The 72,089-nt window shown below is 44.0% G+C and overlaps 1 protein-coding gene across 1 annotated transcript; it reads left to right on the forward strand.

Annotated features, from left to right (window-relative positions):
- The first annotated feature begins 11,251 nt into the window (after nucleotides 1–11,251).
- On the forward strand, nucleotides 11,252–56,622 carry LOC140065730 (nicotinamide N-methyltransferase-like). Its single transcript, XM_072113303.1, has 3 exons — nucleotides 11,252–11,417; nucleotides 43,500–43,707; nucleotides 55,735–56,622. The coding sequence occupies exons 1-3, from the start codon at nucleotides 11,267–11,269 to the stop codon at nucleotides 56,150–56,152; spliced, it is 777 nt and encodes a 258-aa protein (XP_071969404.1). The 5' UTR covers nucleotides 11,252–11,266; the 3' UTR covers nucleotides 56,153–56,622.
- Nucleotides 56,623–72,089: the final 15,467 nt, after the last annotated feature.

A 72,089-nucleotide genomic window follows, 5' to 3' on the forward strand; every position in this document is an offset into this window, starting at 1 on the left:
CTTTCTTGAAATCTAGAATTAAGTAGATTAATATATGAGAATTCAAAAATACGTTCCCATTGTTCGTCCGTTATATCAATTTGGAGTTCTTGCTCCCACCTTGAGGTAAAGGATGGCAATTCATAGTTATTGCATTTTAGGAGCATAGCATAGATCCTAGAGAGGGGATGTCGCACTCGATCAGTCCCCAAACATAATTTTTCGAATTCGGTGGGACTACATTCGTACTCCTCTGGTCTTTGTATTGAGTCTAAGAATGTACGAAGGAAAAGTTCTCTCCATGGAGATAGTGCTGTCACCCCCCCTTTTTCAGCTATTTCTGAGGGTTGGGACCATCTTGACCCCATCTTGAAATGGGCGACTCTATTTATCCCTACCCTATTCCATTCCTTAAATACTGGGTCTTCCGTCCCCTGCGCAAATCTTGGGTTTCCCAATATGGGGTACATTGAGGACAGTGTAGGGATAAGTTTACCTTTAATCTCAGGGGAATGGCATATTCGAAGTGTTGCACCAATGGTTGGATGTGTGAGTAATTGTTTCGTATGTTCACGCTCCAACCATGGGATGTTAGAGAGGGGGGCCTGACTAGCCTCCTGTTCAACTGAGATCCATTTTTTATTCTTATAATTTTTGCACCAGTCTATAATCCTAACCATATGTATGGCTTTATGGTACAATTTAAGGTCGGGTACTGCCAACCCTCCTCTGTTTCTCGATTTCTGTAGTATTTCTAGCTTTATACGCGGTTTTTTGCCTCCCCATATAAATTTTTGTTGTATCGAGATCATTAACTTAAAGAATTTCCCCGGCAAAAAGATAGGGAGTGCTTGGTATAAATATAGGATCCTTGGTAGTACATTCATTTTAAAGATCGCAATACGCCCCATCCATGTGAACCTTCCCTTGGTCCACTTCTCGCAGTCTGTTTTAATCGAGTTTGCGAGTGTGATGTAATTTGCTCTATACATAGTATTTAAGTCTCGCGTCAGTTTTACTCCCAGGTATGTCATTCCCTCTTTAGGCCACCTAAAGGGGAAAGTATCCTCCAGAAATGTAATTTCTTCCAAAGACATAGAGACTGCCGTAGCTTCAGACTTGGAATAGTTAATTTTAAAGTTTGACAAGGAATAATGTTCCTTAAATTGTCTCAAAAGGTTAGGGATAGACACCCTAGGCTTAGAGACAAAGAACAGTAAGTCGTCTGCAAATGCGGCTACTTTCACTTCCTCATTCTGGATCGATATTCCTGAGATATTCTCGTCTTGCCTAATATGTCTTAGGAAAGGTTCTAAGACTAGTACGAAAATTAAGGGTGAAAGTGGGCAACCCTATCTTACCCCGTTGTTTATGGGCAAGTCTTTGGAGAGAATTCCGTTTACTCTAACTTTTGCCGTAGGTTGAGTGTATAGGGCCAAAATCCTCTGCATCATGTTATGTTTTAAGCCAATTCCACGCAGTGTCTCAGCCATATAGGTCCAATTCACCCTGTCGAAAGCTTTCTCTGCATCGGTTGAAAGCAGAGCAACTGCCTTTTTTTGTATTCGGGCTATATGCATCAAGTTAACTGCTTTTGTGGTGTTATCTCTGGCTTCCCGGCCAGGTATAAAGCCTGTTTGGTCTAGATGTATAAGTTTGCTTACTATTGGGGTCAGCCTGTCTGCCAGTAACTTGGCTAATGTTTTTGAATCTACATTGAGCAGGGAGATTGGTCTATAACTGAGACACTGCGTGGGGTCCTTGCCTGCCTTTGGTAGAACTGTTATGTATGCCCTAAGGGAATCGGGTGGAGGGGCTCCATTCTCCGTCAGAGAGTTAAAAGCCTCCACCAGATGGGGGGTCAGTTCCCCATGTAGCAATTTGTAATACTTTGTAGAGAACCCATCCGGGCCTGGTGCCTTGCCTGAGCTTAAATTCTTAATTGCCTCCTTTACTTCTTCTTCCGAGAAGGGTCTTTCTAGATCTTCTAGTTCAGGTTCTGATAACTTCGCCAACCCTGAGTCTCTTATATATTTTTGGATCCGTGATCTAAAATCTGGGTTAGTGGTGTTATGATTCGTTCTATCCACTGAATATAAGGATGCATAATATTCTCTAAAGGTCTCAGCCACTTCGTCTGGCGTATTCACCTTGTTTCCATGTGCATTTATAACTGTGGGTACATATGTAGACACCCGTTGATCCCGTAGCGCTCTAGCTAGACCCCGGCTACATTTATTGCCATGTTCATAATAAAATCGTCGGCATTTTAATAGGTTATTTTTTGCTTTATACATCAGTAGGGAACGTAGTTCTTCTCTCGCTTGGCTCAATTGAACTTTAAGGTCATTATCTAGATTCCTTTTGTGTTGTGTTTCTAGTTTTTTTATTTGATCCAGGAGACTATTCAGGCACCTATCCCTTTCCCTCTTCCTTCTTGCCCCATGTTTTATTAAAATTCCCCTGATAACTATTTTATGGGCTTCCCATCTCATGCATGGGTTAGGGATATTTTCTCGATTCATTGAGAAATGTTCTGATAAGGCTTCTTTTATCTCCGCTACAATTTGTACATCCTCCAGGAGTGACTCATTGAGTCTCCATTGCCATTGTTTACTTTTGGGGATACCAAGGGACAGGGTCATGTCTATTAATGCATGGTCCGAGAAAGATATATTATCAATGGTTGCCTGTTGAAGTAAAGCCAAATCCTGGTGTTTTAAGAAAAACATATCTAGTCTTGAATATGTATTATGTGGAATTGAGTAGAAAGTATAGTCTTTCTCGTTTGGATGCAATAGACGCCAAGAGTCAATATACCTGTGGCTATGCAGGGTACGCCTTATCTGTCTCAGGGCCACTCCAGAATGTTGTGATACCCCTGATGAGATATCCAAACTTGGGTCGAGTGCGACATTAAAATCCCCTCCCAGGACCACAATTCCCTCTTCAAAGTCAGCCAGACGGTCCAAAAAATTAGATAAATTTCTGGCCTGCCCACTGTTTGGAAGGTACACTGAGGCGAAGGTGTATATCTGGGAGGCAATACGTCCTTTTACAAATATCATGCGACCCTCTTCATCCGTGCACATATCCATAAAAACCCAAGGGATAGCATTAGATATTAGTATACTAGTCCCTTTGGCTTTCGGATCGTTAGTATAACTGTGGTATGCATACGGATATGAGGGCCCTGATAGGCGATATGGCTTTCGAAGACACAGGTGGGTTTCTTGTAGGAAAACCACCTGTAACTTTTTCCTTCTTAGCAAATTCCACAGGATTGATCTTTTACCTGTGCTGTGTAGGCTTTTCACATTCAATGATCCCATCAACATGGTTGCGTACGGGTCTAAGGCGGCCATTTCAGTGTTATATTTCTATTTAGTCGGTATTGCCCCCTGTAGTGGTGTAGACGGGGAGAAAAGGAGGAAAAGGGGGAGGGAAGAAGAGATAATCCTTCAATCCTTTGGACTCTGCGTCTGCCAGTGCTGCTTCTTTCTTTGTCGTTTTATAGATGTCATCCACGCCCACCTCTTCCTCTCTCCGTTCCTGCTGATGTCCCTGCCATTGAAGAATTGGTACGAGACCTCAAATCCATCTGGGAGCAGACTCATCAGTCTCTACTTTAGGTATCTGCCCACATCAAAACCCAGGCCGAAAAAAAACGCAGGCCTCCCCAGTCTTCTATGCGGGTGATAAAGTGTTGCTGTCCTCCAGATATGCCCAGCTAAAGATAACTAGCTATAAACTCGGTCCTTGGTTTCTGGGTCCATTCGAGCTGCTGAAGCGCATCAATCCCGTAGCTTGCAAGCTTCACCTTCCTCCCACAATGTGCATTCCGACCTCCTTCCTCGTCTCTCTTCTAAAACCCGTAATCTTGAATTGCTTCTCCAGACAAGTAGTTCCACCTTCTCCTGAAGCTGATTTCACCAATATCTTCGACTGGAAGGGGTTTGGGACAACAACCTGGACCACAGTGTTCTTCGAAGGTTCCTTCAGGCCAAGAAGAGGGGGGCAAGAGATATTTTGCTATATTATTCTTTTCAGTTAATCTTTTAAGTCAATTCCTCAATTACTCAGTTTATTCATTAAACCTACTCTCCTCAAAAGATGAATTGCACGTTGGGGCACCAGTGGAAAACAATCCTATTTTAAGTAATCTTATTCATCTAGATTTGGGTGTGACCAGGATTTAACCATCCACTGTACGTTAGCTAGGGACACCAACACTTGTATGGCCCTATGTACAGGGGATGTAATATGTTTATAGGGTATATAGATATACCATATATAGTCGAGTATATGCCGACCCGAATATAAGCCAAGGCCCCTAATTTTACCCCCAAAAAACTGGTAGTGCCCCTAGTATATAGCTAGTCAGCACCTTGCCCCAGTATATGGCTAGCCAGCCCCTGCCTCCCTGTATATAGCCAACCAGCACCCTGCCCCCAGTATATATAGCCCCAACCCCAGTATATAGCCTGCCAGCCCCCGTTATATAGCCAGCCCCCAGTATACAGCCAGCCCCCAGTATGCAGCCTGCCAGCCCTAGTATACTGCCAGCCAGCCCATACGGTATTATATATTCAGCCAGGCACCAGTATATAGCAAGCCACTCCCTAGTATACAACTGGCAAGAATCATGAGGTCCTCTCTGCAGGGGGCTTCGGAAAGGTAAGTACAGAGTTTATTTTTTATATACCCCAGTATAAGCCAAGCTGTATTTTTTTCAGCACAAAAATTGTGCCAAAAAGTTCAGCTTCTACTTGAGTATATACAGTGTGATCTCCAACTGTGCAATGTAAGTATAGGGTGTATTTCACCCATATTGTCAGTACAGTTTTTGTCTGGAATGCTTTGGGAACTCTATCAAAATTGTGTATATTGTATATGACTTTTTAAGAAAGTATTAATAAAGGTATGTGGTTGTGGACCAGAAACAAGAAGAGGACCTCAGGAGGCGTTTTACAATGACACTTTCAGGACAGCTGGGTTCATAAGCATGGTTACATACAGATGGCCTCCTGCACAGATCATATGGGCTCAGATTTCTGGAATGTCAGGATGCACTAAATACCTTCATTTCTTGAGATTCCTGAACATTCAAATGTCGGATGGGGTTAAACACTTCTTGCTCTATGTTGATGTGTTGTTACAGCTACGATATTATGTGGCAGAGATGTTGGTGACACAAAGGATACCGCTGAGTGTAATAGGCTAGGATTTTATCATTTATTCTATGGCTAAACAAGCTCTGTAATAGAAAGACTGGGCCACGTTTATTAAACCATTTGAACCAGTTTTTTGTCTGACTTTGCACTGAAAAAAAAGAGCAAACTGTCTGCACATGTATTTATAAAGTATTAATAAAGAACCCGTACCAGTATTCAATAATCTGGTGCACCCTAAATATTAGTGAGGCAGATTGCACTACTTTTGATAAATGTGTGCCACTGTTCTCTGCTGTCTATAAATATATCATTCAGTATAGAATCAGTAACCATATAAATGTAAGGCCTGCAAACAGAACATATCATGTATGAGTGTGTATCATTTCAATAGTACAACAAACTAAACCTACATAAATGGAACAAACAGTAGAATAAAATACATATTCACAGTATTGAATATTCCACAAATGTGCCCCTATACAAAAATAAAAATGGCCTAAGCCAAAAAATTCTCAAAAAGGTGCTGGGGTGGTAGCCTTGGCCCAAGCATTCTAGGGACCCATGGCCACCCAAACCACACACCAATTTTAAACTGAAAAGGACTTTCAACTATGAAATCCTTCTACATCTGTTTCTGTTTCTGCACTCAAAACACATAGGGACAGATTTACTTACCCGGTCCATTCGCGATCCAGCGGTGCGTTCTCTGCGCTGGATTCAGGTCCGGCCGGGATTTAATAAGGTAGTTCCTCCGCCGTCCACCAGGTGGCGCTGCTGCGCTGAAAAGCATCTGAACGCACCGGAATTCACCAAGGCCGGCTGAGTGAAGGTAAGCGCTTCCCGAGCGACACATTTTCCGCTTTTGAATGCGGCGGTTTTTCCGAAGACGTCGGGTTTTCGCTCAGCCACGTCTCCCGATTTCCATTGCGCGCATGCCGGCGCCGATGCCCCACAATCCGATCACGTGCGCCAAAATCCCGGGACAATACAGGGGAAATCGGCGCAAATTGGAAATATTCGGGTAACACGTCGGGAAAACGCGAATCGGGCCCTGAGTAAATGACCCCCATTAAGGTCCTCCAAAGGTCCTAAAACTGCAGAATGAAAGCATAAAGAAAGGAAGCATTGTTCATTCTCCAAGTAGCTTAATTGTAATACCATATGTAGTAGGGGAACCTGGACTTGTAGGGGCTATAATATGCTTACAGCCCAGGGACTATGACAGTCTTAAGCCACCGCTGCCTGGCGGTGAACTTCCGTTCAAATTTTGTCCCACAAATGGTATCACTGTAAACGTTATCATGTCCTGCATAAAATGACACTTAGCAATAAGCGTCAGAATATGACATAATGGAGAAATGCAATAACACCTGAATCTTCCTGAAATAGAAACATTTACATTGTGATTTATTGAAGGCTTCTTACATAGAATTCATTATTTACAAGTTTATTCTTCACTAATAATAATGCTCACCATCCAGGTTGTAGTACAGGTGGTCCCCTACTTAAGGACACCCGACTTACAGACAACCCATAGTTACAGACAGACCCCTCTGACCTCTGGTGAAGCTTTCTGAATGCTTCACTATAGTCCCAGATTGTAATGATCAGCTGTAAGGTGTCTGTACTGAAGCTTTACTGATTATCCTTGGTCCCATTACAGCAAAAAATGTTTAAACTCCTATTATCACTGGGGCCCAATTTTTTTTTGTCTGGATTTACAATGATAAAATATACAGTTTCGACTTACATACAAATTCAACTTAAGTACAAACCTCCGGACCCTATCTTGTACGTAACCCGGGGACTGCCTGTAGTAATAATAATAATACTAACATTATTATATTTTATTGTGCCCATTGGGTGAGCACGGTGGCGCAGTGGTTAGCACTACAACCTTGCAGCGTTGGGTCCTGGGTTCCAGTCCCATTCAGGTCCACATTTACAAACAGTGTGCATGTTCTCTTCATATTTGTGTGGGTTTCCCCCCACACTCCAAAATATACTGGTAGGTTGATTAGATGGTGAGCCCCATTGGGAACAGGGACTGATTCGGCAAGCGCTGCAGAATCTGTGTGCACTATATTAATAAAGCAAGTATTATTAATGTGTCACATCCAATAAAAAACTAAATATGTAACAACATATATCATACTTGGATATATGTATCCACCAATGGATGGCGGCCCTCTATTTGACTAAAGTTAGTTATTCACCAAGTGAATAGTGCTCAGCACAAATTATTTTCTATACCAGTCAGTTCAACATTTAATTTCAATAAATCTGTCACTAAAACTACTTCTCAGAGACTGTAGTTGGTAATGTAGTGGATGGGAGGAGTAAGTAAACATGCTCCCACTCCGAGCCAATTATATTTCCGACTTCTTCATTATTTTCCTACACTTACTTGATACATAATAAAATAGGATGCCATGGGTCGTTTGGGTCTTAATGGCCATAATGACCTCAGTGTATTTTATACCTTGGTTTCATACCCTCCATTTTTGATAGGCCCCCCTTACTTAGTTGCATTCCCCTCATATCATCCTGGTTCCCCCTTTTCAGATTTGCATGTACACTAAATCATCCCATTTTCCACTTTTCGGATCTGCGTATACTTTAGAATTGAGATTTCATACAGATAGGCTAATTGGGTTTTGTTGTTTCCGCATATGCATATCCATATAGGGGTTATTAGGTAGTGCCTGCAAAAATAACTGGGTCTTAACATCGGCATGTCTGGTTGATTTATGTTCTAACTGGTGTCATATTTGTTTTTAATTGTTTTGTCTCAAATATACAGGGTTGCGTTTGCATGAAGTTGTTTTCTGCAGGGGGACGCCGGCAATATGTACACAAATTGCCACGGTGGGGTATTTCTACCTCATTGCCGCAAGGAGATGATGTCAGTGGTTTGAGAAAGCGATCCATACCGTAACCTAGCCATGCCTGGCGTCCTCCCACACCCTTTGCTGTCATGAAATAAAGATACAAATTTTACAGGTGAGTGACGCTACTTTTTCTCTATAACATATATTGCTCTATTACTCTATGCTGAGCACCATCGGACCTGTTCATCCATTGCTGCTGCACAAACAGCGTATATAACCTTCTCACATTGGGCATATTGTGTAATGGGGGTTAGGGGCGGTTGAGAAATGTGTATGGGGGTGGGGGAGAAATGTGTATGGGGGGTGGAGGGGGATGTGTATTTTTTTTAGATTCACATGAGTTTTGGATCTTATTAGAAACACAAATAATTGTAATAAAATTATATCTAAAATATATAAGTATATAAGAAATAGTTTTTCAGCACATATGAAACACAAATCACGAAATAGAAAAAGTTATAGGGATCTTTAATGAGAATGAGTGGAGTGAGATTCACAGGAACACGAAGAAATGATCTATTAATTGGAACCATAGGTTGATTCAGTTTTTTTTTTACATCAAGTATATTATACACTGTTGGATTTATATAGAATGGGGATTAGGGAGAATTCTAATTGTTGGAAATGTCTAGTCTTTAGTCATAGGTGACTATGACTAAAGACCAAAAAAATCTGCCATTTTACTGCACTTTTGTAACTGCTGTTATACCATATATACAAAATAAGGATGTGGACGTTTATTTGACTGAGTCCATATATCAATTCTATTCACAAAAAAGGCCAAAAACTCATTTTTCATTAAAACTTCACTTTTATTGACACTTCTAAAACCAATAACAAAATATAATTTCCAAAACAAATTTTTGGGTTGGACAATTTCTGTATTCAATTAAAATTGGCCAGGCCATCGTGGAAACTTTATTGTGTGGTTCATATTGTAATGACGACAAATAGATTTGAGGTGTCCTAGGATCTTAGTGTGCAATCCTTATTTCCTTACAGTAGGTGTCAGTATTATACTGCTAGTTTGGCAGTAAGTCTTATCCTGCCAATTCTGAAGCTACGAAATTGCAACACTGTTGTGATTGTTTTGTAAATAAACGTAGTGTCAATTCATTTGGTATATGCGCCGTCTCGTACACCCCAATATACTTTGGTATCTCTTATGAGAGCACTGTTGGCAGTTATGGTCACTGTCAACAGGCTCAGTACTCTGTATATACACTAAAGATCCTGCAGGTTCTAGGGCCTCTGTTGAATTTTCAATCCATTACTATTGTGCCGATCATTCTATACTGATCTCTCCCTCGCCGTCATTCACTCATTTGATTCCACACACACATTTTGCCTGCTATCTAAAAGCTTGTTCCACACTACCGCCCCCGGTAGAAATTATATTTTGTTATTGGTTTTAGAAGTGTCAATAAAAGTGAAGTTTTTATGACAAATGAGTTTCAGTGAGGCTTTTTGGCCTTTTTTGTGAATAGTGCTGTTATAAGAAACCACATCTATTCAAGAAACAGTGAGTACGGACCTCATCCATTTATAGATGAGCAGGAAATTATTATTAATCAAGCCTCCTGTGCTCCAGCATCTCCTCTCTGACAATGGAGAAGATTTTAATGGTCAGATACCAGGGCTGATATCTTGGAAACCATGGGGATTTGAAAGAAAATGCAAAGTGTCCCTTAATCCGAGTATCAGAACCTACAGAATTGCATGTTCATCACCTCTTGTGTGAGGTGAGGAAAAGTCCTCTCTAAGCAGGACTGGATCGTTGAATGGAGCAGTGCTAAACATGTTCTATGGCTGCTCCATTTAGATTTTCAATCAGTGTTAGTGACACTTAATACTACTGTAAATGTGACCAATGGTAAGGTCCAATATTTCAAACACTTATCAGCAAATTGTTTTTATGTGGAAAATAAAATTAAAAATTTGCATTTAAACTTTTTAAATCTACCGTATATTCCGGCGTATAAGACGACCTGGTGTATAAGACGACCCCCCTACTTTCCTGTTTAAAATATAGAGTTTAAGATATATTCGGCGTATAAGACTACCCCTTTTCCAACGCATACAGTAGTATACAGCACAGCCCCCAGTAGTATACAGCACAGCCCCCAGTAGTATACAGCACAGCCCCCAGTAGTATACAGCACAGCCCCCAGTAGTATACAGCACAGCCCCCAGTAGTATACCGCACTGCCCCAGTAGTATACAGCACAGCCCCCAGTAGTATACAGCACAGCCCCCAGTAGTATACAGCACAGCCCCCAGTAGTATACAGCACTGCCCCCAGTAGTATACAGCACTGCCCCCAGTAGTATACAGCCCAGCCCAGCCCAGCATTAAAAAAAAAAAAATAAACTTATATACTCACCCCGATGCTCCCCCGATGTCCGCGCCGTCTTCTTTCTTCTGCCGGGCGCCGCCATTGATCTTCCCCGGCAGGCGCCTAGTATGACGCGCCGCTACTGACGTCATACTAGGCGCCGACCCGGGGAAAGACATGGCGGCGCCCAGCAGAAGAAAGAAGACGGCGCGGAAGACTGAAGACAGCACAGCGCGGACATCGGGGCCAACGGAGGGTGAGTATTTTCCCCCCGATGCCTTTTTGAGGCTGCCGGCAGCTTTTTGAGGCTGCCGACAGCCATCTCTGTGCAAACACCCGCGATCGGTGCTAGCACCGATCGCGGGTGTTACCGGTAAGCCTTTGCTGCAATATGCAGCAAAGACTTACCGGCTACGGAGAGGGCTCAGCCCGTGAGCCCTCTCCATGCACCGGTACCTGCCGTATAAGACGATTACCGGCGTATAAGACGACCCCAGAGAAGACAGAAGATTTTTCTGTCTTCAAAAGTCGTCTTATACGCCGGTATATACGGTAGTTTGAAGGGGCAACCTAATATTTTTAGGTATAGAGTACCATAGAATCTAGGGACAGCACTGTCTAAGTGTATTTAGTATCCTTTAGTCAATTTCTCAGTCTGTATTGCATCTTAGTCATGTGTTTTCAGATGCCAGTAAAACATGTTCCTGTGAATCTTTTTTTTTCATGGTTCTGTTTCTGTGTTTAAAGATTTAATCCCATGACAATTTCTGTTCCCATGACTGGTTTGTGAATCTCACAACTTGTGATATGATCATGTGTAGCTATATAAACACCTTAAACACTATACTATAACACTATAGAGGGAGCAAACATCTAAAGATTTGACGATGGATTGTAGTACCTATAAGCGCTATCGTGTACATGGTTTTGATTCTAGACAAATTCTGGATAATTACTTTTCAGACAAACCTGATATGGTCTTTGCTGATGATTCTTTGAAATTCCCTATGGAAAATCTTGCGAAAACATTCAAAATAGGTATGTACCTTGCTTCCATGATTTCAATAAATTGAAAACAACTGACTACAGGTTGGGTAAAATATAATTTAATGTGTAACATTCTCTTTTGGGAAAATATGGTTTTGTGATATAGTATCAAGTGATCATTGAAACCTTTCAAGGCTTTTGTTAGCATAATTTTCTATTCAATTAGTCTCATGGGAAATCTCCCTTTCCATGTGAGAATATAAACAAAGACAATAAATTATAATATATTATATAAAGAATATTATAGGCAGAAAATAATGTGCACTGTTCACATATAACCACCTGCACCTCCATAATAAAAGATCAATGCATATAAAATGTACAATGCATTGATCAAAATATTCTATTGTGCTCAAGAAAATGAGTTCACTACAGAGTATGGTAGACAATTCTTTATAGTGGTGGTGGAGTTAAATGATAACTATATTTCTATTACGTTCTCAGAGAGGGGTAGTTTCCAAAATGCTAAAAATGGTAGTCGTGGTGGACTCCACTTTTCTCATATTATTTCAAATACCTCATCTTTCAAGAAAACTTTTTCTTCAAAATCTGACCCCCCCAAAACAATTGGCACTCTAACATTATGGTATGACTATGTAACAAGGGCTACTACAGAAATGAATAATTGGAAAAAGTAACATTTTTAAAATTTCACCTCAATTTGTTTTAATTCCAGAGATAATGTAAATTGTTAATAAACTAAAACCTAAATGCAGTTATTCATTGCTTGGGTTGCAGCTTTGAAATGTTTATGGGAAGGTCTTAGATAAAGACTTTAACCCCTTGAAGGGAACCTGTAATCATGATGATCATTTTTATATGATGACAGATTCCAATAGATTTGGGCAATTTCATTTTTAAAAATGTCTTTGTTGTGCATCTAAATAATTTCACTGTTTTTTATTCATTTATTTAACATTAGCTGCCTCAATGCCTGCAGAATGGGGAGAGTCCCCGGGTGGGGGGATTTCAGACAAGAATTGCAGAGGAGAGGGGGAGGGTAATGAGTAAGGAGGGGGCAATGAGGATAAGATGACTCATGCCTCCCTCAGCACTCCCCACATGGTGAGGGACCAGATAATGCTAAAGAAACAATTAAAAATCAATGTAATTATTAAGATGGGTGACAAAGGCATTTAAGCCCGAACCTATTGGTATGTGTCATCATGTAAAAATGACTTTCCTTAGGATCCAGTGCTTAGCTAAAGGCTCATCTCCATTTTTTGTAATCTGACATGTGTTTCTTTGTGTGGTTATAACTTTTGAACACTTTAATTTACCAAACGGATTTTGAGATTCTTTTTATCACATGTTGTACATTATATTGTTGATAAATTTTGGTTGAAATGTTTTGTGTTTATTTATTAAAAAAAAGAAAAATAGGGTGAAATTTTTAAAAAGTTTGTCATTTTCCAAATTCTAAATTATCTCCTTTTCAGGCAGTTTTACAAATTAGTTGCTAACATTGCCCATATGTCTATTTTATATATTCATCATTTGTAAAATGTCTAATTACAACGTTACATGGCTTACAAATTGACAAACCTTAGGAAATTGAGCACACAACAGGGATGCAAAGAAGTCCTACAATTTAATCTCACAAACAACATTAGCAAGGTGTAATGAACCTGTCCAGCAACAGCACAACCACAACCAGACTTGGTGCTAGCTGTCAGACTGGGTAAGTGGTGGTGAACCCACCCTGCAGGCTATGGCCCCACCTTCAGCAGATAAGACTGTCTGACAAGTGTGAACCCGCTATCAGGAACCTAACTAACGGTCCCTGATTGAAACTACATGGTGACAGGGAAGATTTGATCCGTTTGGCAGCTGCTGGTGGTGGCGCGGACAGGTAACAAGATTACTGAGATAAATCAGAGTTCACACTAGTCTACAAAAAAGTGTCAAGCCACAACCAAACAAACCTGGGACAGTGGAAGTGGGGTAACACTGGGAGATACACGACACTGAAAGACAAAAAAACAAGATGGTGGCAAAGGTACTGAATCGTGTAGCAATAGAATGGCTGGTAGGCAAAGGAGAAGTCAAATACACAGGATGACAAACAACAAGATAGCAGAAGTACTAGATAGCGCAGATCAGACTAAATAACCACAACCCGCTGAAGGAACTGGACAGAATATGAAGGGAGCAATGGACACTGTCTCCAGTACTGATTGGTTCAGTCGTCCATCTCTCAAAGCACAGCGGCAGACAAAACAAGCTCAAACAAACACCCAGCTTTCCTAAGGAAAGATCAGAAAGGGAGCTGTCAATCACAGGCAGTTCTGGGTCAAAGCACAAAAGCTTGAAACCTGATCTCATTCAGAACAATTTGCGAGTTCTGACACAAGGACTCAATAGCACTCTGCACACCTAATGAACTTAAAGAGTAACTGTAAAGTTGCTAACAAAAATGGTTTTCGCACAGCTGGAGAAAGGCTTTGATAACAAATCCAATGATATATGTATCATGCTGCTGGCTTCTTCCTGGCCTGAGATATATCTGGTATATTAAACATTAGATTCAGATTCAGCTACCCTGTTTCCCCGAAAATAAGACACTGGGGGTCATTTATTAAGGGCCCGATTCGCGTTTTCCCGACGTGTTACCCGAATATTTCCGTTTTGCGCCGCTTGTACTTAAATTGCCCCGGGATTTTGGCGCACGCGATCGGATTGTGGCGCATCGGCGCTGGCATGCGCGCGACGGAAATCGGGGGGCGTGGCCGAACGAAAACCCGACGTATTCGGAAAAACCGCCGCATTTAAAAACCGAAAATGTGTCGCATAAGGACCGCTTACCTTCACCTGGTCCAGCTCGGTGCATTCCGGCGCGATGAGTTTACTTTCAGCGCAGCAGCGCCACCTGGTGGACGGCGGAAGAACTACCTTATTAAATCCCGGCCGGACCCGAATCCAGAGCGGAGAAGCCGCCGCTGGAACGCGAATGGACCGGGTAAGTAAATTTGCCCCACTGTCTTATATTAATTTTTGCTCCCAAAGAGTCTCTAGGTCTTATTTTCAGGGGATTCTTATTTTTCCATTAACAAGAATTTACATTTAACGTTGAACAAAAAAAACTACTTCTCTAACATACTTATGACTCTCCAAACTTTGAATTTCATGCTGTATTTCTTCTCCATTTCTATTAGAATCATTGGCCCCAGTCTCTCATGTTTTTAAAAGTACTTTTCATAAATGACCCTTCTTATCCTGGTAGCTGCTGGTATCACATTTGCAGCACAGCAGCCAGTGATGTAATTCTATGAATTCTTTCCCATGTCACAACCTTCTGCAGCATCCAAAATATCTACTAATACTCATGTATCGCGTGCGGGGGACCTGCTGCAATAACTGCCGCTAGGTCTTATTTTCAGGGGAGGCCTTATTTTAGGGGAAACAGGGTATTCCTGATGTGGGTGGGCACTTCCAGGTTGTGACATCAGCTGGGGGCAATGAAGCCAGACCAGGACAGCCAGTTTGTAATTGGCTGATCTGAAGCATGTAATGAGTTACATGCTCGTGACATCACTAAAGGGCTCTTGCCAGAAAACTTAGTACTTTCAAATGATTACAGGACAGCATGTGTGTAATTGGAAGATCGGATGACTACATAAACAATTGTACCAATAAACAAGGTCCAAGAGATGAGGGGAGACCCCACAAACAACACCCTACCTCATGCGTATGGCCGGTGGGTCCTACGGCTTACAAATTGAACAAGGTTTTCCATATTTCCAAGGAGATTTCAGAATCAACTTATTTGAGGATCATTTTTATTTTTAATTAGCTTTAAAATATGTTATATTACAAACTCCCAATGATGCACCCCTTGGGTGCATCAACTTTTGATATTTTGTAGGGCATGCAATTTTAAGCCCTTTTGCAATTGGATTAGTTACCAGAATCTTGCTCCTTTCTCTTCTATTTTACAGACTTCCCCTTGTTATCAGTGACTACTCCGATTGCTAGGCACTTCCTGTCCACACTGAGCTGAATACAGAGTGAGAATGTATATGTGAGACATCCCCCCCCCCTTTCCCTGCACTCAGCTGATTCTCCTCATGGCTGCCATGTGCTGCCAGGAGCTCTGACTAATGTAGTAACATCTAACTTATGTAGTAACATGTAGGAAATGCAGCAACTAATGTAAACTAATACCATGTGCTGCCAGGAGCTCTGACCAATGTAGTAACATCTAACTAATGTAGTAAATGTAGCAACTAATGTAAACTAATTCCATGAGCTGCCAGGAGCTCTGACTAATGTAGTAACATCTAACTAATGTAGTAACATCTAACTAATGTAGTAACATGTATTAAATGTAGCAACTAATGTAAACTAATACCATGTGCTGCCAGGAGCTCTGACTAATGTAGTAACATCTAACTAATGTAGTAACATGTATTAAATGTAGCAACTAATGTAAACTAATACCATGTGCTGCCAGGAGCTCTGACCAATGTAGTAACATCTAACTAATGTAGTAAATGTAGCAACTAATGTAAACTAATACCATGTGCTGCCAGGAGCTCTGACTAATGTAGTAACATCTAACTAATGTAGTAACATGTATTAAATGTAGCAATTAATGTAAACTAATTCCATGTGCTGCCAGGAGCTCTGACCAATGTAGTAACATCTAACTAATGTAGTAAATGTAGCAACTAATGTAAACTAATTCCATGTGCTGCCAGGAGCTCTGACTAATGTAGTAACATCTAACTAATGTAGTAACATGTAGTAAATGTAGCAACTAATGTAAACTAATGCCATGTGCTGCCAGGAGCTCTGACTAATGTAGTAACATCTAACTAATGTAGTAACATGTATTAAATGTAGCAACTAATGTAAACTAATTCCATGAGCTGCCAGGAGCTCTGACTAATGTAGTGACATCTAACTAATGTAGTAACATGTATTAAATGTAGCAACTAATATAAACTAATGCCATGTGCTGCCAGGAGCTCTGACTAATGTAGTAACATCTAACTAATGTACTAACATGTAGTAAATGTAGCAACTAATGTAAACAACAACACTCTTATCTGTCCCTACACATCCTCAGCTTTCCCTACACCTGTATATAAACAAATAATGCACACAGACAGAAATTTCAGCTCTTGAACACAGTCCCCCCCCCCCTTTCACCTCTTGCTAGCAGCATGAAATGGCAGGCACAGGGCCAATTCTAGCCTTTCTGCTGCCTGAGGCGAAAATGGAAATGGCGCCCCCCTCCCATGCAACGGACCCCTGATCCCTGCTACATTCCGGTCACCATAGATAGTATATACAGGCAGGCGCCCCTCATAGATAGTATATACAAACAAGACCCCCATAGATAGTACATACAGGCAGGCGCCCCTCATACATAGTATATACAGGCAGGCACCCCTCATAGATAGTATACATAGGCAGGATGCCCACCATAGACAGTAAATACAGGTAAGTTCCCCAAAGATAGTTTTCACATGCAAGACCACTCCCCAATTATAGTATATACAGGCAAGAACCCCATAGATAGTATATACAGGCAGGCTCCCCTCATAGATAGTATAAACAGGCAGGATCTGCACCATAGACAGTAAATACAGGTAAGATCCCCATAGATAGTATTTACATGCAGGACACACCCTATATACAAACATACATTATATACACACATTTTATATAGTACATGTACATTATAAACACATATACATAGAAATACAGTATATACACACACTATATACAAACATACATACAGTATAAACATTACAATATAAACACTGCATATACATAAAAGTAGAATATACACACATAAGTACAGTATATAGAGATCATACATACATTATATACATGCACATACAGAACATACTCACATATATACAGTATATAGACATCATACACAAATATATATAGTATACACATATAGCATATATAAAGCATACACACACATATATACAGTATATATACTTACTAGACTTGTAGTCTTCGTCTGCACCATGCTCCACTTGTAGATGTTGGCCGGCGGGTCAGGTCATGTGACCAGATGGCGAGCAAACGAGGTGGGCAGAGGTCCGGGAGGGAACGAATGAGGGGGAACATCACTGGAGGCCTGGCGGGGACAGACTATGCTCCCTCCTCCTCTGTGAAAGGGGGGGAGGGGTTGTGGGAGTGCCCGGGTGCCCAGGCAGCCTAAGAGGAATAAACCTCCTCCTCTCTGACAGCGGATGCCGGGGGTGGGACCGGAGGCATGGGCAGTGGTCGTGGAGGGGTTTGATGCTCGGCCGGGCCGGGCAGGAACGTGACGATGGATGGGCCTTGTGGGTGGAGACTCCTCTTCTCTAGTGTCAGCTTGCCGCGGCCGCCGGCGACGCTGTTTGGGACCGAGCGGCTATGGTGTTCATGACCATTAGGTGAGCGGCGATTGGTCTACGTGCCACTTCTTAAAGGGCTCAGCAATCTGCCGCCTGAGGCGGGATTTTCATCCCGGCCCATGGCGGATGCGGCCCTGGGCAGGCGGGAGAGGAGAGAGACTCTCCAAGTCTTCAATCTGTCCCATGTGCTGCAGTTTTAGATAGATAGATAGATAAGAGATACATACATAGATATGGGATAAATACATAAATAGATGGTTATGAGGCAGATAGAGAGATAGGATACAGCAAGAAAGTCCAAGCAGCACGCTAAATTCTAGAGATGGTGGGTGCATGCTACCCAGGACCCGGCCTCAAGTCCTCTGTAGATAATAATAGACGAAAAGAACAGCACCCCAGACAAAAAGTAGTGTTCCATGACAGATAATAGCAACGTTTTGGCTCTATCTGACCTTTTCTCAAGCCAAATAACATGTGAACTTTTTATACATGACCTCATAGATCAGTCCCATTACATTTACATATTTGTTACATCACCAAAAGTGCATATATTGATAGAGTAAAAAAAAAATCATAAATATGAACTGCAAATGCTAGTGTTATTCATATATATATATTATATATATATATATATATATATATATATATATATATATTAGTATACATTCCCAATGTTATATTATACATTCACGATTGGTCTGTTATATAACCAATATGTGCAAAATCTAAAGTGTTATACTATTAAAAACAACCTTTGAGGGTGGTTGGACGTACCCCTGTGTGCTTCCAATCATCCTATCCAATATCCGAGTTGCCACAAGTTCTAATTCCAAACAGGTTTGACACGCATATTTGGAACACAAGCGGAGCTGAACATACTGGGGCTTATTTACTAAGGGAGGAAGATGGTGAACTCCTGCGGACCTGATCGGGGAAGCAACACATTTAGCACAATCTTCTTGAATCGTGGCACAGTGCATTGTCGATGGATCTCCTCCGGACCAGGTAAGTAAATGTGCCCCACTGAATCACGATAGTAACTCGTCTGCACTCAAATTCATAACACCCATTGCAAAATCCTATTATTGGCAAGTATACAAGTTATCTGATATACATAACTCCCATATATATAATATATTTGTCCAAATAGCTAACATACGGCCATAATATGAGTTTGGTGCCACCTTTCTGTAAAGGGAATAAACGGCACCCTGTATATAGATCACAATAAACCTCATAAGTGAGGAGAATGTGTTCATAAAGTGTTCATAAACTGAGTAATGAAGCCCAGGGACATCCTGTATTAACAGAAGTCCCAAATTCATTGCTTCCATTAAATTGCAGATACTGTACATCCCTGACATATTCTATACACCTCTGGGTAATCAAAATCCAATAGATTTTCATAGGACATTTATTTTGGAGTGTACATAATCATTATAGATACATAAAAAGCAAAAACACATCAATATACAACATTTTTGTCATGGGCGCTCCCGCAACCCATGTCTCAGGTCGGTGCGGCCTCAGAAGATTTAAAGGGCACAACACTGATTGGTGCTGGCCCTTTTCAGGAAATGGATGAAATGGGTGTCTCCCAGCATTCCCTGCTGGATCTTCATGCTCTATGCTGTCGAGAATGCTATGTCTTGTGCCTTGTGTCTGTAATTGGATTCCCTGTTTTGACCCTGGACCTGTTCCCTTTTACACTCCTCCACTGCTTGCCTTGACCGTCTCCTCTGCCTCTGACCTTGAACCTTGTTCCCGACTACAAACCTGCCTACCGACTCTGTACCTCATGCCATCTCAATTTGTCACTGAACGGACTAAGATGGCATTCATCATCAGCCTCCTCTCCAAGAAGGCCCTGGCCTGGGCTACTCCCCTCTGGAACAGAGACTATCTGGTTACGGCACCCTCACAGGTTTCCTCGTGGAATACCGGTCCGTTTTTGAGGAACCTGCACAAGCCTCTTCAGCTGAGACTGCAATGCTAAACCTTCGTCAAGGGGACTCATCCGTTGGTGACTATGCAGTCCAGTTCTGTATCCTGGCCTCCGAACTCTCCAGGAAAGATGCAGCCCTGACTGCAACCTTTAAAAAGGGACTGTCTGGTCAAGTTAAAGATGCACTAGCAGCATTAGACCTGCCGTCTCCTCTGAGTAAACTAATTTCACTGGCCACTCCGATTGATATTTGTTTTATGGAGCACACTGAGGAGTTACGTCGTTTGCCTCGCTTAGCACTTGCCTTCCAAAGGCCACTCCAGCCTCTGGTCGCACCGTCAGCAGAAGAACCAATGCAGGTGGACAGAACCTGACATTCCCTCCAGGAATGCTGCAGATGACGTCAGATGACTGTCTGTATTGTACCAGTCCTGAACATTTCAATGGGGCTTGTCCTGTTCATCCTCAGTGTCCGGGAAACGCCAGCACCTAGGGTTCTTGGGAGAAGCAAAGTTTCTCCGCGCCTGAACATTCCCGTGCTCTGCAGCTTCGGCACTGGTAGCCAGCTTCAGGTTGCTGCTTTTTTGGGCTCTGGTTCTACAGGGAACTTTGTGGATGCTGCTCTGGTCTCCCAGCATCATATCCCTGTGGTCCTCCTCAAGAAGCCTCTAGTCATCTCCTCAGTCAGCGGGCAAATCTTCTCAGATCCGGTCCCACATTGAGCCTATCTCCCTACAAGTCGGAGCTCTTCATAAAGAGAGACTGTCCTTATATGTGCTGCCACGTTCCACCTTGTCTCTCCTCCTGGTTCTTCCATGGCTGCAGCTTCACGCACTTGAAGACGGGTCTGGTACTTAGGGCCCACCAGTGAAATTGATTTTGGGGGCCCTCCTACTACTACATAGAAATATTATGGGATAAGGGAATTTCTAAGCACTAGCGGGGCCAGTGAAGCAAAGGATAAGCTAATCCATTTCTCCCTCCCTCTCTGCTAGTGCACTGCTCTCGGTTTGTGTACAATGGCATTGGTGACGTTATCTCAGGCATTAATGTTAGGGATAGTATAAGAGTTACCCCTGGTTTCCTGGGATTTATGCTGTTGACTGGACTGTAGTTAGGGATGTAAGTGTTCGCACTGTTGGACAACCTTTCAATAAGTTAATGCTGAAAACCTTTATAAGAACTGATGACAATAACCCTACCCTGGCGTCCCGCACCACATAGATTAGTCATACCTGGCTCTCTGACCATATAGATAAACCAGTACATAAGCTGAGAGCTGTCTGACACTAGAAGGTGAATACAATACAGATCTGACACAAGAAGAAGTAGCATCTAGTACCTCAGAAGTGATGTATCTTTTCTATTTCACGTCCAAAATCGTCGTAAAATCTGGTTGCAGAATTTTATGGCAGATTTGTTCAGCTCTGGGAAGCAGATCTCCCTCACTGCGCCCCTAAAAATACCACAGTTACTTACAGTATAATGTCACCTGGATAAAACAATGTCCCACAATGTATTTGTAAAGAATCTACATAAGAAACCCCTCTGTGCCCCCAGCATATCAAAAATTACATTGTTACTATAGTACAGTCCATGAATAAATAATATTGTACCATAAAAAAATATGTGTGGTCCCCCCCCATTAATTACATTATATATGGTTCCCCTGTGAATAATTTTAATGAATTCATTAATCTATTTAATGTCCCTTCTACTTGTTTTTATACATTTCCCCTACTACATAACAATCTACTCATTATTTTACACAAAATGTACTAATACGTTTTTATACCATGTCCTAATAATTATTATACATATAATCCCCTCTAAATTATTAATGAGCATATAGCATCCCTTCAATTATACATTTATGCAACTTTCCTCCTATTTATTCATTTACACTTAGTATCTGCAAATTATTTAATTCTATTATTACCGCATAAACTCGAGTATAAGCCGAACCAAGTATAAGACGAGACCCCTAATTTTAACACAAAAAAATGGAAAAACCTATTGACTCGAGGGTGCCGAGGATGGGAAATGCATTGGACACAGCCCCCCCAGTATATAGTCATCCAGCTCCTGTAGTATATAGCCAGCCCCCAGTAGTATATAGCCTGGCAGCTCCCTGTAGTATATAGCCTCCCAGCCCCCCGTAGTATTTAGTCTGCCAGCCCCCTGTAGTATTTAGTCTGCCAACCCCCCTGTAGTATATAGCCTGCCAGACTCCTGTAGTATATAGCCAACCCCTGTAGTATATAGCATGGCAGTCCCCTGTAGTATATAGCCAACCAGCCCCTCTAGTATAGCCAGCCAACCCCCTGTAGTATATAGCCAGACAGCCCCCAGTAGTATAAAGCCAGACAGCCCCCAGTAGTATAAAGCCAGACAGCCCCCAGTAGTATACAGCCAGACAGCCCCCTGTAGTATATATCCAGACAGCCCCCTGTAGTATATAGCCAGACAGCCCCCAGTAGTATATACCCAGACAGCCCTCAGTAGTATATAGCCAGACAGCCCCCAGTAGTATATAGCCAGATGGCCCCCAGTAGTATAGAGTCAGACAGCCCCCAGTAGTATAGAGCCAGACAGCCCCCAGTAGTATATAGCCAACCAGCCCCTGTAGTATATAGCCTACCAACCCCCTGTAGTATATAGCCAGACAGCCCCCAGTAGTATATAGCCAGATTACCCCCTGTAGTATATTACCAACCAGCCCCTGTAGTATAAAGCCTACCAACCCCCTGTAGTATATAGCCAGACAGCCCCCAGTAGTATATAGCCAGACAGCCCCCAGTAGTATACAGCCAGACAGCCCGCAGTAGTATACAGCCAGACAGCCCCCAGTAGTATACAGCCAGACGTCCCCCAGTAGTATATAGCCAGACGTCCCCCAGTACTATATAGCCAGATGGCCCCCTGTAGTATATAGCCAGATGGCCCTCTGTAGTATATAGCCAGACAGCCCCTGTAGTATATAGCCTACCAACCCCCAGTAGTATGTAGCCAGACAGCCCCCAGTAGTATATAGCCAGACAGCCCGCAGTAGTATGCAGCGAGACAGCCCCCAGTAGTATATAGCCAGACAACCCGCAGTAGTATACAGCCAGACAGCCCCCAGTAGTATACAGCCAGACGGCCCCCAGTACTATATAGCCAGATGGCCCCCTGTAGTATATAGCCAACCAGCCCCTGTAGTATATAGCCTACCAACCCCCTGTAGTATATAGCCAGACAGCCCCTAGTAGTATATAGCCTGACAGCCCCCTGTAGTTTATAGCCAACCAGCCCCTGTAGTATATAGCCTACCAACCCCCTGTAGTATATAGCCAGACAGCCCCCAGTAGTATATAGCCAGACAGCCCCCAGTAGTATACAGCCAGACGGCCCCCAGTAGTATACAGCCAGACGGCCCCAAGTAGTATATAGCCAGATGGCCCCCAGTAGTATATAGCCAACCAGCCCCTGTAGTATATAGCCTACCAACCCCCTGTAGTACATAGCCAGACAGCCCCTAGTAGTATATAGCCAGACAGCCACCTGTAGTATATAGCCAGCCAGCCCCTGTAGTATATAGCCTACCAACCCCCTGTAGTATATATCCAGACAGCCCCCAGTAGTATATAGCCAGACAGCCCCCAGTAGTGTACAGCCAGACAGCCCCCAGTAGTATATAGTCAGATGGCCCCCGGTAGTATATAGCCAGACAGCCCCTGCAGTATATAGCCAGACAGCCCCTGCAGTATATAGCCAGACAGCCCCCCTAGTATAGTCAGCCAGCCCCCCTAGTATATAGCCTGCCAGCCCCCCTAGTACAAAGCCTACCAGCTCCCCTAGTATATAGCCAGACAGCCCCCTGTAGTATATATCCAGACAGCCCCCTGTAGTATATAGCCAGACAGCCCCCTGTAGTATATAGCCAGACAGCCCCCTGTAGTATATAGCCAGCCAGTCCCCTGTAGTATATAGCCAGACAGCCCACAGTAGTATATAGCCAGACAGCCCCCAGTAGTATAGAGCCAGATGGCCCCCAGTATTATATAATCAGACGGCCCCCAGTAGTATATAGTCTGACGGCCCCCAGTAGTATATAGCCAGACAGCCCCTGTAGTATATAGCCAGACAGCCCCCCTAGTATAGTCAGCCAGCCCCCCTAGTATATAGCCTGCCAGCCCCTCTAGTACATAGCCTACCAGCTCCCCTAGTATATAGCCAGACAGCCCACTGTAGTATATATCCAGACAGCTCCCTGTAGTATATATCCAGACAGCCCCCTGTAGTATATAGCCAGACAGCTCCCTGTAGTATATAGCCAGACAGCCCCCTGTAGTATATAGCCAGCCAGTCCCCTGTAGTATATAGCCAGCCAGTCCCCTGTAGTATATAGCCAGCCCCTGTTCTCACTCGGCCTCATACGGAGAAGCCCTTTAATCTGGAAGTTGACTTGTCTTCTGTAGGAGCAGGGGCCGTGCTCACCCAGAAAGGGCCTAAAGACTTTTACCCCAGCAGAGAGGAATTACTTTATAGGAGATAGAGAACTTCTGACCATCAAACTTGCCCTGGAAGAGAGGCGTTATCTTCTGAAGAAAGCTCACCATCCGCTGTGTCTGTAAACAGATCACAAGAATCTCCTATATCTCCAGACAGCCCAACGTCTCAACCCTAGGCAAGTCCATTGGTCTCTCTTCTTTTGACGTTTTAACCTCCTGATCCACTTCCGTCTTGCTGAGAAGAATATCAATGCTGATGCCCTTTCCGTTGCCTCTGAAGTCATTGGAGAGGAACCGGCTCCTAGGCATATTATTTCTCCTGAACAACTGGTTTTGCTGCACTGGTGGATCTTCAGCAGCCTCCCTCAGGCAAGACTTATGTAGGACCTGCAACTCGAAAGAGATTATTGACTTTGGGACATTGTTCTCGTGTGGCTGGGCACCCTGGGGTGCAATGCTCTGTACCCCTCATTTCCTGTTTCTATTGGTGTTCTGACCTGGTCAAAGATGTTCGGGACTTCCTGTGCCAGTACTAAGCAATTTCGCCTTAAACCAGCTGGTCTGCCATTGCCATTACCGACACCCAGCTGCCCGTTTTCACACATGAAAATGGACTTCATCACGAACCCTCTGGCAATACCGTCATCTGGGTGGTGACCGTTTTTCCAAAATGTCCCATTTTGCTCCTCTTTCAGGTCTCCTGTCTGCTTCTCATCTTGCCAGTCTGTTCTTCCATCACATCTTCCAACTTCATGGACTTTCTCAGCACATTGTTTCTGATGGTGGGTTTTGGCGATCCTTGTGTAACCAGCTGCAAGTGAATCTGGACTTTTCCTCCGCTTATCACCCACAGTCGAATGGTCAAGTGGAGATGGTGAAAAAAACTTTGAGCTGTTATCTCCACCATTTTATCTCTGCCCGTTAGGATGACTTATCAAATCTGTTGAAATGGGCGGAGTTCTCCTATAACTCCCTAGACTCTGAGTCTGTTGCTGCAGCTCCTATCTTTGTTGTCTATGGACAAATTCCATGTCCACCTCTTCCTCTGTCTGTTCCCTCAGATGTTCCTGTGGTAGAAGAGTTGATGCAGGACCTCAAATCAATCTGCGGACAGACTCGTCAGTCTATACCTAGGGCCTTGGCCCGCACCAAGTCAGAGGCTGATAAGAAACGGAGGTCTCCTCCAGTCTTCTCTCCTCGTGACAAAGTGTGGCTATCATCCAAATTTGTCCAGCTGAAAATCCCTAGCTACAAGCTGGGACCACGTTTCCTAGGACCTTTCGAGGTGGTGAAGCACATAAATCCTGTGGCGTATAAACTCCGTCTTTCTCCCACAATGCGCATCCTGAACTCCTTCCATGTCTCTCTCCTGAAACCTGTCATCTTGAACCGCTTCTGTCGGCAACCTCCTGCTCCTGACTACACGGCCGTCATCTCCGTGTTATAGGAGGTACTGGACATGAAAACAGTGAGAGGTAAGCTGAACTTCCTTGTTGACTGGAAGGGGTTTGGGCCTGAAGAGAGATCCTGGGTGCCTGAAGACAACCTCAGCCTCCTGCAAAGGATTCTCCAGACCGAGAAGAGGGGGAGGATGAAGGGAAGGGGTACTGTCACGGGTGCTCCTGCGGCCCACATCCTGGGTTTCAGGCGCAACCATGCCCCTCTCCCCGGAGCCCGCTCCCCCGGCATCACTCACCTCTCCACTCTCCTACTCCTGTTCTGGCTTCCCAGGGCACGTCCTGTCTCCTAGGGCCCTCACGCGAAGGCACTCGTAAATTTAAAGGGCCAGCACACCGCTGATTGACTCTGGACACTTTGAATTAGAATTAGATAAAAGACAGCTTCTCTCAGCATTCCCCGATGAATCTTCGTTCTATTTGACAAAGAGAAAGCTACTAACCCTGTGATATTCTTGTGTATTGACCTCCCGTTGTGACCTCGGACCTGTTCCCATTTACACTCCTCCACTGCCAGCCCTGACCGTCTGCTCTGCCTCCGACCCTGAACCTTTGCTGCCCTTCTTGACCTTCTGCCATTCCCCGACCACGAACTTGCATTCTGACTCTGCACCTCGCCTTGGCTGCCACCATGGACGCACCTGTGGAACGATCTGGTGGTACTATTTGCCCATACAGGAGTATGGGTTTTATAGCATTCTATACCTAACATGCCTTCCACCATACCCTATCTATGCAGTAACTGACTCTTTATTGGCAGATTTAAACAGGCCAGCCTCATGCCTACCAATCAGAACCTCCATTGTTATAATAATCCTAAGTAGAATTTGGGAGCATAGAACGCCTGACAAGGCCCCCACCCACTGAGATGCTGTAACTGGGATGACAGAAAATACAGACACAGGTTTGGCAGATTCTCCATCATTCTTAGATCACTAGAATGTTTCAAGCCTAACACAGGGCACCCCCTTTTTTTCCAAATCAGGTCTCTACAACTACCACTCATTTTATAAAATAGTTTGATGGACAGCCATATCGGTGTAGTACGCAAAATATAAAAATAACTGGGGGATAAATATCATTTAAATTAGGTTCACCCATGCAATCATGAAAAAAGGGACCTTCAGCTAGAAATAAAGGAAGCTAATTAAGGGGTAAAAATTCATTAACTTCCGCAGTGACTGAATATCGAAATATTTAAAAGAGGATACCAGAGATAGACCACTGTCCGGCATGGATTGAGGACAAACATAAAGAGTGAGAGGGAATATCCAAAGCTACAAAGAATATCCATTGCAGTGCACCAAGGAAATTCAATTTAAGTCGTACATTGTATTCATTGTGGGGTCTGGAACAGATGAAGACTTTGTTCTATTTATGCCATATCTCAATGCTAACACGAAGAATATGTTTTTCACATATAAAATTAATTAAAGTCAAATGGAATTCTTGGATGTTCTTGATCAAGCTGACAATGGCACCTTGAAGATGACAGTCTCCAATAAACCTACTGTCACGGGTGTCCCCACGACCCACCTCCTGAGTCCCGGGCACACCCATGTCTCGCTCCGGTCCCCAGCTCCCCTCCTTGCTTCCTTACCTCTCCACGCTCCTGCTCCGGATCCAGCAGCTCAGCGCGGATATCACTGCCTCCTAGGGCACGTGCACGCCGGTGCTCAAAGATTTAAAGGACCAGCGCACTGCTAATTGGTGCTGGCCATTCCTAGGAAATTTGATAAAAGCCAGCCACTTCCTGCATTCCTCGCCGGATCTTTGCGCTATATGCCTCAGAGAAAGCTTGTTTCGTTGCTGACTTTGACTCCATGCTGCCTGTCCTGACCTCCTGCTTTGTTCCTGACATTGATCCTGTGCTGCCTGTCTCAACCTCCTGCCTGTCCCCGACCACGATTCTGCCTCAAGACTTTGTACAACGCCTTGGCCACCACTGTGGAGGGCCATCTCGCTTTGCGGCGGGCTCTGGTGAAAACCATGCGGCACTTAGACTCTGCACCTAGGTGTCAGCTTACGTCAGAGAATCCACTACCTCAGATTCTGACACCTAATGCAGAGAATACTTATGTGCATTACACCAGTTATCACCCTGAATTCGTTAAAAAAGCTCTGCCTTATGGACAATACCTTCATCTTAGACGGATTAACAGTGATTTAGATGGTTACATCAAACAAGCTGGATTACTTACTCAAAAACTGTCTAAAAGAGGATATCCCATACTTCTATTGAATCAGGCATATGCGAAAGCCTTATCCTCATTTAATCTTTTGAGAGGTAGAACCAGGAGAAAACAAGAGGAAAAATTTATTTTTTCGTTTACTATGCCCCTATGGCCTCCAAATTCAGATCTGTGATTTTAAATAATTGTTACTTATTAAAAATGTTATCCCCAGAAGAGAAGATCAGAGGGATCCTGCACTTTTTGTCATCCTGTGTGTAGAGAGAGACGAGTTTTATCCCAGATGGACTTAAGATCTCTGACCAACTCCTCCACGGCAGGAACATCGGAAGTCACAGACAGAGGGAGAGTTGGACGAGGATGCTGTCCATAGACAATGAAGAAGGGTGCGGAACCGGCTGATTTGGAATCCAAGGAATTAGAGGAGAATTCTGCCCACGGTAACAGATTGGACCAGACGTCTGGACGGGCAGAAACAAAATGACGTAGGTTACATCCCAGAGTCTGGTTAACTTTCTCTACTTGTCCGTTGGACAGAGGGTGGTACGCGAAGGAAAAATCCAATTTTACTTGAAGTTGACTGCAGAAGACCCCGCGGTCCGGAAGATGTGCACAGGGGGGTGCACTGCAATCCCTCAATATATTATAATATATACTACTGTATACTTCCTCCTCAATAATTCATATTTACTCTCAGCAAATCCTAATTCATTTGGATGGCAGAGCACCCCCAGTATATATATGTAGCCCCTGCACACACCCCTCTCTCATTTATATGTAGCCCCAGGGTCCCAGCACATGCCCGGCAGTATACAGGTAGCCCCCACACATGCCCTGCAACATACAGGTAGCCCCCACACGTGCCCTGCAGTATACAGGTAGTCCCCACACGTGCCTAGCACTATACAGGTAGTCCCCACTTGTTCCCTGCAATATACAGGTAGATCCCAAGCGTACCCAGCAGCATACAGGTTGCCCAAACATGTGCCCATCAATATGCAGATGGCCCCCACATGTGCCTAACAGTATATAGTGGCCACAACACATGGCCCAGTAGTATATAGTGGCCCCCACACATGCTCCAGCAGTATACAGTAGCCCCCACATGTACCCAGCAGTATATAGTAGCCCCACACATGGCCCGGCAGTTTATTTTGGCCCCCCACATGTGCCCCAGCAGTATATTGTGAACCCAGCATATGCACCTGTACTATGTACGTGTGTCTATATTATATGTATGTGTAATAGGTATATGCTGCATCTATATGAGTATATATTATATGGGTATGTAATAGGTATATGCTGCATCTATGTGAGTGTATATTATATGGGTGTGTAATAGGTATATGCTGCATCTATGCAAGTATATATTATATACATGTGCAATAGTTTTATGCTGTATGTAATGTATGTATGTGAGTACACATAATATGCTTGTGTAATAGGTATGTGATGCATCTATGTGAGTATATATTAAATGGGTGTGTAATAGGTATGTGCTGTATGTAATGTATGTATGTGAGTATATGTTATATACATGTGTAATAGGTATATGCTGCCCCTATGCGAGTACATATTATATTCTGGATCTAAATGAGCAAGTTTCAAGGCTGCGGGCAATTGACAATATGGAGCGAAGTTTGCTGCTCCTGGAGCACAAACTCTCTTTGGAAGATGGATGTGGGGAGCGAAGTATGGAGGTGCAGAGTGAGGGGGCAGCTAGTTGGGTAACATGTAAAAGGCGGGGTAGAGGGAAGAGTTGTAGGGAGTCTAGTCCTGATCTGGTGCACCCCAATAAGTTTGCCAGGCTGGCGGAAGAGGGGGATATCAGCTCTGGGGTAGCAATGCTGCAGCAAGACGTGGCCTCTAGCAACCAGGGGACTGTCTGCTCCGGTAAGAAGGTTAATGGGAGCACAGGTAAGGTCAGACAGGTGCTGGTAGTGGGAGATTCGATTATTAGGGGAACACACAGGGCAATCTGTCACAAAGACCGTGCATACCGAACAGTGTGTTGTTTGCCGGGTGCTCGGGTTCGGCATGTTGCGGATCGGGTTGACAGATTACTGGGAGGGGCTGGTGAGGAACCAGTGGTCATGGTCCACATTAGCACTAATGACAAAGTAACAGGTAGGTGGAAGGTCCTTAAAAATGATTTCAGGGATTTAGGCCATAAGCTCAGGGCAAGGACCTCAAAGGTAGTTTTCTCCGAAATACTGCCTGTACCACGTGCCACACCAGAAAGGCAGCGGGAGATAAATAAGTGGCTCAAAAGTTGGTGTAGGACGGAGGGTTTTGGGTTCATGGAGAACTGGGCTGACTTTTCTGTCGGCTACAGGCTCTACAGTAGGGATGGGCTGCACCTCAATGGGGAGGGTGCAGCTGTTTTGGGGGAAAAAATGGCTAGAAGGTTTGAGGAGTGTTTAAACTAGAGACCTGGGGGGAGGGCAAGTACACTTGTGCAGGGCAAATAGACAGTGTAGATAGAGAGCTGGGAAGAGCCATAGTCCATGGGGGAGGAAGGGGGGCTGGAATGAGATTGGGGAATAAGAACAAAAGGAATACGGACAGGGAAAACCATATAAAGTGTATGTACACAAATGTCAGAAGCCTCCCAAACAAAATGGAGGAACTGGAACTCTTGATGTTGGAGTGGAAATATGATATAGTGGGTATCAGCGAGACATGGCTGGACAGTAGCTATGACTGGGCTGTTGCTATAGATGGTTATAGTCTTTTTAGAAAGGATCGTATAAATAAAAAAGGGGGAGGGGTTTGTTTATATGTGAATTCTTGCCTCAAGCCTGTCTTGCGAGATGACATCAGTAACGCAAATGCAAATGTGGAGTCCCTATGGGTGGAGATAAGGGGAGGGAAAAAGAATAATAAAATATTACTAGGGGTTTGTTATAAGGCTCCAAATATAATGGAGGCAACAGAGGAAATGCTGATAAGTGAAATGGATGCGGCTTCAAAGCATGGTGAAGTACTTATCATCGGGGACTTCAATTACCCAGATATTGACTGGGGGGCAGAAACATGCAAGTCCTTCAAAGGTAGCAGGTTCTTGTCAACAACAAAAGACAATTACCTGTCGCAACTAGTCCTAGAGCCAACAAGAGGGGGGCACTGCTGGACCTTATCCTTACCAACAGGGGAATAGTGATCATAATATCATTGATTTTGTACTACGGTTTACTAAGAACGTTAGGGAAGGGGCAACCAACACTCTAAACTTCAGGAGGGCAAATTTTCAGCAACTGAGGGAAGACCTTAAAGGCATAGACTGGGATAATGTCCTCAAGGACAAAAGCCCCCCCCCCCCCCCAAAATGGGAATTTTTCTCATATATTCTGAAAAAGTCCTGCGAGAAACACATACCTTATGGGAAAAAGCATAAGAGGAACAAGAAACAGCCAATGTGGCTAACTAGTCTTGTAAGGAAAGCAATAAGCGAGAAAGAGAAGGCGTTTAAGGTGCTAAAACGTGAAGGTAGCGATGAGGCATTACAGGATTATAGAGAGAAAAATAAATCCTGTAAAAAGCAGATAAAGGTTGCAAAAATAGAGACTGAGAGAAAAATTGCCAGAGAGAGCAAAAATAATCCCAAATTATTTTTCAAGTATATAAATGATAAGAAACTAAAAACAGAGAGTGTGGGTCCCCTTAGAAATAACATGGGGGTCATGGTAGAAGGAGATGAGGAAAGGGCCAGTCTACTGAATGTCGCCTTCTCAACTGTCTTTACCCAGGAAAATCCCCTGGTGGAAGACACAATGAGGAATAATGTAAATTCTTTTTGGAATGTCAACAGTTTAACCCAGGAAGAGGTACGGCGCCGCCTCGCAAGCACTAAGATAGATAAATCACCGGGGCCAGATGGCATACACCCCCGGGTTCTGCATGAACTATGTACCGTGATAGACAGACCGTTATTTTTAATATTCGAAGATTCACTGAGGACTGGTTATGTTCCACAGGACTGGCGCATAGCAAATGTGGTACCAATATACAAAAAAGGATCAAATAGCGATCCTGGAAACTACAGACCCGTGAGTCTAACTGCTGTGGTGGGGAAAATATTTGAGTGGTTTGTTAGAGATGCTATCCTGGAGTATCTCACTGTGCACAACCTTATAACCCAGCGTCAGCATGGGTTTATGAGAGATCAGTCCTGTCATACTAATCTGATTGGTTTCTACGAGGAGGTAAGTTCAAGACTGGATCTGGGGGACACTGTGGATGTTGTATATATGGACTTTTCAAAGGCATTTGACACCGTGCCACATAAAAGGTTGGTATATAAAATGAGACTGCTGGGAATAGGAGAAAATCTGTGTATTTGGGTAAGTAATTGGCTTAGTGATAGAAAACAGAGGGTCGTCATTAATGGCACATTCTCAGATTGGGTTGAGGTTACTAGTGGAGTGCCACAGGGGTCAGTATTGGGGCCACTTCTTTTTAATAGTTTTATTAATGACCTTGTAGTGGGTTTACACAGTCAAGTTTCAATATTTGCAGATGATACTAAGCTGTGTAAAGTAATAAATACTGAGGTTGATAGTTTAGCATTACAGAGGGATTTGTGGAAGCTTGAGGAGTGGGCAGAGAAATGGTTGATGAGATTTAATGTAGATAAATGTAAAGTTATGCACTTGGGCCATGGAAACAAAAAGTATAATTATGTTCTAAACGGTCAATTACTTGGTAAAACTGGAGCTGAAAAGGACTTGGGGGTATTGGTGGATGGTAAACTAAATTTTAGTGACCAGAGCCAGGCAGCTGCTGCCAAAGCAAATAAAATTATGGGATGTATCAAGAGAGGAATAGATTCTCATGATAAAGACATAGTTTTGCCCTTATACAAATCGCTGGTCAGACCACACATGGAATATTGTGTACAGTTTTGGGCACCAGTGTATAAAAAGGATATAGTAGAGCTGGAACGGGTGCAGAGGAGAGCAACCAGGATTATTAGGGGAATGGGGGGATTAGAATACAATGACAGATTACAAAATTTGGGATTATTCAGTTTAGAAAAAAGACGACTGAGGGGAGACCTCATTACAATGTACAAATACCTGAACGGACAGTACAAGGATCTCTCCAAAGATCTTTTTATACCTAGGCCTCTACGCCTAGAGGAGAGGCGATTTTACCATCAACATAGACAAAGGTTCTTTACTGTAAGAGCAGTGAGACTATGGAACTCTCTGCCGCAGGAGGTTGTTATGGCGGACTCTATGTACATGTTCAAGAGAGGCCTGGATGCCTTTCTGGAGAGCAAAAATATCACGGGTTATGGGGATAAAACATTTATTTAATTCTTAAAGGTTGGACTTGATGGACTTGCGTCTTTTTCCAGCCTTATATACTATGTGTGTGTAATAGGTATGTGCTGTATGCAGGGCAGCTTTCGTATTTTATAGTAGAAAAAACAACTCAGACTGCTGGCATGACAGAAGCTGACAATCTTAACTGCAGGTGTAAGCTTTATATTGCAGGAGACCCTAACCTCAGTTATGATAATATTTGTGGATTAAAAGCAGCCTCAGAAAGCAGGACATGGCTCTGCTGCCTGTACAGTACAGCACGTGTAATTCACATGCTACAGCGAGCCTAGACACAGAGCTGGTATCACAATGTGAGGGGGAGGTTGGAGGCACTAATGGGGATGTTATTCTATGTAGGAAGAAATTTCTCTGCCGCAAATTTCGGGAGGTAAGGAGCACAGGGGCTCGCTGAGACTCTGTCGCCCAGGGGCCTCCTTAAACCTCGAGCCGAACCTGGCAGCCAGTCTGACCCAGGTTTCCCAATGGTATCTGAATGGTATAATCGTTTTTTTTCAGCAAAACCACTCAGCTCAGGGATTAACCAAGATAAGATTCTGCATCAGTGTTGCTACCCCTTTAAGGGGTTTGTAAGCATAGCACAATATTGCTCCCCTAAGCATATCTATGGAACTGATGGAGATTAACAAGTATGGCACTCAGCAATCTCCATCAACTCTATAGAGATAAATGGGTCAGCCAGTGCATTCGCGACCGGCTACAAGGGGTCTGACGGGGTACATTCTTGATAAATTGCCCTGTGTGTTTTGGATCACATAATGGGCACATGGTCTTGCAAAAAGGGACACTTCACGCAGCCCTTCATACTGAATTACAAAAGATTTATAGGTGTCAAAATACGGTGGAATATTTTAATAAAAGGATCAACCTTTTTTAAAGCATAACGAAAACTAGATTCCAACAACATCACACAACTTCACAGCTCACAGTGTGCCTGCCATCTCCCTCACTAGTTTTTTCACTAGAGAGAAAATATCAGTCTCTATAATCTTCTATGGCTGAAAGGATCACCAATCTGCTGCCGGTGGGTTTCCGTCACTTTGGAGTGGCACACTATTTTTACAAATTCAGTAAAAACCGGAAAGGTAGGTTCAGATTATTAAGGATATTAACACCAGTTGCCAGATTAACACCAATAACAGGGGCACATTTACTTACCCCTTCACCGGAGTTCACAGAAACTGCATTGTCTGACTATAATGCATAGGGGCCCCTGAAATTATTTTGTTTTTTTTAAATCAGGTAACTTTTATTTAAGCATATAAACTTCACATTTTTAGCATACAAAGATCATAAACGCTTCGTGTAATGTATAGTTAGTTTCAAACATTGTACAATACATAACATTCCCCCCCCCCCCCTCCCCAACTCCCTCTCCCCTCCCCCTTGGGTCTGGCTGTTTCACTATTCCAAAAGATTGCCTCTCGTTCCAGTGTCTATAGAGTCATCAATCTCCATTCTCCCTCATAATTCCGACCAACCTTCGGGACGGACCCTCCGCCACCTACGTACCAAATCCTCAGCCCCTATACCTGGACACTCAAGCCATTTCTTCCACTGCTTCTCAAATTTCTTGAGTGCATTTCTCTTTAGGTATACCCCCAACTCCATCTTAATGGTATTATTGAGTACCCTTTTAATTTCTGACATTCTTGGCGGGTCTGTATCTAACCAATGCCGCGCAATGGTCTTTCGTGCCTGGTACAACAGTTTTGCCACTGCCAATTGTTCCGCCCTAGTGATATCTATTCCACCTACATATCCTAACACACAGATTTTGGGATCCTGCTGAATCTGAACTCCGAACACCTCCTGTATTAATTGCTGAACCTTACTCCATAGCCCTGTTAACCTTGGGCAAGTCCAGAACATATGCAGTATATCAGCCCCCTCAGCCCGACATCTTGGGCAACACGTATCTTCCCTCAATCGCATCTTATGCAATACCACCGGAGTCCTGTATGCCCTATGTAATAAAAATAATTGGGAACGCCTTTGTGCTACGTTCAGGGACAATTTGCTCGTGAACTCCAGAATTTCCTCCCATTCATCATCCGGTAGTTCTCCTACCTCTAGGTCCCACTTCCTACGCGTTGTGGTCATTTGGTCACCCAACAGTTTGTCTAGAATTGTGCCATACAGCAACGAGATAAGGCTCCTCATATTCTGTGCTTGCACTACTCCATTCATAACTCCCAATGATGAGAAACTGACCTGCTCAGATTCAAATTGCGTCTGCAAACTGTGGCGCAGCTGTAGGTACTGATAGAACATGGTCCTGGGCATTTGGAATTCCTCTACCAATTGGTCAAATGATTTAAGATTAGATTCATCATATACCTGTTGTAAATACCGTACCCCCCTCTGTTTCCAACTTTGACTAATTTCCAGCATATACACCTCCCCCAAATGAGGATTATTCCATAATGGGGTGTACTTAGTCCAGAATCCCATCCCCGTTATCTGCTTGTACACCTTCCATATTTTCTGCATTAACGTTAGTGTTGGATATCGATTGCCCCTATTTCCCAGCTTCCCCGCTTCTAGGGCAGCCACTGGTTCCAACGTATCCCCAAAATGCCTTACTACCACTGGGCACCAAGACTCTTCCCCCGGTCTCTCCCATCCTCCGAAATGCTGACATTGAGCAGCTATATAGTACACCCATGCGTCTGGAACCGCTAGTCCCCCTTTACATTTGGGCAGTTGTAGTTTTTCTAATTTTATCCTAGGCACCCCTTGCTTCCATAATAAGTCCCTAAACAGGCCATGTATCTTCCTAAACCAAAACTTCGGTATCCACACTGGAGCATTATGTAAAATATATAAAAATTGTGGCATTAATGTCATCTTAATTAAATTTGCCCGCCCTAACGCCGAGATGGGTAGCTTATTCCACACCTGGATCCTAGTGCGCGCCTCTCTTAATACCGGCAATAGGTTCAACTCGACATAATCAGAAATTGTCCTAGTGACTCGGATACCCAAGTATCTAAATTCTTCCACAACAGGGATTACCCCCTCTTGTAACTGTGCCGGGTGATTTCTGGACAGAGGTAACAATGCGGATTTTAGCCAATTAATCCTTATGCCAGAGAATCCCCCAAAGTGCTCCAACACCTCCATTACTACTGGCACCGTAGGGGGCCCCTGAAATTATTTTGAATGGGATACATGGTAACACAATCCCTGGAGATATTGTTTTTTACTTGATATGTTCATGAAAGGGTTAATGTGTTTCTGTCAGAGTTGAATTTTGCCGCTCTTTTTTTGTGTGATGTTTATTGCAACTCCTCATGAAAATAATGCCACCTGATTGGTGGTTAGGCAAGATCAGCTGTGATTGGTAATCAGCTGGGTCAATGGCATTCCTGTCTCCAGGTGAAATATAGTAGGCGGTCAGCTGATTGGCAGCTGGTCGCCCTTACTTATGAATATAAGGAGCTGTTACCTGAGTTTCTGGGCCAGTTCTTCAAGACATTCAGAGAGCAGCGATGACAGGATGGACAACTTTCTGCGGGAGCTGATGAAGAAGAAAGCCCTGGAAGAAGGAGGAGAAGAATGGCTTCAGACCTGCTTGCGGAGCTCAGCATCAGAAACGGAAGATCCTGCTGGCGCATTGCAAAGAGCTTCCATAGCGCCAGCGGGTGAAGCCGTTGAAGATGTAATGCTCCTGGAGTCGGCGCCAGAAGAGGATGAAGCGGGGCCATCACAGAGGCGGACGAGCGCGGCAGCAGGCGGAAGCAGCGCTGAGCCGGAACTTCTGGCGAAGAGATTGCGGAAGAGCAGGAGTGCTTACAGTTCGCCCCCTGATAGCAGCCAGCCGAGGTCCGCCTCAGCAAAAGAGCGGGAGCGGACCCAGAAGGGGACCTCTAGCCGGCTGCCTACTGAGCGTCGCGAGGGGGCAGAGCCAGCTGGTGGTAGGCGGGCCTCAGCATCGGAGGAGATGACCCAGCATAGAGCCACATCAGCAGGCTGCAGGGAGGCGGCGTCACAGCGTCAGCAACGCAGGGAGCCTCAGCTGGGCACCTCCAGGCTGTGTACTGAGGTAGGAGATCTGGATGGCAGCAGAAACAGCGCAAGGTCTGGCCAGCAGAGGGCACCCAGTCACCTGTCAGATTCCTCTGAGAAATCAGCCAGCTACAGCATCCATAGCTGGTGTGTGGTCGCAAAATGCTTCTTCTATGAATAGAGCGGTAGTTATGCCTAATGTTGAAAATGGTTTTGGTGTAGTCGAGAAAGAAGTCATGTGAAGTCTCCATTAGGTTTTCACCTAGCAGCTTCTATTAAGGAGAAATGAATTTATTGATTTAATGTCTCTCTTACCATCCTCAAAGGAGAATTTAAAGCAAGATAATAAAAAGGAAAGTGATGATGAAAGGAGACGCACTTTGCCTAGAAACATTTTTAATTGGATGCAAGCTTTTTTAATATATTCAGCAATTCTCACTGAGAAGTTCCCAAGTAAAGCAATGGGTCTTTTCCAACATGCTAGTATTTTACATGATGCATATCACAATTTTGGCGGTATGGCTTGGTATAATTATGATGAATCTTTTAGGCAAAAGTTAGCAGTCTATCCCTCAGTTCAATGGGAGGTAAAGGATATAGGTGTTTGGGTTTACTTAATGTTGCCGCAGCGGATTGCTCCTTCAAGGCAGGCAAGCTCCACACAGTTTTCTATCAAAACAGGGGTTTGCTTTGCCTTTAATGAGTCTTCGTGCAAATGGCTCATGAATTGCAGATATAAACACAAGTGCTCACCCTATGTTCCAGTGTTATAAAAGGAATAACCAGTCCTCTCAGCAACAGCCTTCTATTAAAGAACAAATTTCAAAAAGCATTGACTCCAGTGAAGCTGGAAAAAATGCTCCCCTGGTTAAAAATGTATCCAGATCAGGAGAGAGCTAAGTTTATTATTGACGGGTTTACATATGGTTTTCCTGTTCCAGAATTTAATGGACATGGATGTTGTTGGGTGGATAATTTGGAATCTATTAATGTGAATTTTGAAGTAGCGAAATGTAAAATTGAGAAAGAATTAGTTTTAGATAGAGTTGCAGTACCTTTTGTTTCCCTTCCTTTTGCTAATTTTAGATTATACCTTTTGGGAATGGTACCTAAAAAAGAAGTTGGTGAGTTCAGATTGATACACCATTTGTCATACCCTGAGAAGGGATCTTTAAATGACCAAGTAGAAAAAGAATACGCTTCATTTGATGATGCAGTTTCCTTACTAAGAAAGCATGGTAGGATGGCATTACTTGCCAAGGCAGATATAAAATCTGCATTTAGGTTACTTCCAGTACATCCTAATGGTTTTAATTCTTTGGGATTTCAGTTTAATAATGAATATTATTTTGATAAGTGTTTGCCAATGGTTTTCTCCATGTCCTGCAGCTATTTTGAAACTTTTTCTTCCTTCCTTCAGTGGTCTGTCGAGCGGGAAGTCTCTCTGGGTAGTACTTTACACTACTTGGATGATTTTGTGTTCATTGGACCTTCTGAATCATCTATTTGTTATAAGTTACTGTTAAAATTTCATGAGTTAATGAAGTTGTTCGGTGTCCCTATTGCATATGAAAAGACAGTTTTTCCTTGCCATGCTTTAGAATTTTTAGGTATTGTCATTGATACAGTTGAAATGGAATTTAGATTGCCAATTTGTAAATTGGATAAAATAAAATCAATGTTGATTCTGTTTTTAGCAAAGAAGAAAGTGTCTTTGTAGGATGCAGTCACTGCTGGGTTTATTAAATTTTGCCCAATTATTCCAATGGGCAGGGTGTTTAATAGTAGACTTTATTTTTCTACACGAGGCATAAAGTCTCCACATGCCCATATCAGATTGTCTCGTACTTTGAAAGAAGATTTGAGCATGTGGCTTGATTTTTTGTCTAAATTCAATGGACATAGCTGCTGGCAATATGAGTTTGAGGATGCTTCTGCATTGTCTTTGTTTACAGATGCGTCACGGAGCATTGGCTATGGGGCTTTTTGGAATGGTCAGTGGTCAGCAGAAGAATGGCCCGATTCGTGGGTTCATAATAAGGTTGTAAGGAATATTGTATTACTTGACTTATTTCCAGTTATTGTATCAATGGTAATATGGGGCAGGAATTTCAAGAACAAAAGGATATTGTTACACTCAGATAACCAAGGTGTGGTTTATGCTGTTAACACTTTATCTTCTAAATGTGACATGACTGTTAAGCTGCTTAGGCACCTTGTTTTGTGTTGTCTTAAAGGGGTATTCTCGTCTGGGCACTCACATTCAGTTTCATTAATCTGCCATATATAAACATTTCTTCAATTGGATGTTATTAAAAAAAATGTTCCTGTGTGAAGATAATTTCTCATAAATAGTCATAGTCATTTTGTCCCTTAGAAACGAGATGGCTTCCTCGGATACGGCCACCTCTGCCCAAGAGATTGCACAAATAAACAAAAAGGTTTTGTATATAAAATGTCCGGGAGTTACTGCAGGTCCCACAGCCGTCCTGTGGTAATGATTGCTGAATGCTGGTGGTCCGACAGGACAATATAGCCCAAGTCTGGCCACCACTGCTAGAGTGTGACGTGGTCGTATCCGAGGAAGCTGGTTTCTAAGGGACAACATGACTTTATTTATGTGAAATTATTTTCACACAGGAACATTTTTTTTAATAACATCTAATTGAAGAAATGTTTATATATGGAAGATTAGTGAAACTGAATGTGAGTGCCCAGACGAGAATACCCCTTTAAGTTTAATATTTGGTTGAAAGCAAAATATGTGCCGGGTGTATCAAATGTGATAGCTGACTCATTGGGGCACATTTACTTACCCGGTCCATTCGCGTTCCAGCGGCGGCTTCATGAAGGTCCTGCGCCCGATGTCCACCAGGTGTCGCTGCTGCGCCGAGGTCCGCTGAGTTGCATCGGAGTCCACTGATCTCTTCCTGGTGCATGTAAGTATGGCGCATGCGACCAATTTTTTTTTTTAGATGCGGCGGTTTTTCCGAATCCGTTGGGTTTTCATCCGACCACGCCCCCCGATTTCCGTCGCGTGCATGCCAGCACCGATGCGCCACAATCCGATCTCGTGCGCCAAAATCCCGGGGCAATACAGGGAAAATTGTCGCAAATCGGAAATATTCGGGTAACACGTCGGGAAAACGTGAATCGGGCCCTTAGTAAATTACCCCCATTATCTCGATTTCAGTTCACGAAGTTTCATCAATTGGTGCCAGAAGCGGAGTTGGAAGGTATTCCTTGTCCTATGCATCTATGGAGCTTGATCTGGGATTAATTAGCGACAAAAATAAATGTTCTTTAGCTCCTAATACATGGGCTGGCTATTCAGCCGCATGGGAAGAATGGGTGGCATTTTGTAATTCTTTAACGGTCGATTATTTTCAAGAGGATATGTGCTTGAGTTTATTATTTGCTTGTGAGCTGTTGCAGAGAAAGTTAGCATACTCTCCTATTGTGAAAATGTTAGCTGGTATATCGTTTTTCTTTAAGTTAGTAGATAAAAGTCCTCCTAATGAGCATTTTACAGTCAAACAGATGTTAAAAGGTCATCGCTGCATATCAATAGTAAAAGATAAGAGGAGGCCCATCTCTGTGGACCTTTTTTTGCAGTTTTTGCCTAGGGTTTGCTGGGATGATTTTGAAGTAACTTTGTTTAGATTGGAATTTGTGTTGGCTTTCTTTGCAGCTTTAGTGAGCTAGTTTGCAGTAGCAAATCAGTTTGTTCAGGATTTAGGTTTGAAGATGTGAGTTTGAAGCTTTCTGTTGTGTCTCTTCTTTTAAGAAAATCTAAGACAGATCAACAAGGTAAGGGTAGATGGATTACTTTGTTTAGGTTAGATGATCATAAGTTATGTCCAGGTTATAATATGGAGAATTGGCTTGCTGTTAGACCAGCTGTAGAGGGTCCTTTATTATTACATAGGGATTTGTCTCATGTCACAGTGTATCAATTTAATGTGATATTAAGAAAATGTATGGTGGGTATGGGTTTAGGTGATTTAAAATTTTCATCTCATTCTTTTCGAATTGGTGCAGCAACTGAGGCAGCATGTTTAGGCCTTCATGACGCTATGATAAGGAGAATTGGTAGATGGGAGTCCAGTTGTTTTAAATCTTATATAAGACCTAATCTACTGTTTCCCAAATAATATTTTGTTTTTTTAGGTCCCAGGATAGTTATTTGGATAGTGGGACACTCCTATATTTTTTGGGCACAGAAAAGAGCTGGAAGAAGGCGCTACTCGGAGAACTTGTCTTTTGATTCTGAATTATTTAATGTGTTATGGTTTGGTATTAGAGGTTTAAGGTGGAAAAGATTCATATCAGAAGTTAAAAAATTATTGCAAATATGTCCCAGTCCACATGTTTTGATCCTACATCTAGGTGGAAATGACTTGGGTAGGGTCAAGACATTGGACTTAATATGGGAGATGAAAAAAGATATTGCCATTTTAAGATGCCTTCTTCCTGATACAATTTTAGTGTTTTCAGAAATAATCCCACGCCTGGGGGGGAATATGATTTTATGGAAAAAATTAGAAAAAGGATTTATAGAGTGTTGCATAAATATATCCCTTGTGTAGGGGGGGTTTCATACAGGCACGAGGATTTGGAAGGTTTTGTTCATGGTCTTTATAGACCAGATTGGGTTCATCTTTCAGATGTAGGTTTAGATATTTTCAATCTCGGCCTGCAGAACGCAATTGAGTATTGGCTTCGGTGCTTTGGGGGGGGGGGGCCTTGCCTGCTTAGGCTAGGCCTTGTGGGGGTTTGGTCTCCCAGCTCATGCTGGGGAGACTCAGTTTAATATATATTTATTATATGATTGAATGTTTTAATGTTTTAAAGTAACAGTTTTTAATTATTTAATATTCATTAATATTATTATTATTATTATTATTTTAATGTTGGAAATTATTTATTAATATTTATTTTTGGTTACCCAATAATAAAACATTGCGGCCATTTTTCTCCAATAAAAATATTGTCTTGTGTCATTTATTTATGCTATTTATATATGAAGTTAATGAAATATGGGATTTGTGTTACCATGCATAGGGGCCCCTGAAATTATTTTGAAGGGGATACATGGTAACACAATCCCTGGAGATATTGTTTTTTATTTGATATGTTCATGAAAGGGTTAATGTGTTTCTGTCAGAGTTGAATTTTGGCGCCCTTTTTTTGTGCGATGTTTATTGCAACTCCTCATGAAAATAATGCCACCTGATTGGTGGTTAGGCAAGATCAGCTGTGATTGGTAATCAGCTGGGTCAATGGCATTCCTGTCTCCAGGTGAAATATAGTAGGCGGTCAGCTGATTGGCAGCTGGCCGCCCTTACTTATGAATATAAGGAGCTGTTACCTGGGTTTCTGGGCCAGTTCTTCAAGACTTTCAGAGAGCAGCGGTCCGCCCAGCCCGCCCTTAATTGATTCACTTAATCTTGTCGCGATTGTTTGTTAGTGGGAGTTTGGTCTCCCAGCTCATGCTGGGGAGACTCAGTTTAATATATATTTATTATATGATTGAATGTTTTAATGTTTTAAAGTAACAGTTTTTAATTATTTAATATTCATTAATATTATTATTATTTTAATGTTGGAAATTATTTATTAATATTTATTCTTGGTTACCCAATAATAAAACATTGCGGCCATTTTTCTCCAATAAAAATATTGTCTTGTGTCATTTATTTATTCTATTTATATATGAAGTTAATGAGGTATGGGAATTGTGTTACCATGCACTAGGCCGCAATTTACTACGATTGTGCGCCCAATATCATGAATGTGTCACTTCCCTGCTCAGGTCTGTCAGAGTTCACCATCTTTTTATTGGTGTATCTAAGTACTAGGTCCGAATCAGTCGCTCCCTAATTTGCCGCATGGAAGCCAGCGCAGCTGCGCCTAAAAAGAGGGTCGCGTGCGGCACAATTGCTACACACCCGCTACTTAAATACCTGTGCAAGCCATTTTACCAGTGAAGATAGAGCACAATTCAAAAAAAGTGTGCGTCGCAAAGCGGCACAAAGCCTTAGTAAATGTGCCCCACAGTGGTCTCTAATTTGATCAGTGTTCTTTTAAAATTATCTAATTTACATCTTTATTATGTGCTTTACGATGTATACAATTTATTAAATAAGCTTTAAATCCTGCTATTTTCTTCTATTTACTCACTTGTTTGCCAGCAGCAAACATGGTGACAGTGCAGTAAAGGTACAGTGCTTATATGTTTCAGTGTGATCTTTTTCTTGTACAGGTCATATTGAAGGAGATGTATTGATAGACCTCAGCCTTGGTTCCTTTATTCATCACTTATACTCAGCCTGTGAGTTTTTCAAACACATGATAGTGTTGAAGATCCAAGACAGATGCATCATGGAGCTGAAGAGATGGGTGGACACTCGTACAGGAGCATTTCACTGGGGACATGCTGCACAACTTCATTCAGACATAGTAGGAAAAAGGTAAGGTAATTGAGGAGTATAGTAGAAGAGACCCCTTTACTTTTGTCATTGCTGTTGCCATTGCTGTGCAACCTGTCATGAGGGATGTAATTTTTAGCTGGTGATAATTCCAACAGCTTATGTTATGCTGATATTAAAAATGCCTTTGTCATATTCTGTATACTGCCACTACTTTATAAAACTTTATTTCACATTATCTGGATCCCTGCCAGCAGCGTGCAACGAGTCCCAGGGAGAGGTAGGTGGCTGCAGCAGCCTGTGTGCCTGTCTTAGTCTCCTTACGCATTTTCCCTCTACTCCACACTCATTCAGGTCCCTCCACCCCTCCTCTCTTTCTGTTATGTGCATAGTGGCCATAGTAGCTGCTACGGGGCTTGTGTAGAGAGTGGCCTAGCAAGCTGCTAGTGACAGTTAAGGGTGAAGGGCCTGCCATGCAGCAGATAATAAATATAGAAAACTGGCTGGCTGCACAGGGCACAGCACTGGGGTCTGCCGATATCCTTCTTTTTCTGGAGCAGTCCTGAAACTGTAGACTACCTGCAGACTACTAGACCTTAGCCTCCTCAGACTATATTCCGGGAAGGCTCGGCTGCATTGAGAGACTCCCTCTCTTCAATGTAATTATGTCAGAAAAAGGAATGGCACTCACCATCTGGAGTCTTCTTAGTGTTGCATTTATTTCTGAATACTTACAAAAACTTTATACAGGCATGGCACAAGCCGTAACAGGGAGGGAGAAGAAAACAAAGGTGCAGGGCTTTACATCAAGACAAAACGTCGGCTGTGTAGCGCTTCATCCGGTACACTTGTGTGTAGGGGAATAAAAAGCTGAAGTTCTTATAGCTCCCAATTAGCCAGCCTACTCGGTCTCATTGGTCACTTTTCTTGTTGTTTATTGGTGCAGTTGCATGTCCGTCACTCATTCAGGACACGCTTACATAATATGCTGCAGCCGAGGGCAAACAAAAAACACCTCACCTTACGCTCATCTACCTGGCTGGGGGGCGTGCCTATACGGAGGGAGCGTCGGCTATCCGCCTCACACGATATGTCCATCGGGGCATGTGTAAATAGTCGCCACTCTGTGACAATATGTGTGGGCAGAGCTCCGAAAAATCTCACCTCCTCGGAGGCATCGCCCACAGCCTGGGATCTGAGGGCTCTGCTAGGTGAGTAAAAAGCATCTAGAGAGGCTTTTAACCCCTTAGCGCTCTGCGCCGTAGCTGTACTGCGCTGAGTCCCGCGATTAGCGCGCAGCGCAGTACAGCTACTGCGCAGAGCCGATGCCGGTTCAGCGCTGCATAGCAGCCGAACCAGCATCGTTAGCCGCGGGATTTCAGCGGTAATTTACCGCTGACATCCCCGGCTAACACCCGCGGTCGGAGTGGGCTCCGATCGCGGGTGTTTAACCCGTTAAATGCCGCGGTCAACGCGACCACGGCATTTAACCTGCCTTCTGGGGGTCTTTACCCCACGATCGCCCCCCCCACGCACCGTTTTCGGGGGGGGGGGGCCATCGCTGTTTTGGCTCCTCTGGGGTCCGATCGGGACCCCAGAGAAGCCTGAAGGCATTGCCTTTAAGATGGCGTCTGTGACGTCATCTTAAAGGCAAAGTGTCAGCCTATGCATTTGCATAGGCTGGCACTGCTAATACCCTGCAATACATTAGTATTGCAGAGTATTATCAAGAACAAGCAATCAGATGATTGCTTGTTCATATCCCATGGTGGATCATGTAAAAAAATGTACAAAATAATGTTTTTCAATAAAAAATTACTTTATAAATCACTAAAAATGCCCATAAGCCCCAAAACATATAAAGAGACATATAACGCTCAAAAAAGTCTAAATCATAACACAAACCCCACATATATAGTATCACCGCGTCCGTAACAATCCATAGAATAAAACTAAATAACTATTGAACCCATATGATGAACGCCGTAAAAAAAAAAAACGTCAAAAACCCGCCAAAAATTATGATTTTTACCTATTATATCCCACTAAAAATGCAATAAAAAGTGATCAACAAAACATATGTACTCCAGAATGATATTGTTGCAAGGAACAACATGTCCCGCAAAAAACAAGCCATCAACCAGCTCTGTAGCCAAAAACGTAACAATGTTATGCTACTTGGAAGACGGCGATGCAAAAATGATAGATTTTTCCCCACATTAGGGTTTTATTTGGCAAATTTAGTAAAACATAAGAAAAAATATTCATGTCTGGTATCCCCGTAATCGTATCGACCCATAGAATAAAGATGACAGGATTATTAGGCTATACGGTGAACACGAAAAAAAAAAAGTAAAAAATCCAGTACAGAATTGATGCTTTTCTACTCATGACCTCAAAAAAAGTTCCTAAATTTTCAACAATAGATGATACCAACCCCAAAATGGTAACACTGGAAAAAGCATCTCGTCCCGCAAAACAAATGCTGTCACATGGCCCAAATAACGGAAAAGCGAAAATTTTATAGCCTTCAAAAGGGGGCAACCAGAAAACTAAAATCCTGGCAGCTGCAGGGTGCTCCTTCCCTTCTGCGCCTCGCTGTGCGCCCATAACACAAGTAATGTCCACATGTGGGGAGTCGCTGCACTCAGGAGAAATTGTAGAACAAATTTTATGGTGAGTTTTCTCTTTTTATCTTTTGGAAATGTGTAAATTTTAGGGCTAAATGAACGTATAACCAACAAAATTTGACCATTCTAAATTTCACCGCCATTTTGATTCAATTACTATGAAGATCTCAAGGGGTTAACAATCTTTGTAAATGCTGTTTCTGATCGTTTGAGGGGTGCAGATTTGAAAATGGGTTGGTTATATAGGGGGTTTTGTTGCTAAATATGTAAAATTTGATTTCAAACAGTATTTATCCCCAAAATAGTCAATTCCGAAAATACGGAAAATCGCTATTCGATTTGTAAGCCGCATAACGTCAAAATAAATTATCCAAACATTTCAAAAATTATGAAAATGTAAAGTAGACAAATGGGAAATGTTATTCTGCAAGTTATTTAGGTGGTAAATCTATCTGCCTGAAAACGCGGTGATTTTGAATTTCGAAAATGGCAAATTTTTCTAAAAATTCATCATTTTTTTCTTTTTTTTGTAAATAAACGCAAAACTTATCAGCCAAAATTTACCATTAAAATGAAGTACAACATGAGGGGAAAAAACAATCTCAGAATCGCTTTGATAAGTAACAGTGTTCAAAAGTTATTACCACAGGTCAAATTTAAAAAAAAAGTTGCGAGCCTTAACCTGCAAACAGGCTGCGTCCTTAAGGGGTTAAAAGAGACCCGAAGGGCTGTTTAGGAGAAAAAAGAACACAGAGGTAAAGAATCATATGTAGCAATATCCAAAAACTACATAAACATACATACAAATTGGTTCCTACTTACGTAAAATGCTTAAAGATAAGAATCGTAAAATTATTTAGGTACATAGCAACAATATCATTTAGAGTGCTCATATTAACCCTTTAAGAACCTGGCCCTTTTTTGTTTTTTCATTTCTATTTTTCAGTCCCCGCAATCTATAACTTTTTTTTTTTTTTACACGTTAAGAGCTGTGTGATGGCTTGTTTTCTGTGTAGCAAACTGCACTTCATAGTGGTGGTATTTATTATTCCATGCCGTGTACTGGGAAGCTGGAAAAAAATCCCAAATGCAGTGAAATTGGTGAAAAATGCATTTGCACCGTTTTCTTGTGTGCTTGGATTTTACAGCTTTCATTGTGCGCCCCAAATGACATGTCTACTTTATTCTTTGGGTTGTTGCGATTACGGGGATACCAAATTTTTATAGGCTTCATAATGTTTTCATACATTTACAAAAATGAAAACCTCCTGTACAAAATTTTTTTTTCAGATTTTGCCATATGCTGGCACTTCTGGTACTTTAACCCTAGTTTGATCCTACCATATACTGCCATACTACATTTTCATCCTCATTCATTACAATGTGCAATTAGCACATAGTAATGAATGGGTTAAATCAAGACAGCCTGGGGTCTTCCGAAGACCCGAGGCTGTCATGGCAACCGATCGCCGCTCCCCGGTGACGCCACGGGGAGCGAAGATCTCCAACAAGATGGCGGCACCAATCTACCAATCGCGGGAGTAACCGGTAAGTCTTTACTGCGATACCGCAGCCCATGAGCCCTCTACATACAGCCGAAGCCGACCTGTGACGTGCTATTAAGTCACAGGTTGTGAAAGGGTTAATTGGACTGCAGACAAAAGGGGTACATTGTTCATTATGTACAAAATTAGCCACAAAGAAGAATTGGCAACCTAGAAGAATCCTAGAAGGAAGGAGATTGGGATCTAAAAGAGATTTTAGACAAGGGACCTTGTCACCTTTGGTAGGTGTAGGACCCTAAAAACGGAACTAGTTGCAAGTGGATTCAATCTGAACAAGGATCACTGGTTAAAAAAAAATATACCAAAGGGAAATTTTCCATGTGGAAACTGTAATTATTGCACACAATTCATAAAAACGAAACAAATACAATGGGGCAGATTTACTTACCCGGCCCATTCGCGATCCAGCGGCGCGTTCTCAGCGGTGGATTCGGGGTTTCCGGCGATTCACTAAGGTAGTTCCTCTGCCGTCCACCAGGTGGCGCTGCTGCGCTGAAGTTCCCCGAGGCCCGCCGGAATGCTCTGAAGTTCACCGGCCTATTCCTAGTGAAGGTAAGCGCGAGTCCCGCAACACTTTTTTTTTTTAAATGCGGCTGTTTTTCCGAATCCGTCGGGTTTTCGTTCGGCCACGCCCCCCGATTTCCGTCACGTGCATGCCGGCGCCGATGCGCCACAATCCGATCGCATGCGCCAAAATCCCGGGGCAATTCAGGGCAAATCAGCAAAAAACGGAAATATTCGGGTAACACGCCGGGAAAACGCAAATCGGGCCCTTAGTAAATGACCCCCAATGTGAAGGTCAGGATATCCCGCTAAAGCATGTTATAACGTGCAGAACAAATTATGTTGTGTTTGCTATTTTCTGTACTTGTAACAGATTTTACATAGGGAAAACGATACGAAATGTGAATATTCGTTTCAGCGGGCATATAAGGTCAATAAAAGCAGAAGGGAGAGCACCTAGGCTCGTAGAGCACGTAAAAACGGTCATTATTCAGATTCCAGTTGTTTATCCATAGCAAGGATAGAACATGTACCCCCACTAAAAGCAGGGGGGATAGACAGAGGGTACTATTACAAAAAGAAGGGAAGTGGATTTTGAAAACAGGTGCCTTAGGACCAGCAGGACTAAACGATAGAATAGACATGGAAGTGTTTTTATGATCAGAATAATTGATCAAAAAATGGCAAGGCCAATCATTTGATCCATATACAATGGAACCCACACCATGCAAAATTGTATTTAAACCAAAAGACAAAAGTGGTGTGTAGAGCGGTTCACATATAAAACTAAACTTTGTAGTGAACAATCAATTTTATTAGTCAAAACACTGTTAAAAACACTTAAAACCACATATCCACATACCCGTGCACAGACAGGGTTTGGTTGCAATACAACCAAAAAATGAAAATCCCTCCAAACTCTCCCCATACAGATAATGGGGCAGATTTACTTACCCGGTCCATTCGCGATCCAGCTGCGCATTCTCTGCGGTGGATTCGGGTCTTCCGGCGATTCACTAAGGCAGTTCCTCCGACGTCCACCAGGTGTCGCTGCTGCGCTGAAGTCCGCCGAGGCCCGCTGGAGTACATGATGCTATACTTGGTGAAGGTAAGTGCAAGTCCAGCGACAATTTTTTTTTTTTTAAATGCGGCGGTTTCTCCGAATCCGTCGGGTTTTCGTTCGGCCACGTCCCCCGATTTCCGTCACGTGCATGCCGACGCCGATGCGCCACAATCTGATCGCGTGCGCCAAAAACCTGGGGCAATCCAGGAAAAATTTACGCAAATTGGAAATATTTGGGTAACACGTCGGGAAAACGCGAATCGGGCCCTTAGTAAATGACCCCCAATATATCAAGTGAAAATAAAGACAAGATCACATTTGGTGACCAGAACAAACACAATGGGGGTCATTTACTAAGGGCCCGGTTATATTTCCGATTTGCACCGATTTTCCCTGTAATGCCCCGGGTTTTTGGCGCACACGATCGGATTGTGGCGCATCGGCGCCGGCATGCACGCGACGGAAATTGGGGCGTGGCCGAACGAAAACCCGACGGATTCAGAAAAAACGCTGCATTTTAAAAAAAAATTGTCGCTCGGCACGCGCTTACCTTCACTCAGCCCGGCTCGGTGTACTCCAGTGCGTTCCGATGCTCTTCAGCGCAGCAGTGACATCTGGTGGACGGCGGAAGAACTGCCTTAGTGAATCGCCGGAAGACACGAATCCACTGCAGAGAATGCGCCACTGGATCACGAATGGACCGGGTAAGTAAATCTGCCCCAATATATCGATCCAAGAAAAAGAAACGGCTTAAATAGCCTATAATCACGATAATGATAGCACTGGTACAAACCAATACCTAAATACTGTTTAGTTATGATCAGAATACACAACATATATACATAATGGACAATGGACCCCTTTTGTCTGCAGTCCAATTAATATGAGCACTCTAAATGATATTGTTGCTATGTCCCTAAAAAAACAATTTGTATGTGCCTATGTAGTTTTTGGATATTGCTACATATGATTCTTTAGCTCTGTGCTCTCTTATCTCCTAAACAGTCCCTCGTTTCTCTTTTAAGAACCTCTCTAGATGCTTTTTACATAAAAAAAGCTTTAACCTAATAATACTAGTCAATATTGCTATGCTACGCTTAAGAAAAAATAATTGTTTGCTATGCAGCTTGTGAATACTCACCTAGCAGAGCCCTCAGATCCCGGGTTGTGGGCGATGCCTCCAAGGAGGTGAACTTTTTCGGAGCTCCGCCCAAACATATTGCTATGGAGTGGCGACTATTTACGCATGCCCCGATGGACATATCGTGTGAGGTGGATAGCCGACGCTCCCTCCGTATAGGCACGCCCCCCAGCTAGGTAGATGAGGGTCTCAGGTAAGGTGTTTTTTGTTTGCCCTCAGCTGCAGCATATTATGAAAGCATGTCCTGAATGAGTGACGGACAGGCAACCGCACCAATAAACAACAAGAAAAGTGACCAATGAGACCGAGTAGGCTGGCTAATAGGGAGCTATAAGAGCTTGAGCTTTGTATTCCTCTACACACAGGATATCGGCAGCCAGCCAGGTTTCTGTATTTATTATCTGCTGCAGTTGCAGGCCCTTCACCCTTAACTGCCACTAGCAGCTTGCTAGGCCACTCTGTACACAAGCCCTGTAGCAGCTACTATGGCCACTATGCACATAACAGAAAGAGAGGAGGGATGGAGGGACCTGAATGAGTGTGGAGTAGAGGGAGAATGCGTAAGGAGACTAATACAGGCACACAGGCTGCTGCAGCCACCTACCTCTCCCTGGGACTCGTTGCACGCTGCTGGCAGGGATCCAGATAATGTGAAATAAAGTTTTATAAAGTAGTGGCAGTATACAGAATATGACAAAGGCATTTTTAAAATCAGCATAACATAAGCTGTTGGACAGGCAACTGCACCAATAAACAACACGAAAAGTAAACAATGGGACCGAGTAGGCTGGCTAATAGGGAGCTTTAAGAGCTTGAGCTATTTATTCCCCTACACACAAGTGTACCGGATGAAGCGCTACACAGCTGTCATTTTGTCTTGATGTGAAGCCCTGCACCTTTGTTTTCTCCTCCCTCCCTATTATGGCTTGGGCCATGCCTGTATAAAGTTTTTGTAAGTATTCAGAAATAAATGCAACACTAAGAGGACTCTAGATGGTGAGTGCCATTCATTTTTTCTGCTCTCCATTTTTGCTGGCAAGTTTCAAATTCTCCTGTACATTATGAATAGAGCACCACTGCCTGCTGCTGGAATTAATAGCCCACTCTCATGGTCTGCAAATTTACTCATATATGTTCGTCAAGTTACCTATGCTTCATAATAATTGGAGCAGTAGCCAAACCGTTTTCTCTATTTTCCTTTTGGAATTATGTCAGAGACCTGTGCTGCAGTTGGAGGAGCAGGAGTATCACAACACTGAAGACCCCTGCCATCCCCCCCCCCCCCAAAGATATCTCTCTTCCAGGTGTCCCTCTCTTTAATTTGGCTTTGTCCCTCTATCCATATTCTCAATCAATTAACCCCTTCACCTCTCCCCTTCTGTCTGGATCTATAAAGGCTCATACCCTCATTTTAAACGCATCAAAGGTATATCACCGTATACCCTTAACCCTACCTGAATATAAGCCGAGGCACCTAATTTTACAACAAAAAACTGGGAAAACCTGTTTACTGGAGTATAAGCCTAGGGTGGGAAATGCATTGGTCACAGCCTCCACCCAGTATATAGCAAGCCAGCCCACTGCCCCCAATATATAGTTAGTCAACCCCCTGCCTCCCAGTATATACTCAGCTTCTTGCCCTCTACTATATAGCTATCCTTTGTCCCAGTATATAGCAAGCCCCTGTCCCCATATATACACAGCCCCCGCCCTCCAGTATATAGCCAGTTCCTACCCCTCAGTATATAGCCAGCCCATGCCAACAGTGTATAGATCGCCAGCCTTCTGCCCAAGTATGTAGCCATCCCTTGCTCCAGTATATAGCCTGTCCCCTTCCCCCTATATAGCCAGTCCCCTACCCCCTAGTATATATCCAGGCCATTTCCCCCAGTATATAGCCCTTTCCCCCCAGTATATAGCCAGCCCATTCCATGAGGAAAATTCTATTCAGTCCCCCAGCATGCAGCCAGCCCCTGACCCCCAGCATGAAGCCAGCCCCTGACCCCCCGCATGCAGCCAGCCCCTGACCCCCAGCATACAGCCAGCCCGTGCCACCAGTATATATCCACCCCATGCCCCAGTATGTATCCTGCCCATGCCCCCAGTATACAGATTTCCAACACCCTGCCTTCCAGTATATTGCTAGCCAGTCCACAGTATATAGCCAGCCATCCCCTGCCCCAGTATATATAGCCAGCCCATAGTATATAGCCAGCCAGCTCATGCCGCCCCACCAGTATATGGCCAACCCCCTGCCCCTAATATATAGCCAACCCCCTGCCTCCAGTACATAGCCATCCCAAGTATATAGGAAAAAAAGAAGTCCAAGGCAGCACAACCAAATGGCCTGGGTGCAAAAATCTGGATATCCGTGGCAAGGATCCAATGGTATATTCAAGTAAGGCAGCAGCACTGCAGTTAGTAGATTAAATCAGGGTGATCTTTATTTCAGGTGCGATGTTTCGGTGTATCCACCTTTTTCAAGCATCCAAGTATATAGCCATTCAGCCCCATAGTATCTAGCCAACCCATGCTTCCAGTATATAGCCAGCCCCCTGAACCCAGTATATAGCCAGTCCGCTGACCTCAGTATATATAGCCAGCCAGCCCCCAGTTTACAGCAAGCCAGCCCCTGCCCCCCCCCCAGTTTACAGCCAGCCCCTGCCCCCCAGTTTACAGCCAGACCCTGCCCCCCAGTTTACAGCCAGCCCCTGACCCAGTATATAGCCAGCCCGTGCCACCAGTATATATCTAGCCCATGCCACCAGTATGTATCCTGCCCATGACCCTAGTATACAGATTTCCAACACCCTGCCTCCCAGTATATTGCCAGCCAGTCCACAGTACATAGCCAGCCAGCCCCTGCCCCAGTATATAGCCAGCCCCTAGTATATAGCCAGCCAGCTCACCCCCCCCAGTATATGGCCAGCCCCTTGCCCTTAATATATATCCAACCCCCTGCCTCCAGTTTAAAGCCATCCTGAGTATATTGCCAGATGGTCCTCAGTATATAGCCATTCAGCCTCATAGAATCTAGCCAACCCATGCTTCCAGTATATAGCCAGCCTGCTGACCCCAGTATATATAGCCAGCCAGCCCCCAGTATACAGAAAGCCAGACCCTGCCCCCAGTGTATAGCCAACCCCTGCCCCCAGTATATAGCCTTCCAGCCCGTCCCCAGTATATAGCCATCCAGCCCACCCACAGTATATAAACAGCCAGCCTGCACCCTGTACATAAAAAGTAAGCCGAATACTCACCTTTCAGATGCCCCCGCAGGTCCTCCTTTCTTCCTGTGCTCTGGCAGTGGCCGGTCCGTGCATGCTAACAGTGCACACACGATGCCTTTTGATGACAATCTGATGGGGCACATTTACTTACCCGGTCCAGTCGCAATCCAGTGGCGGGTTCTCCGGCGCTGATTCGGGTCAGGCCGGTATTCACTAAGGTCCGTGTGCCGATATCCACTAGGTGTCGCTGCTGCGCCGAGGTCCGCTGGAGTTCACCGGAGTTCACCTTCTATTTCTTGGTGCAGGTAAGTGCGTGTCAAGCGACACTTTTTAAAAAAAAAAATACTGTGTTTTTTCCGAATCCGTCAGGTTTTCCGACGGCCACGCCTCCCAATTTCCGTCCCATGCAACCCGGCACCGAAATCCGATATCGTCAGGATACCCGACGGATTTGCGCGATTCGGACCCTTAGTAAAAATCTCACCTTTCCTCTCTCCCTCGAAGCAGTGCCCGCAACTGCCTTTTTTCTTCGGCATGTGCCAGCTGTACGCCCCAACTCTGGAGCCAGCATTCATGTCCGGTTCGCGTTTTCCCGACGTGTTACCCGAATATTTCCGATTTGCGCCGATTTCCCCTGAATTGCCCCGGGATTTTGGTGCACGCGATCGGATTGTGGCGCATCGGCGCTGGCATGCACGCGACGGTAATCGGGGGCGTGGCCGAACAAAAACCCGACGGATTCGGAAAAAACGCTGCATTTAAAACAAAAAATGTGTCGCGGAGCTTGCACTTACCTTCACTAGGAATAGGCCGGTGTACTTGAGCGCGTTCCGATGCTCTTCAGCGCAGCAGCGCCACCTGGTGGACGTCCGAGGAACTGCCTTAATGAATCCCGGCCGGACCCGAATCCACCGCAGAGAACGCGCCGCAGGTACCTGCTCGGCCTTCCCCCTGATTGCCCTCTGCTTGCCGTTACTATGCCTGCGGGTAAGTGCAATATGTAAAGCCAAAAACTGTATACACCGGAAGGTACCTCCAGGGTATTGAATAGGCTGGAACTGTATTGCTATTCACCCTCTTGTACTTCACACTATTAGCGCTTTCTCCCTGTCCTTTCTTGCCACTTTCTATACCTTAAACTGACAGTGACACAATTGATCCGGGGGCCAAAATTTTCTTTCAGAGCCTGAGTGGACTTCTCCAGTGCCCTTAGGCCTCGGCACTTGCCCGGGTAAGCCGTGTGCTGGCGCAGGGTCTGTCATAAATCCATGTTCTATGTTTAAGCTGATTGAAATGTCATGTGCAAATTTTTGACCTTTTGACTTTTTGCGAGATGAAACCTTTTTGTGAATTATTAATGACACAAAAAGTTAAAAAAGCAATGATAAGTGTCTATCAACATTCTCATTCATAACATCCTACTGTATATTATAATAGATTGTGTTGAATGGCTATAATGTAAGCTTAAATTTAAAGGACAACTACCACCAGGGTTAAGGATTGGAAACCAAGCACACTTTCATACTGGTGTGTGCCCCTGATGGCAGGATCTGCTCTTCTCTTAGCTTCTTATGTCCTGATTTTTACAAAAAAATGGGCTTTAAATATTATGCTTTGAGCCAGCGGGGCTCCATGATCCATAGGTGTTAAGGGAGCCCGGAGCCCCTAAGGCTCATTTGAATATTTTTTTGTTAAAAACAAGGTCATAAGAAGCTAAAGAGGAGTGGATCCAGCCAGTGGGGGCACACACCAGTATGAAAGTTTGCTTGGTTTACAATCCTCCACCCTGGTGGTAGATGTCCTTTAATCAACCAGCCTTGTCTCATTTCAAATACTACTATTCATCATTACTAAATTTCCACAGGGAACTACTGAGCTTTCATGCTCTCCTACTGTTGTTGACTGGTAGGTGATGACTTTTTCCCATTCCTTTCAGTGATGAGTTCGAAGACAAAGAAGGAAAAGTGAGATCAGCGCTGCAACATGTTGTGAAATGTGACCTTGAGAAAGAAAATATGACAGAACCAATAGATTTACCTCCAGCAGATTGTATCATCAGTATTTGTCTCCTGGATGCTATCAGCAAAGACCAAGATGACTACATCAGATATGTCAGGAAGTTCTCAAAGTTACTAAAACCTGGAGGACATATCATATTTATTGGGCTTACAGATGCAACTTATTTTATAGTCGGGAAACACAAATTCCACTGGTTCACATATGATGAGGAGTTTGCTAGGAAAGCTCTAGTTGGAGAAGGTTTTGTTATTGATCGCTGTTTTGTTAAAAAGAGAACAAATGTGAGTGATTTCATGGATTATAAGGCCCTCATATTTATAGCAGCTCACAAGTAGTAGGTCTAAGTACCGTATATACTCGAGTATAAGTTTTGTGCTGAAAATTACCCACTTGGCTTATACTCGGGTATATAAAAAAATAAACTGGGCAGCAGGGCCGATTCATGCAATTGTGCTGCCTGAGGCGAAAATTAAAATGCTGCCCCCCGCCCTTGCTAACACCTCCACCAATTATAAGAAATCCTAACCAAAATAAATAACTATATATCCCTAAGAATAACTAATGAGACAACTAATGTAACTTTTAGATGGGTGTAATATGTGTGCTTTATATTAGCAGTATGATTACTGAACCTCCAATAGTTCATAGGAACTTGAGTGAGACCACCATAACATAGGTAGAAATAGGGGAGGGACAGTGTAAAATAAAAAAATGTACTCATTAATGTGTGTTATATGTTCTGTGCAACTGTTTGGACAAGTTCTGTTAATATGTGACAAAATAATGCAAAGATCATCCTTTTACACCTTTCGGCGACCTTCACATGAACATGCGCAGGTCTTGGGGCACATAAAAGTGATGAGTGCAGATGACAAAACAATAGACGGCACAGGCAGTCTGCTCATAATCGGCCCATGGAAACCATAGCTGTGTATGAGCCCATGAAAAAGTTATGGAAACGTGTGCTATAGAAGCAACATTTTTAACTGTTTAAGTGACAGTTGTTAATAAGAGCTACATATGAAGATCTCAATGCCAACCGCAACTATAACCCTGAATATCTGCATCCCTGCCGCAAAGAAACACCACTGCTCCTCCGTATATACAAGAAAAATAAAAAGAACATAAACGGTCAATAATTTATGTCCCCATAGTGTAGAAGTTTATATTGACCACTGATACACTGGGCACATTTACTAAGAACAGTGCAGGGTGTACTATGTGCAGTTACCTGTCTATAGTGCAGGATTTCTGGTGCACATTCTTCATGAATCTGCTGCTCCCTGCACTGCTCTGACAGAGTGCACCACTTTTTTTGGTGCACCTATAATATGAGGCATGCAACACAATTCTGTCTGACTTTGCATGATAAATGTGACGGTCTGAATGAGCACTGGAACGCCCCTTTCAATGACAAAGTGTTTTTCGCATGAAGAATAGTGCAGCCGCGACACAAAAGAGTTGCGTGCAACACAAATGTGGCGCAGACACTTCTTATGCACATGTGCAAGCAGTTTCCACCTAAAAGAAAGCTCAAAGTCCGACAGGAAACTGGCACAAAGCCCTTAGTAAATGTGCCCCAGGGTTTTATTTATTTCTTTTAATGCAGCTACACAACAATTTCAGCACTGCTACATCTCAGCATGTGCATGTGTATAGTGCATATGGAATTAATGCAGCTACACAACAATTTCAGCACTGCTACATCTCAGCATGTGCATGTGTATAGTGCATATGTAATTAATGCAGCTACATAACAATTTCAGCACTGCTACATCTCAGCATGTGCATGTGTATAGTGCATATGGAATTAATGCAGCTACATAACAATTTCAGCACTGCTACATCTCAGCATGTGCATGTGTATAGTGCATATGGAATTAATGCAGCTACACAACAATTTCAGCACTGCTACATCTCAGCATGTGCATGTGTATAGTGCATATGGAATTAATGCAGCTACATAACAATTTCAGCACTGCTACATCTCAGCATGTGCATGTGTATAGTGCATATGGAATTAATGCAGCTACATAACAATTTCAGCACTGCTACATCTCAGCATGTGCATGTGTATAGTGCATATGGAATTAGGGCAGACAGTCTGTTTAAAACCATGAAAAAAACATGTCTGCCAGTACACCAGGGAGGGGGAGATATATATGTATGCTGGGGACCTGCATGTTATGGACAGTTTAATCCTCTAGTCCTCACATACCTTCCAGCATCTAGTATGCTGTCTCCAGGGGCCAGGGCCAGTCATGAGCTTGTTCAGCAAGAGGGTAAGGACTTCGGGGGAGGAGGCAAACAATGTAGTGAGGCAGTAACGGATGATCTCTCACTGTCCTGCACAGAAGTCCCACTCCCACATACTGTATCATCTTCTCCTGCTCTGGGTTTGGCAGGGAAGAGATTGATCTTCTTAGCATTGTCACCTCTGTGGTGACACTCCCCTACTCTCCAGCAAGGACTCTTCTTCTTGTGAGGCGGCAGCACTGGCTCCAGAAGTGCAGGCTGTGGGTCCCTGAGGTTACTGGGCTCTGCAATGCCGCCCCCTACAGGAAGCTGCCATCTGCCGCCTGACACAAGATTTTCATCTTGCCTCAAGGCAGATGCGGCCCTGCTGGGCAGGTCCTCTTCTTACTACATGTATGCTGGCACCAGCTCCATGTCAGTGGCAGGTCCATGCGCATGGCCGTTTCTGACAACTTATTTTGTGTCTCGGCCGGGCCGTGGGCATAGAGCTGCCGCTGGAGCTCGTTGTTTGTGCACATGAAGTAAGAAGGGGACCATAACTGGTTGTCAGAAAGGTAAGTACTCAGTTTATTTTTTTAAGTGCTGGGCATACTTTGAACTGGGCTATATACTACATGAACTGGCTATATACTAAAGGGGGCTGACTGGCTATATACTAAAGGGGGCTGGCTATTTATTACAGAGGTCTCGCTATATACTACAGGGGGCTGGCTGGCTATATACTACTAGGGGCTGGTTGTGACAGGGGAGGTTGTGACCAATGCCTTTCCCACCCTAGGCTTATACTCGAGTCAATAGTTTTGGTGGTAAAATTAGGTGCCTCGGCTTATACTCAAGTATTTACAGTAAGTCTTCCATTAAAAGCATACTTTCCATTTCATATATTAATAAATGTATCTCTTCAGTAGTAGATTTCCATATATAGCAGTGTAAAGGTATACGGTGTTAGACTTTATAATAATATAAAGAATAGAGCTTGTTAGATTTATTTAGAATTCAAATGTGAAATTTGCAGCTTCCATCATAGATAAACTATTAGTAAAACATGTTCTATGTTTAAAAGGAGAAAAGATGTGATGTACTCAAACACTCTATTCAATTTTGCCCTTAGGATAGTTTAGTCACATGTGGGAAGGTTAAAATCAGTGACGTAACAAGATCAGAGGGCCCCAATGCAAACTTTGGATCAGGGTCCTATATACCGAAACTTGCACTGCCACCCCCATCCCACACAGTGCACTTGAAAATACACATATATGCTACATAGACATATACTAACAGCAACATACTCATACACCTTATATGTAGTGTCCAGAAGCAGCCTTCCTTATTAAAGGAAATCTACCACCAGGATCCAGGATTGTAAGGCAAGCAGCCTTACATGCAGGTGTGTGCCTCCTCTTTTAGGATCCATTCCTCTTTAAGCTTTGTATGCCTTTGTTTTTACAAAAAAAAAAGCTTTAAGACATATGAAAATGAATCTGAGGGGCTCCAGGCTCAATTAACAGCTATGGAGCCCAGAGCTGCCCAGATAGTCTAGCAAACTCCCTAATTAAATTAATGTCCAACAGCAGCCTCCCCTCATTATAAGTTGTCCAGCAGTAGCCTCACCTCAATAATATTTCCAACAGCAGCCTCCCCTCGTTAATAAGATGTCCATTAACATCCTCCTCTAATTAATAAGATGTCCATTACCATCCTCTCCTCAATAAAATGTCCATTAGCAGCCTTCCCCTCATTGAAATATTCAGCAGTAGCCTCCTCTCACTAATAAAGTGTTCTTAAGCCGTCACTGGGCCCTTTGTCATATAAAAAATAAACTCAGTATTACACACTCTGGCAGACTGCGAGCCCCCTACATCCCCAAGACTGGTCACGGTTGCACCCCTTGTAGCTGCAATAATTACACCCCTGGTTAAAATTGGCCGGCTGGCAGAATGCAAACAGCACATACCTAACCTGCATTTTTTACGTTCCCATAGACTTCTATGGGGCCTGGGTTGGACTGAAGTACCTTGGGCCCAACATTTTTGGGGCCCACCCTATCTTTTTGCTAGAAAGAATACCAGACTTCTAATGGACGTACAGTATTAAACATGTTGGGGTAGATTTATCAGAAGTGTCTGAGAGAAGAACTGATCTCGTTGCTCAAGGCAACCAATCAGATCAGCTTTCATTTTCCCACAGCAGTTTATGAAACGAAATCTGAGCTCTGATTGGTTGCCATGAGTCATATTAAAAGACAAAGCATATGTTACTACTTGCAGAACACAGATGGGTTTGATGCATTTTGCCCAAAGCATTTGAATTGCAAACGTATCATCAGAAACCGGCCTCTGACTGTGTTCACACTCTGCGCTTGAATTACATTTAGGAAGGTGTGGAGGAGATTCTCTCGATAACATCTGCATTTACAGTGAAACGCTTGCAATCAGGAATATGCATTGTACACATGTGATCGGGAAACACTCCTCCCCGAATTGTGTACCTAAATGTAATTCAAATGCAGTGTGTGAACCCGAAGCCAAACCCTAAGCTAAATGTACCCAGCCCCACTAACCCTAAGCTACTGACCCACTAACATATACTGTGCCCTCCATAATTCAAGGGGTTTGGGGGTGTAAGAACAAGAAAGCAGTTGTACTTACCCCCTTCTGGCGCTCTGGTCCAGTGCTGTGCCCCCCATTACCAGCTATCTGTATGTTAACAGACAGGGCCGATTCTAGCATATTTGCTGCCTGAGGCGAATATTAAAATTCTGCCACCCCCCCCCCCAGTCCCTGTTAAGTAAATCCTTAAACTTTACTAACAATTAACATCCCTACAGACAGCTCCCTGACACTGTGTGACTGGCTACAGGTTCTGAGTCATTAGTGGCATCTACTACCTTATAGATGACAATCTCTTCCATCAGTAGAACTTTATTCCAGGTTCTTCCATTCATGACATATCACTGCTGAATTCATGGACGGATATCTTCAGCTCCGTGCAGCATCTCCACCCGGCGTCCCTAAAAATACCACAGTCACTAATGGTATAAAGTCTCCTGGATAACAACACTGCGCTCCTAAATAATATATACCCCTCACAACACAACTGACCACACGCTCCCCACATATAAAACATCCCTTCATTATATATATATATATTTCTACTGGAATTATAGCATGCACAGCACCAATCAATATACAACACCCCCAATTTATTAATACAGCCCCCCCAACATTTGGTTTACATGATGCAAAGTAATCTATTGTATCCTATAACCAATATATCCCACCCTGTTATTATGTTACATGATTTTGCATACATTGCAACCCTGATCAAATATATTTAAATGCCTCGTTATTCACCCCCCACCCCAATTAAATTATATACAGCTCCCATAAACAGATCCCCTACAGCTTAAATAAAATCTTGCCCCACATATACAACCCCCCCAGCTTAGTAATATACTGTACCCCATATACAGCCCCCCCAGCTTAGAAATATACTGTACCCCATATACAGCCCCCCCAGCTTAGTAATATACTGTATCCCATATACAGCCCCCCAGCTTGGTAATATACTGTACCCCATATACAGCCCCCCCAGCTTAGTAATATACTGTATCCCATATACAGCCCCCCAGCTTGGTAATATACTGTATCCCATATACAGCCCCCCAGCTTATTAATATACTGTATCCCATATACTTCCCCCCAGCTTAGTGATATATAATATATACAGCACCCCCCAGTATAAAATGATTCTGGCCCCATATAATATATACTGAATCCGCCCCAGTATAAAATAATTATGGCCCCATATAATATATATAGCATCCCCCCAGTATAAAATAATTATGGCCCCATATAATATATATAGCATCCCCCCCCAGTATAAAATAATTATGGCCCCATATAATGTATACAGCATTCCTCCTCCCAGTATAAAATAATTATAGCCCCAAATAATATATATAGCACCCCCCCCCCCAAGTATAAAACAATTATGGCCCCATATAATATATACTTAATTCTCCCCCTGTATAAAATAATTACAGCCCCAAATAATATATATAGCATCCCCCCCCAGTATAAAATAATTATGGCCCCATATAATATATACAACACCCCCCCTAGTATAAAGTAATTATAGCCACAAATAACATATATAGCATTCCATCATCCCCCCCCCAGTATAAAATAATTATGGCCCCATACTTATATACTTAATTCACCCCCAGTATAAAATAATTATGGCCCCATATGATATATATAGCGCCCCCCCCCCCAGTACTAAACGTTTTCTAGTCCCATATAATACATACAGTACCCCCCCCCCTCCCAGTATAACACGACACCTCCCCACATTTAATTAATTAAAGTACATGAAAAATAATAAAATATATAGTCACCTGCAGGGGCAGCTGCTCCCTCGGCGTGGGTCCCGTCTTCACGCCGCTCTCCTGTGAGCCGCAGCTCCGCACAGAGACGTCATGACGCCTGTGTCACTGCTTAGAACGGAGCGACATAGCAGCCGGAAAGGCGCTGCATACCTCCGCATATAAATCGTGCCTGTGTCTTAAAGAGACAGGCACTATTTATTTAGCTGGTGGGCGATTCGGGCGTTAACGGGCGCCCGAATTGCTCACTTTAGAGCGGCAAATTCCGCGCTCTTTAAAGGGACCCCCATTCTGCCGCCTGAGGCGAGATTTTCATCTCACCTCATGGCAGATGCGGCCCTGTTAACAGAGGCACAGCGTTGATCTGGAGGATACATCAGCTTCTAGCAGCCAGAACTCGGCTCTAAAGATTTAGAAACATAAAAAGTTAAGTTCCTTATTTAATCATCATCTACTTCACCTTCTTGACAAATGAAATAGTGTTCTATTGTTCTCCTAGAGTTCTCCTCACAGTAATTCTCCTATAGTGGATATAATCCCTTCCCCAAGTACTCACAGGGCTGCCCCCAAGTAGTCACAAGGCAGCTCCAAGAAGCCATAGATGCTCCAGTAGCCAGAAGTCTCAGGGAAGTCCCTAATAGCCAGTGCTGACCCCATGTAGCTGCAGTGTTTGCCCCCTCCCAAGTAGCCACAGTGCTTGCCCCCACCCAAGTAGCCACAGTGCTTGCCCCCACCCAAGTAGCCGCAGTACTTGCCCCCTCCCAAGTAGCCATAGTGTTTGCCCCCTCCCAAGTAGCCATAGTGTTTGCCCCCTCCCAAGTAGTCACAGTGTTTGCCCCCTCCCAAGTAGCCACAGTGTTTGCCCCTCCCAAGTAGCCACAGTGTTTGCCCCCTCCCAAGTAGCCACAGTGCTTGCCCCCCCCAGTAGTCACAGTGATTGCCCCCTCCCAAGTAGCCACAGTGCTTGCACCCTCCCAAGTAGCCACAGTGCTTGCCCCCACCCAAGTAGCCACAGTGCTTGCCCCCACCCAAGCAGCCACAGTGCTTGCCCTCCCTAAGTAGCCACAGTGTTTGCCCCCACCCAAGTAGCCACAGGGCTTGCCCCCCCTAAGTAGCCACAGGGCTTGCCCCCCCCCCTAAGTAGCCACAGGGCTTCCCCCCTAAGAAGCCACAGGGCTCCCCCCCCCCAAGTAGCCACAGGGCTTGCCCCCACCCAAGTAGCCACAGGGCCTGCCCCCCCCCCAAGTAGCCACAGGGCTTGCCCTCCCCCAAGTAGCCACAGGGCTTGCCCCCCCCCCCCAAGTAGCCACAGAGCTTGCCCCCCCAAGTAGCCACAGGGCTTGCCCCCCCCCAAGTATCCACAGGGCTTGCCCCTCCCCCCAAGTAGCCACAGGACTTGCCCCCCCAAGTAGCCACAGGGCTTGCCCTCCCCCAAGTAGCCACAGGGCTTGCGCCCCCCAAGTAGCCACAGGGCTTGCCCACCATGTAGCCACAGGGCTTGCCCCCCCAAGTAGCTACAGAGCTTGCCCCCCCCAAGTAGCCACAGGGCTTGCCCCCCCCCCAAGTAGCCACAGGGCTCAATACTCTTTTAAATACCAGTCACAACCGTGCAAAACCCGAAAACGTTGGAAAGTCCGACAAAAGTCCGACTGCGGACCCTTAATAAATGAGCCCCATAGAGTAGCTCTACCCCGACAAATCCCCAATTTTCCAGAATTTTACACCTTGGATGTTTTATTTCTGTTTTTCTTTAAATTGTGCTGATATACTACTGTATCAAACAGTAATGACTGAAAGGGTTTGACCTATTGCATAAAGGTCTCCCACAATACATGAAAACACTCTATATACCCGTACATGTTTTTTTAACTTGCATATATCACAGATCGTTATTAATGCTTTCTTTTAAAAGACAGAAAGAGTCATATACAATATACATAATTTTAGGAGAGTTTAAAAACAAGCCGGACAAGAACTCCACCGACAATATGGATGCCACCCAGCATAAATTGCATGTTACACATGATAAAATACATCTCCAGTACATGGGGCCAAACAAGTGTTAGTATCCGAGATTCTAGAGCTGTGCAACAGCACCAGCTGTGTCAGAAGTGGAGCATATCCCTTACTTCCTGTGATGGCATGGGAGTGTCAGAAGTCATGCACTGGAGCTTGCCATGACACTAGTAAATACCAGGGTCAGAGGTTGCCAATCTTTATATAATGGAAAAGGGGACATAATCGAGGAAGCAGAATATCCATCAGGGCACCATTGGACACCACTCCTATTTTGGGTAAGCTGATTCAGCTACATTTGGGTTTGACCATGGTTTAACCATCCACCATTTGTACATTAGTAAGGCACACCAACACTTGTTTGGCCCCATATAATGGGGATGTAATGGGGCTCATTTACTAAGGGTCGCACGCTGCACTTTTGTCAGCCTGTGCACCATTTTCAGGGCTAAAATGGCTTGCACAGGTATTTTAGAAGTGTGTGCTGGGATTGTGCTGCAAACGACCATTTTTTTGGAACAGATGCGCTGGCTTCCATGCAACACAAATTAGGGGGTGTGCCGTTGGACAAACCGACTGATTCAGACTGAGCTCGGGATTTAACTTTCAAATTGTGTCGCAAACCCTAAAACTTAGATGCACCACTAAAAAGATAGTGAACTCTGTCGGACCTGAGCGGGGAATCATAGTGAATCGCCGCACGGTGCATTATAGTCTGACAATGCACTTTATGTGAACTCCGGTGACCCTGTAAATAAATGTGCCTCTATGTGTATTTATCATATGTAACAATTGTGACCTACAACTAAGCCATGTGAATTTATACTGTATGGCACCCATATTGTCAAGTAGAGTTCTCGGCTTTTTTTTGGAATACTCTCAAAATTGTGTATATTGGGGCTCATTTACTATGGGCTATTGGGGCTCATTTGACCAGGATGACATCATCTAATGTCCTCTTACATCCGCAAAATCTACCCCATGTATGTGTCTAATCACATGAATTCACAGCAGCCTCCATGGAGGATGGGGAGAAGTAGAATTCCATGTAGGATGGAGATGAGTATAAGTCCATGGAGGCTGCTATGATTTTATGTGATCACAGACATCCATGGTGTACAGTTTTCTAATGTTAGGAGGCTAAAGGACCTGAGATGATGTTACCCTGGTCACATGACATACTAAGTAGAGGCATAGGGAACAGTAGATGGGAAGGGCTGGTCCAACAAGAACAATCCTTCTCTGATGCCAGGGAATATAATATAAAGTTGATTTATGTGGATGTAAGGGAAATAAGTTTTAGTTAAAAGAAGGGTGTCAGTTAGTTAATAGGGCTCTATAGGAACCGGTCAATATATATACATGTGAAAATGTGGTGACAGGTTCTCTTTAAACAACTCACATGATTTATATTATAATGTAGGTTCTATTCTGAAATTTGCCAATAAAATACTTGTTTATCCCTTAAATGTAAACATTTTTTGTTGGATATAAGGAGAAAATAAATCTTAAGAATTGTTGTGCAGTTTCTTTTGATCTCACAGAATATTATGATATTAATCACTGTTTCAATATATACACTGTCTCCTTGGAAAGAACAGATAAATAAGATAAAACTTAACTTTTATTTGGATGTCTATAAATAGAATTGGAAGGGACAATTAAAAATTAGCCATTATTGTATGCTGTATATAATGGCTAATACAGATTAGCGGAAGGGTGATAGATAATCAATCCAGTTCCTTATCTCATCACTAGGTGTCATGCAAGTACAGTAAAAACACCTATCATAAATGGAGCATATAGTCACTTAAAGGGCACCTACCACCACAAATCTACCTATAAAGGTAGATCGGGTGGTAGGTGGATCAATGAGACGTGAGGATAGCCCTTTTAAGGGCTAATCCTCACATCCCCGCACTTCTTTAGTAACTTTTATTTGACTTTTATGGTAATTTTATTATGCGGCTACTGGGGCGTGGAGGAGCCGCATCTGAGGTTACACGAGGCGGTTACTCCACGCCCCGGTAGCCACTTTACCCCTCCTACTCACCATCTTCGGCGCGCAGCTGCTCGTAGCTGCGCGCCCTCGTCCGACGACCCTGCCGTCTGCGCATGTGCAGGACAGCAGGCCCGCGCCAGTGCAGCCCCGGCTTTGGAGCAGTGACCGCGCAGACGCGGGCCTGCTGTTCTGCGCATGCTGAGTAGGAGGGGTAGTGGCTACCGTGGCGTGGAGTAGCCGCCTCGTGTAACCTCAGATGCGGCTACTCCACGCCCCAGTAGCCGCATAATAAAATTACCATAAAAGTCAAATAAAAGTTACTAAAGAAGTGCGGGGATGTGAGGATTAGCCCTTAAAAGGGCTATCCTCACGTCTCATTGATCCACCTACCACCCTATCTACCTTTATAGGTAGATTTGTGGTGGTAGGTTCCCTTTAAAGATATAGTGGAGATTATTAGGGTTAATGAGAACAATAGCCTTTCTAGAGACTTTCTGATATAAATGTCTCTTGTTCCACTAGCCACCCAACACATATAATCAATTTGTCAACAAATGAAAACAAACATGCTTGATAATGCCTTTATGGAAAAGGTGAAACGTTGCTATTTGATGGTGGAATAAAACCCGTTTTTCTTCATCTTGGAGTGCTGCTTCATCGTTGCTACTATAATCAATTTGTCACATGTAACAACTCCGTGAATTGAGATGAGACAGAGAAAGTGTGCATAGGAACAAAGGGGGATATTTATTAGGACCTCTGCGCCACTGGCCTTGTAATAGTGGCAAATCCTATCTTATTGCTAGCTTTTGCGATCATTTGCCCCGATAAGCCACCTTCACGCCATTGGGGCATGAAGGGGCGTGAAGGGGGCATGGCCGGCCGAGCAGAGGGCATATGTGAAAAGTCGCGGGTTGCATTTTTTTTACTGTACTTGCATGACACCTAGTGATGAGATAAGGAACTGGATTGATTATCCATCACCCTTCAGCTACTTTGTATTAGCCATTATATACAGCATACACTAATGGCTAATTTTTAATTGGTTTTCCCTTCCATTTCTATTTATAGACTTCTAAATAAAAGTTAAGTTTTATCCTATTTTCTTTTGAATATAGTGATATCTCACATGTGATGCAGATCGCGTAGTGCAGAAGGAAGGAGCATTGAGCTTTTGAAGGCCAGATTGTTTTCAGTACAAATTCACAAGACTGGAGAGTAGTATGAACTAGAGCCAAAGGTCAGGATACTATGACAAAGATTAGAGTCACAACAAAATATGGAGCTAACTATGAAAGCCACTCTAAGCACCTTGGAAGGGAGAGCCGGATTCTTATGTGATCTCAGATCTCACAATATAACAAACAACTCCTCGGCTGAAGAGTGGCTGATGCTGCTATGGATGTTTCAGTTCCATTCATTTATTTTCCAGAGATGAAGATTCTGGTTTTCCTTTTAGTGTCTTTTATAAGGGCTTATTCTTTGCAAGATGAGATGAACTTTACTCTCAGGGCCACATATGCCATGAGATGAAAATCTTGCCTCAGACGTGATTAATATACAGAGCAGCACAGATCTGTTTGCTCTGGAAGACCCGGGTGTTGTGTGATGACTTCACATCGCTTGCGTCCCTGCACAGAGCATCTAGCAGGAGAAGAGCTGTGAGAAGATGAGGAAAGCAGCTGCTGCCTGCGGACGTGACTGTCAGGAACCAGGGTTAGTGGACACACAGGACCAGCACGGATGATAACATAAGCCGACACCTGGGAGGGGAGTCTAAGTGGCACCTGGTTTTTACTAGAGTCCGCCGCAAACTGGTTGGAATTGCTGCGGCGTGGTTCTACCAGGTTGCTCCACAGGCGCAACTTTGTCCGTGGTGGTGGCCAAGGCAAGGTACAGAATCAGAAGGCAGGCATGGAGTCATGGTCAGGCAAAAGGTCTGGACAGGCAGCACAGGATCAGAGTCGGGGACATAGCAGAAAGTCAGGGCTGGCATCAAAAGAATGAAGTCAGGAACGGAGCCGGGGTCACAACAGGAAATTGCCATAAACGCAAGGGACATCAGGGGCAAGCTTTATCTAAGGCACAAAGCATGAAGATCCAGGAAGAGGCCAGGAATTTATCTGGGAAGGTGGTCGGCCAGCACCCATCATTGGTGCACTGGCCCTTTAAATCTTAGCCGGCCGTTGCGCCCGTGCCCTTGGAGGCAGGAACGCTTGCCCTGGAGCAAGTACACTGTCACTGGAGCACAGCAAGGTAAGAGGATCTGCGGAGCTCCAGGGGCACAGAGAGGCACACGGGTGCATCTGCGACTCGGAACATGGGTCACAGGGGCACCCATGACAGTACCCCTCCACTTTGGCCTCCCCCTCTTCTTTATCTGGAGGATAGCTACCTGACTTCACATCCAGGACTTCTTTTACTTCATAGATATCGGAGGAATAGGCCTTAGGAGTAGGAGGAAGTAACTGCCAGAAGAAGCGGTTCAAGATGACAGGCTCAGAAGGAAGACATGGAGGGAGTTCGAGATGCGCATGGAGGGAGCCGGAATTTATAGGCCACGGGGTTGATGCACTTCAGCACCTCAAATGGACCCAGGAAATGTGGGCCAAGCTTGTAGCTGGGGATCTTCAGCTGGACATACAGTCATGGCCAGAAGTTTTGAGAATGATACAAATGTGAAGTGTACTTCATCAGATTTTATAATGGCAATTTGCATATACTCCAGAATGTTACAAAGAGTGATCAGCTTAACAGCAATTAATTGCAAAGTCATTGGGGCAGATTTACTTACCTGGTCCATTCGCTATCCAGCGACGCGTTCTCTGCTCTGGATTCGGGTCCGGCCGGGATTTATTAAGGTAGTTCCTCCGCCGTCCACCAGGACTGAAAAGCATTGGAACGCGCTGGAGTTCACCGGCTCGGGCTGAGTGAAGGTAAGTGCAAGCTCCGCAACAGATTTTTCGTTTTAAATGCGGCAGTTTTTCCGAATCCGTCGGGTTTTGGTTCGGCCACGCCCCCCGATTTCCGTCGCGTGCATGCCAGTGCCGATGCGCCACAATCCGATCGCGTGCGCCAAAATCCCGGGGCAATTCAGAGGAAATCGGTGCAAATCGGAAATATTCGGGTAACACGTCGGGAAAAAGCGAATCGGGCCCTTAGTAAATGACCCCCAATATTTGCCTAGAAAATGAACTTTTCCCCCCAAAACACATTTCAACTTCATTGCAGGTGCAACATCCCCATCAAAACACGTGTTGAAAATTTTGAAAGACTTTAAAGAGAACCTACCACCACGAATCTACCTATAAAGGTAGATCGGGTGGTACGTGGATGTAAGGGACGTGAGGAGAGCTCTTTTTAGAGCTAATCCTCACGTCCCCGCTAACTTTTGGGAAACTTTATTGACCGAATATGTAAATTTAGTTATGTGGCTACTGGGGCGTGGAGTAGCCGGCACGAGGCTACACGGCGCGGCTACTCCACGCCCCAGTAGCCACATTACTCCTCCTACCCTGTTGTGTGCTTCGCGCAGCTCCTCGTAGCTGTGCACCCTCATCCGACAAGCTGGCTACTGCGCATGCGCAGTAGCTCCGGCCTCGGAGCTGGGACTGCTCAGCCGGCGTTCTGCGCATGCGCAGAATGCCATCATGACGGACGAGGGCGCGCAGCTACGAGGAGCTGCACGCCACACACAACAGGGTAGGAGTAGTAATGTGGCTACTGGGGCGTGGAGTAGCCGCGCTGTGTAGCCTCGTGCCGGCTACTCCACGCCCCAGTAGCCGCATAACTAAATTTACATATTCGGGCGTCATGTGACGTCACAGCACTTTATTCATCCATCCCTCATGATAAGGGCCTCTTTTTTCTACGTAGACATCTAGACAGATATAGCACCTTCAGTATGGCACTCAAAGAATACATTATCTCAGCCACGATTTTTTTACTTGAGAATAATTTTTTCCTATTTGATGGCAGGTATTATTTGCAAGTGGAGGGGGCCCCGATGGGGACAAAATTTTCCCCCTCCCTTGCAAATATTTACATGTCCCAATGGGAAAAACTCACCATTTTCTCATCCTCCAACCCACACAGGGCGTCTATAGTATTATAGGCCGTTATATAGACGACCTGGTGTGGGTCTGGGATGGTTCAGAATCATCCTTCCAAAATTTTGTTCTGTACCTTAATAATAACGACTTGAATCTGAAATTTACTTCTTCCTTTGGTGGAAACTCCATTACATTTTTGGACATTACACTTATTGGTGATGGAGATAGGGTTAAAAGTGTTTCATATAGGAAGGAGATGGCGAGGAATGCCACTTTACTGGCGTCCTCTTGCCATCCCCCACACGTTATCAATAATATACCCTATGGAGAAATGGTGAGACTTAGGAGGAATTGTTCGGACAATACGGAATTTGAGAAAGAAAAGGAAAATCTCAAAAAGAGACTATACAATAGGGGCTATCAAAAATCTGTAGTATACAAGGCAGAACATAGGATTAAAGGTATAGAACAACATGCTTTGTTGATAGATAAAGAGGAAATAAGTGAGACTGTGTGTAACAGTGGGCATAGATGTGAGGACACTACAACTAAGCACCCTCCCATAGTTTTTTCAACTGCGTACAGTAAACAGTTTAGAGAGATATCCAGAATTGTAAATAGATATATTCCTATCCTGTTACAGGACCAATCTCTTTCTAGAGTTCTAGATGGATGAGTCAAATGTGTAGCTAAGAAAGCCCGTACTTTGGGAAGTATAATATCACCAAGCAGGGCCGGATTAAGGTTGGTCGGTGCCCCTGGGCGTAAAATCTGGTGGAGGCCCCCACTGAGTGTAGCGTACATACACGTCCTCCTGCTTCCTTTCCACTATCCCAGCAGTAACACCGCTACATACAGCCGCCTCGCCCCCAGTAACACAGCTACATACAGCCGCCTCGCCCCCAGTAACACAGCTACATACAGCCGCCTCACCCCCAGTAACACAGCTACATACAGCCGCCTCCACCCCCAGTAACACAGCTACATACAGCCGCCTCACCCCCAGTAACACAGCTACATACAGCCGCCTCCCCCCCAGTAACACAGCTACATACAGCCGCCTCCCCCCCAGTAACACAGCTACATACAGCCGCCTCCCCCCAGTAACACAGCTACATACAGCCGCCTCACCCCCAGTAACACAGCTACATACAGCCGCCTCACCCCCAGTAACACAGCTACATACAGCCGCCTCCCCCCCAGTAACACAGCTACATACAGCCGCCTCCCCCCCAGTAACACAGCTACATACAGCCGCCTCCTCCCAGTAACACAGCTACATACAGCCGCCTCACCCCCAGTAACAAGGCTACATACAGCCGCCTCACCCCCAGTAACACAGCTACATACAGCCGCCTCACCCCCTAGTAACACCGCTACATACAGCCGTCTCGCCCCCATTAACACAGCTACATACAGCCGCCTCGCCACCAGTAACACAGCTACATACAGCCGCCTCGCCCCCAGTAACACAGCTACATACAGCCGCCTCATCCCCAGTAACACCGCTACATACAGCCGTTTCGCCCCCAGTAACACAGCTACATACAGCCGCCTCA

The sequence above is a fragment of the Engystomops pustulosus genome, chromosome 6 (genome assembly GCF_040894005.1).
Source record: "Engystomops pustulosus chromosome 6, aEngPut4.maternal, whole genome shotgun sequence".
NCBI lineage: Eukaryota > Metazoa > Chordata > Amphibia > Anura > Leptodactylidae > Engystomops > Engystomops pustulosus.

What these genes read in the sequence shown, in the direction of transcription:
- LOC140065730 (XM_072113303.1), top strand. Translation starts at nt 11,267, where the DNA reads ATGGATTGTAGTACCTATAAGCGCTATCGTGTACATGGTTTTGATTCT. An exon ending in TGCGAAAACATTCAAAATAG is followed by an intron (nt 11,418 to 43,499) that starts GTATGTACCTTG and finishes TTTCTTGTACAG; the next exon opens with GTCATATTGAAGGAGATGTA. An exon ending in TCAGACATAGTAGGAAAAAG is followed by an intron (nt 43,708 to 55,734) that starts GTAAGGTAATTG and finishes CATTCCTTTCAG; the next exon opens with TGATGAGTTCGAAGACAAAG.